This window comes from Esox lucius, chromosome 14, assembly GCF_011004845.1.
Source record: "Esox lucius isolate fEsoLuc1 chromosome 14, fEsoLuc1.pri, whole genome shotgun sequence".
In the NCBI taxonomy this organism is placed as follows: Eukaryota; Metazoa; Chordata; class Actinopteri; order Esociformes; family Esocidae; genus Esox; species Esox lucius.
In genome coordinates, this window is record NC_047582.1 from 10,734,664 (window position 1) to 10,795,611 (window position 60,948).

The window sequence follows — 60,948 nt, forward strand, 5'->3', positions numbered from 1 at the left end:
GTATGAGTGCTGCCAGCATTGCTGCAGAGGTTGAAGGGGTGAGGGGTCAGCCTGTCAGTGCACAGACCATACGCTGCACACTGCATCAAATTGTTCTGCATGACTGTCATCCCAGAAGGAAGCCTCTTCTAAAGATGATGCACAAAAAAGCCCACAAACAGTTTGCTGAAGAAAAGCAGACTATGGACATGGATTACTGGAACCATGTCCTGTGGTCTGATGAGACCAAGATAAACTTATTTGGTTCAGATGGTGTCAAGCGTGTGTGGCTTCAACCAGGTGGGGGAGTACAAAGACAAGTGTGTCTTGCCTACAGTCAAGCAGTGGTGGGAGTGTCATGGTCTGGGGCTGCGTGAGTGCTGCCAGCACTGGGGAGCTACAGTTCGTTGAGTGAACCATGAATGCCAACATGTACTGTGACATACTGAAGCAGAGCATGATCCCCTCCCTTCAGAGACTGGGCCGCAGGGCAGTATTCCAACAACCCCAAACACACCTCCAAGACGACCACTGCCATGCTAAAGAAGCTGAGGGTAAAGGTGATGGACTGGCCAAGCATGTCTCCAGACCTAAACACTATTGAGCATCCTCAAACGGAAGGTCTCTAACATCCACCAGCTCCGTGATGTCGTCATTGAGGAGTGGAAGAGAACTCCAGTGGCAACCTGGGAAGCTCTGGTGAACTCTATGCCCAAGTGGGTTAAGGCAGTGCTGGACAGTAATGGTGGCCACACAAAATATTGACACTTTGGCCCCAATTTGGACATTTTCACTTAGGGGTGTACTCACTTTTGTTGCCAGCGGTTTAGACATTGATGGTTATGTTGTGTTATTTTGAGTAGACAGCAAATTTGCACTGTTATACCAGCTGTACACTCACTACTTTCCAAAGTGTCATTTCTTCAGTGTTGTCATGTGAAAAGATATATATATATATAACAAATATTTACAAAAATGTGAGGGGTGTACTCACTTTTGTGAGATACTGTAAATACATACTTTCTTTTACCAAATGCCATTACTTGCATTATGTCTCAATCCAGCATAATAGTTTACGTCTATGTTGGCAGGGGAAAGGCACTTTGAAAGCCCCCCCCCCCTAATTTTTTCTTTTTAATGGTTCCTATAAAGAACATTTTAAAGAACATTTAGCATGATTTCTGGGTCTAAAAATGGTTCAGTAACAATTAAAAAAACAACAAAAACCCTGACATACCTGTGTAATTGTCAGTGAAAACAGTTTAACCTCCTGCATTAGTGCATTGTGGCAGGCTAATTTTACCAAACTTAATGGAATGTGTGCAGACAGTATAGAAAGTCATCACCCTCTTTCATAATTTTTACCTTTTGTTCCCTTACAGCCTGAAATTTAAACACAGAAAATCTGACTTTTTCTGGCTTTATTTATATAATAACTAGTCGTCTTTATGAAGAAATGCTTTAATTTTTTTCCTTTTTCCAATTCTGACTTTGCTCATAGCTTTGAGCAGAATGTATTTACTGCTGGGTTGTGTGGTTTTATTCTGCCAAATACTGTGTGTCCTGACATCCCAGTGGTGGAACCAGTCTGCCCTTTAAATCAAGACAGCAATGTCCTTACACATATTCAGAAAACTTCTGAAACTCCTGCCCCCCATATCTTTCCCTTTAACAAACTTTGGAATTGTATAATTATGTCCTCCTAGCACGTATTTTGCTGATAGCTATGTACTTTGAGTAATGTGTACTTTGTATTCAGTTTGTTGGGTGGTTGTGTCCTCTAGATATCTTAGGAAGCATCCACTTATTGTTTGTTGCTCTTGACCAGAGCAGCTGTTACAGAAAATGGCAAAAATGTAAAATGTCTATTTCTTTATGACACTCTGAAATAAATAGTATGTAATCTAACAGGAGAAGCTTATCACTGACAGCTTCTGTCAGAGAAGGACCTGACTTTAAAAAAAAGCCTATGATATCACCTTCAGATATGAGCTTGCCCACAGAGATGCATTTAGACATCAGGACAGAGAAAAATGTCACACAGTTGACAACACCACATAACCACAGTAGCTCACATCACAAGTTTTCACAGATATTGAAAATAATTATTGTTGGCACAGTTGGTTGATTCGAAAAGTTATGATGTCACATCTTTGGAAAAGTTGGACATTTTGTCATGGTGCGGTGAGCAGCAGCGCCACCGTGCCATATTTCCACAAGTTCCCATATTCTCACGAACACATCCCGGACTGTCACATGTTTCCCATCTTCCACACCAGGTCCCAATCTAGCTCGTTTGTGTGTGTATATATGTTTCCCCTCTGCTCCCCACATTGTGGATCATTGTTGCTGTTGCTTGTCATTGTTGCTGTCTGTTAGTATGCCGGTGAGTGTTGTTAAATTACTGTTGAATGTTGATTGTTAAGACGCGTTGTCGCGCACTTTATTTTCATCAGTAGTTAGTTTCGTTTTCCGTTCGTGTTTGGTTTGTTTGTTGTTTTAATAAAAACCCACGAACGAGAGTACTGCTTGCGCCTGGTTCCTCCAACACTACACCAAGACGAGTCGTTACACATTTACATAGATTTACACAGGAAATACCACGTCTTGGTTTAACCATTTATTAGAGAAACAATGCTCAACAATACACATGATGTCTTGGGGTTAGGCTCTGTTCCATTGGGGTAACTCACCGCCATTGCATGATTGTATATACAATACTACTAATAACAACATCATCACTGTATCATTATTAATTGCAATACTTATGGCAAGGAGCAAGGTATGCAGTACCAATCCCCCTAAAGGAAACGGAACCGAAACAGTTGGAGGCAGGGGTGATGAGTGGATTTAGCAACTGCATGTTAAGGAAACCAGCAGAGTAGACTGACCATCTTAAATAGGTCGCCATGTTAGATGAAATTCTTGAGACTGTGGTAGGAGAGATCTTAACGTCAGCTGATGCATCTCTTAGCCAATGACCATTCGGGTTTCCTGACTTAGCTAGTTCCCCTTCATGTGTGTAAGACTCAAAAATGCACAGGAAGTAGAGATGGGCGATACCACTGATTTTCTTTTCGATCCAATATCAAGTATTGTATACCAAGGCTAGTACCCCGATACCAGTACTGATTCCGATACTTTTAAAAGTATTGCGTATGTATTTGCCGGCTGTAATGAAAGGTTAATCAAATATGGAAAGTCCAAAAATGTCTATTGTGAGAACAGCACTGTCTGCAAGTTGCCCTTACTATGTCTTGACAGTCTTTATACAGGTCTGCAATTGTACCCTCCATCATGAGTTTTGCAGCTTGGGATTTTACAGTACCAATCAAGGGACTTACAAATACCTTAAAACAGGGCTGCCCAACCCTGTTCCTGGAAATCTACTGTCCTGTAGGTTTTCTCTCCAACTAATTTAGCACACCTGCATCTAATAATTAACTGGTTGAAAAGCTTAATCGGGTTAGTCACTGTGATAGCCTATTTTGCAAAAAAAAAAAAACTATAGTATTTCCAGCTTTGTATTTAAATTATTTTAAAAAACGAATATTATCTATTCACATAAACTACACTTTGTATATACATATGGCTTACGTCAGAAAACTGCCTCGGTACTATGTCATCAGATCTAGGGTTATTAGCCTGCGTTCTCTCCTCCGCTGTACTTCATCATGCTATTTCATGTGCTTCTTGTGTTTTAACATGTTTGTAGTATTGCCAAAATATCGTACAGACTTTTTACGAAGATCACATGTTGCTTCACGTTTGATAATTGGAGGGAAATAACCCCAAACAACGCTTCGTTTCCGTTTTGCCATGAACGTACAGATAACTTACACAAAGTTCTTTAACTGTGACCGAGTGTTACAGCGCAATCGGAAGGAGACAGCAGAACTAGTTCCTATAAACAACTTTTTTTCAGCATCGAAAACACATTGAGTTGATAAAATAAATAATAATAATAACTGGTTAAAGAAAGCACTTGGTATCGATATTTTTATGTAAAGATTGATTTTCAAAAAAATAGTGAGAATCGAAAGTATCAATACTTAGGTATCGATCCGCTCATTCCTAACAGGAAGTACCAGAGGCCTCGCTAGGATCACAATACATTCGGGGCTTTATGTATTATTTACATTGCAATATCAATGACAACACAACTTCATTTATTATATTTTTTATTTGTGTGTGCATCTTCTGCGCGATGGAGCCGCTGTGTTTTAATGTGCTAGGTAATGTCATTTTTACCGCCGTACGCTACATTAAAATCAATGCGACAAACCTTACAAAAAGCATGGAGGTTGTCGATATGACTCGGTAAGATGCATGTTAATTGTTCCGTCCAACACTGTTGAAATTTACAGATATATTTAGATTTCTTCGCGGGACCACTGCCTTCACCTGCCATTATTATCGCTCGCTTTCGGGTCTGAACTTTCCGCGAAGCTTGCGCAGAGATGAACTTCGCAACTGGGTTATAGGTTGCCAGGTTGAGAATTGCATGGGGTGTGGATTGTGTGAATAGGATGCTTTTCATACAAGATCTGGCAACTAGTCAACATTAGACAAACATATTGGTCCGATTATTTATAAAGGAGTTTGAGCCATGCAAATTACGGGAGTTTCCCGGGAGAAATTACAAACCTTGAGGGGTCCGGGAGATAGGGCTAAAAAACGAGAAACCAGGGAAAAACCGGAGTGTTGGCAGGTATGGTATTGTCCCAACTGCAGAGTGGGTAGAATTTTATTGCAAACCAAAAACCCCGGGAGCAGGCAAACAGCGTGGTCAAGATGTGATCAAGCAGAAGTTGATCCAAAGGAAATTCAGAAGTTCAAAGGTCAAAGTTTATTTTTCAAATGCCCCGAATAACACAACGTCATCCTGCACAGTTAAATTCTTGTGACATGACACACGACATCTACGTAGTCAGAATTAAGAAATATATAAAGCAAAAATATAGCAAAAAATATAGCAACAATATAGACCAGCATAAGCTAAATCGTAAACACGGAAGGCTTGCTAGGATCGAAGAATATTAGAAAGCTAACACAAGCTCTTGAATGGGCTTAGTATATCGGTGATTGGGAGCTGGGAGGAGTGCTGCGTTTGTTGTGACTGGGATCTGGAGGCTATGTTGTCCTGGTGATGGGGTTGAGACATGGAACTGTGGACAGGCCTTACAGATATGGCAACAAGTGAAACCTCCGGTCTCCTCTCCCACGTCCCTAGTACCCTTCTTATGACCATGGCATTATCCAAAATGACAAATATTATTCTGATGTCCACCAACGAAAATGGGCCAACTAGGCAAAGCAACTTATCTTCACATAGCTTGTTGAGGTTAAAGTTCACGCTCACCTCAATGACATCACTGCCGAAGAGCAGAAGCTGTGTATGGTGGCTATAGGAAATTGTTCACTAGTGGCAGTTTGAATCCAGCCAATTCCGCCGGTTGTTTTGTCAGTGTACAGTTCAAGAAATCGATTCTACCGCATGTCAGTTTCTGTTTTGTTCTGTTTTGTTTTTGCTGTTGTTCTTAAACGTAGCCTGTCATTTTTGTTCTGATTGTTTTCACCTGTTTGTTGTATAGTCTTCGTTTGCACCCTGTTTAGTTTGCCCTATTCTATTAGCCCTTTGTTGAGTCATTGAGTCTTTTAGTGTATGTGTCTTGGATTAACTATCCCTTTAACTCAAAATACAGTAAACATGCAGCTGGAGAGTGGGGCATCTGTGTCCTTGGTTCCAGATCTCTTTTACACTGACAACCTGAAAACTTGTCCTCTTATGCCAGTTTGTAGGTACAGGTAATCAGCAGGGACTTTCAGGTAAACTGATGTAGCATATCGGTTTTTAATGAAGTGCTCCAACTCATAATTTAAAATATCCTGCAAAATAGGTTTACTCTACCTCACCGGAATCTCCTGTCCTGCACATCTCCCTGATACCCAACAAGAACCATTTAGTGAAAAATATATGAGACAGGAGATAAGGATTGGACATGATGCCACACACTTGACCACACACACATCCATTACTGCTTTAGTCATACTGTATGCACTATCTATAAAAACATTACAATTTAACATATCTAAGGATGACATTTGAGATTTTTTTTTAGCAAGCTTGTCTGAAAAACATTTGAGCAAAACCTTTCTCAAGACGAGACTGAAAAGTTTGACATGGAACAGACAACATGGGACGTGGACGAACACGTCTCTATAAGTGGAGGATGTGCCATGGCCAAGGGTTCAAATTCAGTTAACAAAGAAAACGATCACAATCTCCCAAACATTTACATTGACTAGTTACCACTGAGACCTGTTACCACACACTATAAGTAATACAAATCAGAACTTCACCAAGAAATCACACGCAGAAATACTTGCAACCCTGTAAGATAAAAACCACTGACTATCCCACAAGATTAAAATGTTTAACATTATGCGCACGTTTGAGGCCACATTATTGCAGCTCATCCCCTTTTTTCTGTGTGGGGTGGTCTTAACGATTCATCAAACAGATCAGGATATTTAAAATTGAGGGTTTAAAGGATAATTTGTTCTATAATTACCTGCTTGCGTCCTACTTCTGAAAAGATTTCTATTGTTATCATTTAAATTGATGCTTACGCACAACTCATGATGAATGTCCACAATTTCAAAAACACTGGAGGTTGTTGAATTGTTGGCATCGGCAGTAATTACCTAGGCTACTAATTCATTGTTAGGAGAACAAAGAATTTAATAGGATTAGGTTTTGAATAAATAGGAAACAGCTGAGCTTTGGTAGTTACACATGTCCAATTTACGTAGTATTGGGAGGCATGGGTGCTGCAGATACCAAGGACAGACAATTTCTATTCAAGTTTGATACATTTGCTCTCCTGTGTCTGATTAATTCACATAATGAACGGTGGATAGCATAGTCCAAGATCCCAACACCTTGATGCTAGAAGCCTGTTCTGTAACAGGAAGAGGATTGACTGAGGGTTTGAGACACCTCTGCCACAAATGTGAAGGAACATGAGCCCTCCCCAAATTCCAATAAGATTTAACTATATTCTCTATTTGAGTGCAGTGTTTATAGTGCTGTAACAGAGTTAGAAGAAATAGAAATAACATGGTTAGTATATCCTGTGCCATTCAATATTAGTGGTGCATGTAATCTTTAGGAACACCCCAAATCAGTTCCAAGAGTTACAAGTAAGCTGGTGTCATGTTTCACGATAAGTTTCTTCACTTCACTGCCCGGAGCATCATTAGCTTTGCCCAAATTCATGAATAAAAACCGTGATACCCTTCTTACATAAGTTCTTATAGATTATTTTTTATTGACTCATGTGGTGATGCCTAATTTATTGGCAGAATATTTAGGTTATAACATTTCATTGACTTACACTTTGTTATATTAAACATAATTATTTTTTAGTAATAGTTATGTGAAAACTCTTTCTCCGTAGATTTAATAAACTTTCGCAAGGTCCTTTCAAAAAGGTATTGTCCTCTACCTTGGAAGATGAAGGCTTGAGCTGGCAGTATCTATAATGTCAAAAGAGCCTGAAACACAGATAGCTGTACATCTGTCGCAGATGTGACCATATGGTAAGTATGCCAAGAGGACATTCTTATCTAGAGAAATTAACTGACTGGGATCAATTATGGTTAACTGAATATGCATGGTATACATCACACCACAAAAGATGCAACAAAATTCTGGAAAAAAAAAGCTTTTTGACAACAAAGACCAGAGCCCCTGTGAACCTTGCAGGATAAATAGCAACATGTACTCCATTAAGCGCCATGGGATTTTTGTACCAAAACCTGTCTGCTTCTGGCAGGAGGCTAAAACTCCATCGTCGTTTGGTCTTTCAGCAAGAGAACGATCCAAAGCCTACCTCCAAATCCACACAGAAATAGTTTACTGACCTAAAGATCATGTTTTTGCAAACTCCATCCCAGTCTCCTGATCTAAATTTCATTGAAAACCTATGGGGTGAGCAGATGATGAATGTCAACAAGTGAGAACCACTGAAAGAGTTTCTATATGGAGGAATGGTCTCAAATCCCTGTAATCCTCCTTTCTGAATAAAAAAAATATTTAAGTACTTTTTAAACAATTTTCACCCAATTAAGTTACATTCATATGATTGTAATATGAGTGTAATATCAAGGTGATAGACAGCAATGACCTCTTTTTGTTTGAATTATTTACCCAATAATTCAACTGGGCAAATAACCTAATGAAACCAAAAGTCTGAATATTTCATCAAATAGTTTGAGTGCTGGCAAGGTCTGCAGAGATGATTCTCAGAGCCAGACACTTTGATGACAGGTAGTGTGCAGGCCAGCTGAAACCCAACCCAGGTGGGAGTATGTTGTTGATGACAAGCTGTAGATGATAGTGGTACATTGTCTGTACTGGGTTTGACATTTAAAACATATCACAAAAATACTGCCCATTGGAGGAGGGAGAGGAAAGTGTGCCCATGGGTTTAGTTTCAAGCATGAGGAAAGTGCACTGCTGTGCTTGGCTTATAGGCTGTGACGTAAGTCAAAATAAATATATATGAAATATGTTATTGGAAAGATAAGTTGCATGAAGTGCTTGGGCATCTTAGAGAATACAAAACAGGTTATTTGAAATCAACACAAAACTTAAATCCAACTGAGCTTGACTAAGGAAGTGTCTGGTGATGTCTGTGAGTCCAGATACAAATATGTACTAAATATGCCTATTGTACATAATGTTAATCTGTCCAAAAACTTTTGCTACCCTGATAAGGCGCACTATATACAGTGTGGAGAAAGTATTTGATACACTGCCGATTTTGCAGGTTTTCATACTTACAAAGCATTTAGAAGTATATATGTTATTCCATAACTTAAGTATTTGATCACCTACCAACCAGTAAGAATTCTGGCTCTCACAGACCTGTTAGTTTTTCTTTAAGAAGCCCTCCTTTTATCCACTCATTACCTGTATTAACTGTACCTGTTTGAACTCATTACCTGTATAAAAGACACCTGTCCACACACTCAATCAAACCGACTCCCACCTCTCCACAATGGCCAAGACCAGAGAGCTGTGTAAGGACATCAGGGATAACATTGCAGACCTGCACAAAGCTGGGATGGGCTACAGGAGAATAGACAAGCAGCTTGGTGAGAAGTCAACAACTGTTGGCGCAATTATCAGAAAAGGGAAGAAGTTCAAGATGATGGTCAATCGCCCTCGGTCTGGGGCTCCATGCAAGATCTCACCTTGTGGGGCATCAATGATCATGAACAAGGTGAGAGATCAGCCCAGAACTACATGGCAGGACCTGGTCAATGACCTGAAGAGAGCTGGGACCACAGTCTCAAATAAAACCATTAGTAACACACTACGCCGTCATGGATTAAAATCCTGCAGCACACGCAAGGTCCCCCTGCTCAAGCCAGCTCATGTCCAGGCTCGTCTGAAATTTGACAATGACAATCTGGATGATCCAGAGGAGGAATGGGAGAAGCTCATGTGGTCTGATGAGACAGAAATAGAGCTTTTTGGTCTAAACTCCACTCGCCGTGTTTGGAAACATCATTCTTTGGGGATGCTTTTCTGCAAAGGGGACAGGATGACTGCACCGTATTGAGGGGAGGATGGATGGGGCCATGTATCGCGAGATCTTGGACAACAACCTCCTTCCCTCAGTAAGAGCATTGAAGATGGGTCGTGGCTGGGTCTTCCAGCATGACAACGACCTGAAACACACAGCCAGGGCAACTAAGGAGGGAGGGCAACAATAGAAAATCTTTGGAGGGAGCTGAAAGTCTGTATCGCCCAGCGACAGCCCCGAAACCTGAAGGATCTGGAGAAGGTCTGTATGGAGGAGTGGGCCAAAATCCCTGCTGCAGTGTGTGCAAACCTGGTCAAGAACTACAGGAAACGGAAGATCTCTGTAATTGCAAAGGTTTCTGTACCAAATATTAAGTTTTTCTGATCTATCAAATACTTATGTCATGCAATAAAATGCAAACATACAATGTGATTTTCTGGATTTTTGTTTTAGATTTCTGTGTTTGTATTTCACATTGTTTGTTTCTGTTCTGTTATCACAATCCGAAGCCAGTGCATCTACGTCAGGTTCACATGCGTATATGCGTATGTACGTTTGGTTGCCGGGGTGGGGGGGTTACCTTGCACTCTGGCCTGGCATCACTACGCCAGTGATGTGCATCCAACTTGACACAGTACACAAAAACAGCACCCATTTTGGTTTAATGGCATTACTTTCAAAACAGGAAACGGAAGTGCCCTAGCCGTCTCTATGTTAACACCTCTAGGGAAGCACCAGGACCGATGCTGCTCATTATCTCAATCATGTCACCTGTCCATAATAGATTACAACTTGTAAGAAACTGATAGAAAGTAGACAGAAACACATGAGAGTCCTGGATGTGTAGCACCGAGTCACCCTAAGGCAAGCGCAAAGGAGGATAACACTCCTGTGTCTGTTTGAGAGAAGATAAGAGACACATTTACATTTCTTTCACACGTAGCTCCTTCACTGACCAACCATATTAGCATGGTCATCCATTATCCTTAAGGTAAACAAAAATAGAGTTGTAATAATTGGCTGTCGGTCCACAGTTCTAAAAGAGGATATTATTGCTTGAGGCAACCAATAACTTTAATTGGTCCACAAAAAAAATCTTACCACCTGTCAAATTGGGCAGGTATTTAAATGATCTGTTGCTACCTACAGCCAGAAAGGATATGCCTTTAAGTGCTGTATCACATTTACATTTAATTTGACTCTTTCCTAAGTACTTCCAAATATTAAACTTAATTTTATTTATTCGTTCGGACATTTCTATGCTTTATTTGACAGGAAAGAGGGGAGTGATGGAGTTTTTACTGACAGAGCTATGGGCCAGAATTGAATCCTCTGCTGCGACAGGGCAGTGGCTTCAACCACCAACCCACCCTAGGCAACCTCTGACAATGACAAGTTGGAAAAGGTAACCAGAATAGGAAAAGAGGAAGATAGATAAACCTGGGATATAATAATTACTAATAGTATAGTTTGGGTTTTAAATAACAGAACTCCACACACTGTATTTTGCCTGGAGGTAATTGTTGTTTCTGTATTCACATGAAAGAAAACTGCTCTGTTCAATTCAAACAAAGTTGCTATTGCCATTTTACTTGCTCCAAGTCTCTTAATTAAAGTACTTTTAAAACATGGGTGTCTTTCAAGGGCTTCCATCTAAACCTGTTGACGGGTGCTTAAACTTGCATAGGCACTTTTAGAAGTCTCTGTGCTCAGCGCTTTAGCAAAATTATTAAACATGATTTAGATCTCAGTATGGCATCACATTTTTGACTGATTATATTATGTTCATGAGTATCTCACGTTGGCATTCTGACAAACACAACTGAAGTGTCACTGACCTTTAGAGTCTTTCACCATCCATCTCAGTGGAATGTTGTAAAGTTTGGATAACATACCCAGAGTTTGTGCTGCGCTAAAGGCTGTATGTAGCCTCAGATGACAAGAGGCTTTGTGTTTGATAAAAGCTAAAGCTTTTATCCTTGAGTGTGATGTGTGACATTCAGTCAAATGTGGTAAAAACAAGAATTTACCAAGGTATATCCTACAAAAGAGAATACTAACTATGGCGGCTTAAGACGTTTCAGCTGTGTACAAGTTTTCAAAGCAAGCTGGTACAATTGAAGCAAAATGGCGTTGCAGTGCCTCAAAAGGATGTCACGGAGGTTGCCAGGTGACCGAAAAGCAGATTGCTGGATGTGTACCCTTTGTAGAGGATATGGTATGATAACAGGCATGCCTTTAAGCAACCCACAACTACGCAATGCCTTTCAAACAATTCAGTGACAAGATTTTTCACTTTTGGTTTGTTCAAGAAAGTATCTGTTGCTTCACAATTGTACTTGAATCAATCTTTTTTTTAAATGTGTGTGCGTCTGAGTGCGCGCGTGTGTGTCTGTGTTTGTGAGAGAGAGATAGAGAGAGAGACATGTGGGGGTCTTAGTAGGGCCTTATGACATATCATTGACAAATACAAAACATGTGTATTTCTGTCTGGAGCTAAATTAAAGCTTTGATAGGCTGTGACTTTGCACCATGCCACTCAAAGGCCTTACCAGCGACGTTGTTGTCATAACAAATGCTTTTTTCTCCTTTCAAGGCTTTGAACCACAGACAAAACACCAACATAATTTATTCTAAATACCACTAAATCCAATAACATTAAAATATTTTTTTCTGATGATATAACGGTTCTCAGTGTCTTCAAAATCTGTTTCAAAACCATCTATCGAATCCTGCACACCCGAACTAGCATGAACTCTCAATAAAGCAGACACATAAAAACATTCTCACAGGTCTTTGCGTTCATACAAACGCTGTGCTCAACGACTTCCGGAAAAGTATTCCACTGATGATCGCCTCCTTGTGGTTTCTTGCACAAACAGCAGCAAACTTAAAACTACATTTTGGAGTTGTCGTGTAGATCATCCACAAGATGGAGCAGAATCGACCAAACTTATGCTTGAATGAGAGGACAAAAAATCACCAGCAAAATAACCAGATGTACTATTATAAATTATCCTGACCCCAACTGTGTCTATATTAAACTGTATAAATAACAACTTCACATAATATACATCAGCATACACATTTAAATAATACACCATTTATCTGACACTAACCCGTAGATGACTTTCAGGTGTGTAAGCATAACGTAGGACTTTGAGCACGTCCCACACTTTTATCCGATGGCATTTACTGATGCAAATGAAAAACCAGAGAAAGTGGGAGTAAAAAAAAGAGAGAAAATAGACGTGGAGAAAATGTTTGTTTGGAATAACACACGCAGTGGGTTTGAATAATGTAAATCCATGATTGCTAACTCAATAGGATTGCCAAAGGATGGAAGTGATGAGTCATCACAGTGGTGCAATAGTTTAACAGTTTGTATGTAATCGAATGTAGGACGTGGTACATACCTACATTACAGTGCAACAGAGTATAGCACAGTTTATTACAGCACAATTACAGTACAGTTCAGTGCAGAACAGATCTTCAGCTGTAGCAGTTGGGCTTGAGCAATGGATTTGTATGTCTATGTGTTCCACTAAACAGTAGCCTACTAAATTCCAGAATTAATTAATTAATATAAATTGTCAATCAGTATGAATCGATGCAAATTGTGGCAGCAACCCACACACTGATGTGTAAAACAGGTGAGCAGGATTAAAATATATGTTGTCTAATGGATTCGTACTCCAACTGCACAAACGAAATCCTAATTAAGGCGTAAATAACAACTGTAAAGCGTAGAAGACATTGTCCAATCCCGGCGAAGGTGCCTGAATACAACGCGTCACAGGCATATAACTCCAGTCAGATTCCAATAAACGCTCAGAATCAATTAATTTCTTCTTCTGGTCTGATAACAAGCCACACCTTCATAATTTTACGCATTCTTTTACGCAAGATAATACTTTTTTTTTTAAACGTCAAGAAAACGTTTTCATTTATCAAAACTTGATAATGGAAATGTTTATAAACAATGTTTTACTTTCATGCCAGTTGTCATCCATCCGTGACCATTTAAAAGCGGGTTTTACATCGAAACCTGTGTGTCCGCAAGAGGAAACAATACTATAGTAAGGGATGCGGAGGCTTCAGCAGGTCATTCAGCACTTATACCCATAACAATCCGAAGGAACGGGCAGGATAGAACATTAGATGAATTTTCTAAACAGAAGCGGTGCTGTTGGATCGGGAATGCCAGGGGAACTTACCGAAGGAGGATCAGGATTCTATCCTGTTTCTGCTTTGAACTTTTCGTTCACGCTTAATGAAACAAACCGGTCCATTGGAGAGAACTTTCACTTCTCTGATTTGGATAAAAGTGATTTCGTTGGTGATGGATCCGCCATCCTGAGAATAATAATATCTATAATTTATTCTGTGGTATGTGCTTTGGGGTTGATTGGAAACATCCTTGTCTTATACCTCATGAAGTCTAAACAAGTATGGAAGAAATCGTCTATTAATCTTTTTGTTACGAGTTTAGCAGTGACTGATTTTCAGTTTGTATTAACTCTTCCCTTTTGGGCAGTGGAGAACGCTTTGGACTTCACCTGGCTTTTTGGAAAAGCTATGTGCAAGATAGTGTCTTATGTGACGGCGATGAATATGTACGCCAGTGTGTTTTTCCTGACTGCCATGAGTGTCGCACGGTACTGGTCCGTTGCGTCTGCACTCAAGAGCAGGAGGCGCAGTCCGCGCTGCTGCTCGGCGCGCTTTATTAGCTTTGTCATATGGATTGCCGCTATATCCGCAGCTTTGCCACATGCGGTGTTTTCCACGACAGCGACCGTCTCCAACGAGGAACTTTGCCTTGTTAAGTTTCCAGATACTGTTGATGTACAATTCTGGCTTGGTCTTTATCATAGCCAAAAAGTATTGATCGGGTTTCTAATCCCTTTGGGCATCATCATAGTCTGCTACCTTCTGCTGCTGCGCTTCATCACGTCCAAGAACGTGAATACCGCTAGCACAAAAAGACGCTCCAAAGTGACTAAATCTGTGACTATTGTGGTTCTGTCATTTTTCCTCTGTTGGTTGCCCAACCAGGTGCTTACGGCTTGGGGGATTCTCATAAAACTGAACGTCTTGCATTTTAGTTGGGAGTATTACACTACGCAGGCATACGTATTCCCAGTATCCGTCTGTCTTGCGCACTCTAACAGCTGTTTAAACCCCATATTGTATTGTCTAATGAGAAGAGAGTTTAGAAAGGCTTTGAAAAAACTTTTTTGGCAAATAACGTCTCCATCAGTGACCAACATGAGGCCGTTTACAGCCACGACCAAGCCAGAGCTTGACGAGCAGGGTCATCCGCTGGTTCCGATAAATCCTGCAGAGCCTGCCTTGGTTTTCTATCCACCTGGTGCGGTGATTTACGACAGCAGAAACGATATGCTCCCAAACAGTACGTAACTTCTCCGTACCGTTGTGACTGTAGTGCCAAAGTCATTTCGAAAGACTGCATAACTTGAATTATTGTTTTGTTGTAATTCATGGATTATTTATTAATTTATTGATGTATTTATTAATTTATGTCACAAGTATGTTTGTGTATTTCCCGCATCGATGAGAAATTGCAAGCTTCAGAAGCCAAAGCATGTATAGCCCGATTAAACACGTGCTGAGTAAATGCCTTACTCACTACCACTCAACCTACTAAAACAGAATGACGGCATTTCCGACTGTCGGTCATATGAACAAATACAAATAATGCATGCGTAAAACCAGCCAACTAGTTAATCTGTTAATTGTGTGCTTTGATATACTGTAAATATGTGACACAAATAAAGATTTGCATGAATGTCATCATGAAACTCACATTTCTGGTAGTTAGAATACAGCCATTTTGCAAATAATATTGTGGTAAATAAACCACATGCTAACGGGTTTTAGCACTCCCTTTTTCGTTTAATGAATTATCGTAATTGATTTGACCTGTAGGGAATGCTAAATCTATTTTTGTTGTGTAAAGTCTGTCCAGTGAAATTCAATTAAATGTCCTGTTGTTTAGTATCTTTAAGTGTTATATTATAGATTCAGTTTGAGAGATAGTTACAGAATTTCACATATTTTCCAGGTAATTTATCCAAGTTTAATTTATTTGTGGGAATTATAATATCATGGGCATGCCAAAGGCGTGAGGTGTAGTGATCTTATGAAAGTTGACACATATCCACTAATTTGCCTGGAAATTAAACTAAAGCAAGCCCTGTTTTAACTCTTTGTCAGATTTTGCCACATTTGCAGACAGGCACTGTGATCTGCTTGAGCTCAGATCTTAGAACTGTAAACAAATAAGTTCTACATAGAGGACACGATCAGGATGATCAGGATGCTTGTGAAGTCTGGATGTACACAGACACACTGAGCGGACCACATGACATTCTGCACCTCTCTGTAAACAAATCAATGCATGGCAATATCCCTCTGAGCAGAGCACATAAGACTCTGGACTGATCTGTGCACGCATCCCCTTGATACACTATCCTCTATTTTCCTCTGTGCACATCTCTTTCAAAGGACTAAAGTCCACACAAAAAAATGAAGGATTTCATGATATTTTATTTTATGGGAATCCAATTTAATTGATGTGGTTGACATAACTCATCTGACCAACTTGGCTTACATTTTATACTTCTGTACAAAAAATAGTTTTACTCTGTAGGTTAAAAGCTTTGCCAGACGCCACACAATTAGTATGGCCGATCTGTCCTCTGCAACTTGTTTTTTGAAACATCTATAACTGGTGGAGACAATGGGCGACAGATAAAAGGATTGGGGCTGTAAAAATCTGGTAGCTTTCCAATATTCCTGTGGTTCCAGGATTCTGATATCCAGTTTTTCTAGAAAACCCTAGAGATTTTGAATTGTTATCAGCATTATACAACCCTATGAAGGATGAGTGAAACATTGATCTGCACAGTTTGTTCTGTTTTGCTCATGAGCATAATTATGCAGGTTGGAATTAGGAAACCCTTTCATAAATAGAGAAAAAACATGGTTTAAAGGGTATTAGTGAATATCTTTATTAAAGAGGTTAATGCACGTGTCGGATGAAGAGGGCGATGAACAGACAACCAATCAGAGACATCGTTGACGCGGAGAGGACCACCACAATCACGCTTCCCGCCATGTTGACCAGTGCCCCCAGTCCCGCCCCCACAATGATCTGAGCCAGCTGCACCATACACGTGAGTGCTGCACAGTCCACGCCGGTGCCTCGATCCTGTCCAGCAGGATATACTTTACCCATCTTCCTCCGCACCTGGAAGAACAACGGCACACTTAACAGTCTTATCAGGGTTATGGCACAAAGGGAAACAATCATTTGTTTTCAAAACAGCACCTTTAAAATTAAATGAGCGCATACATGCTACACACCTAACCCCTAAGCCAGCAATGGCATAGTGGAGAAGTGAAGAAAAAAACATTTTTTTCACGTTACTATAGTAGCACAGCTCCTGAGAAAAAAGGACAAAACCATTCAAAGTTCACACACTGGACATAACTTTGCTTATCTTTTGAAAACAAGGACGTTTCTAAATAAAATCTAATGGACAAAAAAAAGTTATTTTGTCCATTAAAATAACATCAAATTGATCAGAAATACAATGTAGACATTTTAAATGTTGTAAATGACTATTTTAGCTGGAAATTGCTGATTATTAATGGAATATCTACATAGACATACAGGGGACTATTATCAGCAAACATTACTCCTGTGTTCCAATGGCACATTGTGTTTGCTAATCAAAGTTATCATTTCAAAAGTCTAATTGATCATTAGAAAACCCTTTTTTGACTATGTTCGCACCACTGAAAGCTGTTGTGCTGATTAAAAAAAGCAATGAACTGGCCTTCTTTAGACTAGTTCGTTTCTGGATCATCAGCAATTGTGGGTTCGATTACAGGCTCAAAATGGCCAGAAACAAATAACTTACTTCTGGAACTCATCAGTCTATTTTTGTTCTGAGATATTAAGGCTATTCCATGCGAGAAATTGCAGGAAACTGCAGGAGATTTCATACAACGACGTGTAGTACTCCTTTCACAGAATTCCTTTCACAGAAAAATTCTCTAACCAGAATAGAAAGAGGATTGGGAGGCCCTGGTTCACAACTGAGCAGGAGGACAAATACATTAGTGTCTAGTTTGAGAAACAGATGCCTCACAGGTCCTCAACTGGCAGCTTCATTAAATAGTATCCAGAAAACACCAATCTCAACATCAACAGTGAAGAGGCGACTCCAGGATGCTGGCCTTCGAGGTAGAGTTGGCCAGATTATTGATCGTTGCTGATAATGGGCCTCTGTACACCTATGTATATAGTTTCCAACTACAATAGTCATTTACAATGTCTACACTGTATTTCTGATCAACTAGACTATTTGGTACAGAAACCTTTGTTTGCAATTACTTCTATATGCTTTGTAAGTGGGAAAACCTGCAAAAACGGCAGTGTATCAAATACTTGTTCTCCCCACTGTACACTCACCTAAATGATTATTAGGAACACCATACTAATACTGTGTTTGACCCCCTTTCGTCTTCAGAACTGCCTTAATTCTACGTGGCATAGATTCAACAAGATGCTGAAAGCATTCTTTAGAAATGTTGGCCCATATTGATAGGATAGCATCTTGCAGTTGATGGATGCACATCCAGGGCACAAAGCTCCCGTTCCACCACATCCCAAAGATGTGCGTGTTGTGGCTTCACAAATGCTTTGCTGCATACCTCAGTTGTAACGAGTGGTTATTTCAGTCAAAGTTGCTCTTCTTTCAGCTTGAATCAGTCGGCCCATTCTCCTCTGACCTCTAGCATCAACAAGGCATTTTAGCCCACAGGATGCCGCATACTGGATGTGTTTCCCTTTTCACACAATTCTTTGTAAACCCTAGAAATGGTTGTGCGTGAAAATCCCAGTAACTGAGCAGATTGTGAAATACTCAGACCGGTCCGTCTTGCACCAACAACCATGCCACGCTCAAAATTGCTTAAATCACCTTTCTTTCCCATTCTGACATTCAGTTTGGAGTTCAGGAGATTGTCTTGACCAGGACCACACCCCTAAATGTATTGAAGCAACTGCCATCTGATCTGGTTGATTAGATAATTGCATTAATGAGAAATTGAACAGGTGTTCCTAATTTGGTGAGTGTATATATATGTGTGTGTGTGTGTGTGTGTATGTGTATATATAATATAGAAACATAATATACTTATTACACAGTATACACAAACATACACATACACATTAAGGTATTATTATGATATTTGGCGTCATGATTTCAGCGCCTTTTTCTCTCCCATCCCAAGCACATAACATGCTGTTCTGCTTCTCATCACACTGCTCACTCAACCAGGAAGTTTCTGCTGAAACCTAGACATATGAAGGACCTCAATTGAACAGAGAGTTGTAGAGTATGTCAAGGTAGGACAATCCTGAGGTAGGACAACCCTAGGTAGGAAAACCCTGAGGTAGGAAAACCCTGAGGTAGGACAACTCTGAGGTAAGACAAACCTGAGGTAGGGCAACACTGAGGTAGGACAACCCTGGGCGGTGCTGAGAAAGAGACCCCTGAGAACTGTCACTAGGTCATACTTTACGTATACCAAAGGTGAAAGGAAGTGCTAAATCTAAAGTAATGTGCATACCGGCTGAGATTCACGTCACAAATTGCTTTTGATTTTACATCCTGAAAATGTGGGGGTACACTCCTTTTCAAAACACTAACACTGAGAAGCACTACGTCTAAGCGAGCCCTATGCATGTGCTGAAGGGGTTTGATCTGTCTGTGGACATGCCAGGTTGTTTGGTACATGTCTGCTGTTAAGGGCAGATCTGCTTTAAGCATGGGGTCCATGGTGACCAACTCAATGTGGACCACTCTGCTTTGACAGGCTCGACAGCTTGCAGTGATCTATGGGCTCATTAACAGGCTTGCTCATGTGGTGGGGAGGTAGTGGTTGGGAAAACCGCAGGTCACCCATCTGATAGTCAGGGGAGGTAATGGTAAAATCACAAGTAGCTCTAGTGATACACCTGGGTCCACTCCATCATTGCACAGAAGATACATTTGTGTCACTTTTATCACACTGCTTGTCTTATGATACACCTGTCTTTTGAGGGTGTTAACTGTTTTGCAATGGACTGAAAAGAATTGCAGGGGAAACATATTTTAGTATTCCCCAGAAAGCAACCAACTGTTGGGTTTGCATTTGCAATGTGAATTACAAGTGACACTTGCACAGAAAAACAAGAGGTAATAAGAAAAACAGAATTAGAAAATACTTCTATAAATTCAGGAAAGGAAAAAGGGGAGTTCCCTCTCCGCTATGATAAATGGCATGCAGGGAGCATTTATGTTTCAAAGGCCAGTTGTGGACTCACTCATTTGAGATAGCTACAGGCAAAGTGGTGGATGAGGTTTAGAATGTATGAAAACAACATGTCAAACTGTATGTCAAATCTGGTTAAGAGCATCTGTTAAATTACATTTTATACGTATTACAAATGTATACATATAAAATGTGTGTGAAACTAGTCTGGTTAAAGATTTATTCGCATGGTATTGCCAAATCCTATGGTCATGGGAGTTGGACATACAGATCTGGGACCAGGCTAATCGGAGAGGTGACTGACCTCCTCTTCACGGTGGTACTCAGATATGAGGTTGAAGGGGATGGTGTACAAGGTGCTGGACATGACTCCGAAGACACTGCACAGGATGAGGGTGGTGATGATGTTGGGGAACAGGCCAATCAGACTGGTGCCCAGACCAAACACAAAGTACCCCACGAAGTAAAGCCCCTTCAGTCCAATGTAGGGCAGCAGCAGCCTCTGGACATCTGAACACAGATTGGACGAACGGACAGAGGGAGGAAAAGAGGGATATTGCAGCTTTAAACAGTATGAGGACGGATACTGCAAAGTAATACGTGTTTTACATGATATACCACTATTTAAACACACGCAACACCTCCAAGACTTTATATACCACTATTTAAACACACGCAACACGTCAAATACTTTATATACCACTATTTAAGCACAGGCAACATGTCCAAGACTTCAGGTTTTAAGTATCAAAGCAATGTCTTGCTAAAGCAACAAAAACAACAGTTTAAACGGTATTGCATTTTATTAAGCCATTTCTGTTTACATCACTTCCCTATTGGAACACTGATTTTAGCAAACGTCTGCTATAGCACTCCTTATTACTTTTCATACCTTGTGGCTAAAGTTTAATGACACTGGATTAACAAAACAGTATCATTAGTAATTCAGTTATATGGAATGAGCCTGCTGTTCTGCTTGGTGACATTGAATCTAATGCATGCAAATCTGTCACATTATTTTACATAGACAACAGGTCCATTATGTTATTGTCTCCATGCTCAACTATAGGATTGGAATATAACAACTAGAAAAGTGAGGCCCTTACACAGAGTGAGTGAAGCTTTGGATGATATATTATATGGGTGGCACCACTCACATGGGCACTCACCTTGTTACCTACATCTCAGTCTATATACACCGATCAGCCATAACATTATAAACACCTGTCTAATATTGTGTAGGTCCCCCTTTTAACGCCAAAACAGCCCTGACCCATTGAGGCAGACTCAACTAGACCTCTGAAGGTGTACTGTGGTATCTGGCCCCAAGACATTAGCAGCAGATCCTTCAAATCATGTAAGTTGTGAGGTGGGGCTTTCATGGATCAGACTTGTTTGTCCATCACATCCACAGATGCTCAATTGGATTGAGATCCTGGGAAATTGGAGGTCCATTTAACAGCTTGAACTCATTGTTGTGTTCCTCTAACCATTCCTGTACCATTTTTGCTTTGTGGCAGGGTGCATTATCTTGCTGAAAGCGGCCAATTCCATCACAAAATATCATTTCCCAGCAGAACATTGCCCAAAGCATCACACTTCCTCCGCCGGCTTGTCTCCTTCCCATAGTGCATTCAGGTGCCATGCGTTGTCCGGTCGCAATAACAACAATTTACCTAGGAAATGGTTGTTTGTTTCTCAAAGACTGATATGGTTCACCACAAACGCGACATACAGTAGTACATCCACAGATTTCGATGGGTTATTTTTTAGAGATTTTGCTGCCATCTTCACTTAGCTAGCTACTGTTGCACTGAAGGCATTATTCTCGTGAACACCTGTATAAGCCTCTTCCAAGCAATGCATTTGACTGGGTTAATGTGTTTTGAGGCGTTAGCTAAGCAATGAATTTGATTGGGTTAAAGTTTTTTGAGACGTTACTGAAAAAAAACTTTTCCCCGCCCCTTTGCAACAAGTATTCTCCAGGCCTAACAACAAGCCAGGCCTGGTTTAAGAGGCTAATGCTGGACAAACTAAGTTTAAGAGGCTAATGGTGGTGGCAGCAGAACTAGGTCAAACTGCCTTTTGTCATTACACCCTTCAGAAGTGATCTGAGCTGCATGTAGAGATCTAGCTTAATAAGCTTACGTCTGTTCCAGATTTCTTTAAGGCCGCTTTTGGTTTCTGTTTCTAAACTAGTGCCCCAGGTCTATTCCTTTCTCAGTACGTCCACGTCCTTCTGTTTTCATGTCATTAGTGTTCTACTTCATGACCACTGTAACCAGACTTACAGGAGTAGAGAGCAGAGGAGACAGCGTTGATGCAGAGGCCCCAGCATCCAATCTCCACTCCCCTCTCATAGCGGTCGTAGGCTGTGGAGTTATGTTCAGCATATGGGTTGCCCTTATACACAATCTGTCAACACACACCATCAGCACAAACATTACTACGCATAACTGACCACAAGCATGACGACTGTGGCAGTTAGGGTACACAAAAATGGAGTACACAACACAGTTGAGTTGTTGATGCGACCCAGTTCATTTACAGTGAATGGACAATGAATGAATATATGGAATGGTGTTGACTTATTATGTCTCTCCATCCACTCCACTGCATAATAAAGGTGGTGGTATAACTATTGTGGTGGAGATAAAAGCCGGTGCCTGCAGGAATGTCTGGAGGAAGATAAAATGCATGTACTGTACAGTAGCAACAGTTGACCATCTCAATCCCATTTCTTATTATATAGCTGCCAAAGCCTGTATCAACATCATAAACTATCTCTGACAGAAATCTCTGAGGCAGCGTGTTTAGGACTGGTCCCCCATTCTATCTATCTCAGTCTGCCTTCAACCACCATGAAGCTTGTCAGGCCGGTCTTCCATTCAGACTAATTAATTTGAACACACTGAACCAATCACCTGAGGCAATGACATGAGAAACCAATCAGAGCATTATTGTGATGGCGCTAAGCCAATAGACATCAACTTTATTAATGAACAAAATGATAGAAAATCAATTCCTAACATTAAAAACATAACTAGAATGAAAAAGTAGTAAATAAAATGTGAACGTCGTTATTGGCCAATGTCTGATAAGGGTATTCATTAACAGTGATACTCACAGAAACAGACATTCACACAGAAACAGACTTTCAATCACAGACACACTCACAGAAACAGACATTCACACAGAAACAGACACTCAATCACAGACACACTCACAGAAAGAGACAGACACTTGCAGATATAAACAAATAAACACACACACAGAAACAAACACACACACAGAAACAATCACTCCCTCACAGTTATATAGACACAGAAACAGCCACGCACACAGAAACAGACACACACACAGAAACAGACACACACAGAAACAGACACGCACACAGAAACAGACACGCACACAGAAACAGCCACACACACACACAGAAACAGACACTCACACACACAGAAACAGACACTCATACACAGAAACAGACACTCACACACAGATACAGACACTCACACACAGAAACAGACACAGAGACACACACACAGAAACAGACACACACACAGAAACAGACACTCACACACTGAAACAGACACTCACACACAGAAACAGACACAGAGACACACACACAGAAACAGACACAGAGACACACACACAGACAGAAACAGACACTCACACACTGAAACAGACACTCACACACAGAAACAGACACTCACACACAGAAACAGACACTCACACACAGAAACAGACACTCACACACAGAAACAGACACACACACACACAGAAACAGACACACACACACACACAGAAACACACACACACACACACACACACACACACAGAAACAGACACACACACACACACACACACACACACACACACAGAAACAGACACACACACACACACACACACATAAACAGACACACACACACACACACACACACAGAAACAGACACACACACACACACACAGAAACAGACACACACACACACACACAGAAACAGACACTCACACACAGAAACAGACACTCACACACAGAAACAGACACACACTCACAGACACACACACACAGAAACAGACACTCATTTATAGACACACACTCACACAGAGAGAAACAGATGTAGAAACAGCCACTCCCTCACAGACATATACACAGACAGTGCTTGATTTGGGCTGGAATGGTCCGGAATGGCATTCTGGTAGTGCGAACAGCGCCCCAGTTCCTATTTTAGGCAAGAGAGCAAGCCAGTCTTATTAACGCATACATTTTGATGAACAGTGTGCGATTTAGCAGTTCCTACACTTATTTTAGCCCAAGTCAAGCGCTGCACACGTGCGCGCACACACACACACACACACACACACACACACACAGAAACAAACACTCACGCAGAAACAGCAACACAGAAAAACAACACAGACAATCACAGACACACACACACACACACACAAACAGACACTCACTCACCGACACCCACCCACACGGAAACAGATACTCACAGACACACAAAGAAACAGACACTCACACAGAAACAGACACTCAACACAGAAACAGCAAGACAGAAATAGACATGCGACTCACTATCTCTAATATTTCTTTCTCTTCTCACCTGTCCCATGAAGTCTGTAAAGAAGAGCATGTTGCAGAGGAAGGCAGTCCATCCCAGCAGGTGACTGACACAGAGGCAGCGATAATGACTGGGCATGGTAATCATGGCCAGGAGACATGACTTCAAAGTCATTCTCCTCTGCTGCAATCGGACACAAGACACAAGTTATTCTACGAGAAACCAGGATGAAAGAAGAGCAGGATTTGAGTTATTTTTTTTACAAAATGTAACCATAGTAATATAGTCCTTTGGAGGAAGGATTGTTGACATACAGTGTATTCGACATTTGTATATAAAATCATTGTTGAAGAAAAATTTATTAAAGCTGGCAAAGCTGGTATAACATTATGCATCATTTAAAGGGAGCTACAAAGCAATATTTACCAATTGTTTTGTATTATGAGTATATTGATTTAATATTTTTAATAGAGTATTGTAATACAAACAAGAATATAAAAACTATTTCACATAAGTATGGGATAACTGCATAGTAAAAAACCCAGGACAGATGATTAGATCATAAGATTTAAAAGCTCAGTGAAGTCAAACATTTGTCAAACATAACAACTTTACAATAGTACATTTAGGGTTGATATTTCCAGACTTTAATGTTAAAACAACACTCAGAAAATTTGCACTACAATAATGACCTTTTTGTATACAAATTCTGCCTGTTTGAGAAAAATGATACTTCTGGCCAGCTGCATAATGTCACAAGGCTGACTTTATTAAATTACACCAATGACAATTCATCTTGATAAGAGGATGGGCTCTAAACCATCATGTCAGCCAATCAGGTCTGTGGATCAACTTTCTTCAGATTGGTTTTCTAACACCCAACAATTAAACTGAGCATTTCAAATGCCAAAGGTGACTCTGGAAAATATTAATAGTCCTACTTAAAAAAGTGATTAGACACACAGAGTACTGAGGACTCATGAAGAAACCGCACTGGTTAGACAAGAATGGAAATATATCAGATTACAGCTCCCATCTTATGACAGACACACAAGCCTTAACTTTTAAAAACAATATTTTAACAAGTCAGAAAACTGAGCAAAGTTCAGCAATATACTCTATATGCCATTTTGTACTTATATTATTATTTTCATATAAGAACTAAAATCTGTACTCAATGATTAACTAATATTCTTCAGGATGTAATGTATTTTCTATTGTGCAGGTGTACTGTATATAGTGTGGTATTATTGCCTACATAAAGTCATGTTAACATCCCAAAATAAATTACAATGTGAAAAGAAACATCTAAACGCACCAAATAATACTGGGGGAGAACTGTTCTAAACCTGGACCCGTGACTGCCAGTGTCTCCACTAGCCAGAATATACAATAATCATTTCTTTTCATAATAATTCCAATTCATTCTACTAATTAAATCCATCATTCATTTCCTGCTATAGTCCCATAAATACAGCCATCATTAAGTTAAATAGTCATCATTAAATAGTCTAATTTTCATTTTGTCTCATTCAGAGAATTGGTTTGATTGGCTGACTGAACATTAGAGATCATATAATTAATTTAATTCAGGGTTATGAAGTACCTATACCTATCCACATACAGTATTAGACGGTACAGTATACTGATAGTTTAATTGAGGTTCTCTGTGTGTCGCTGTGTGACATTACAACCATTTAATGGGTGTTTCACACTCTAGTCCAGTGTGATGTCTGCCTAGCCTGATTAGTGTCAACGTAACCATGCATGGAATCCAGCTGGCGCTGGTAACTAAGAAACGGACAGAACCAAGTCACAGGATTACTGGTTCTTTAAATAACTGCATGACCGAAAACGATTCTCAGATTTCCAACCTGCACATACAAATACAGTGGGGAGAACAAGTTATTTGATACACTGCCGATTTTGCAGGTTTTCCTACTTACAAAGCATGTAGAGGTCTGTCATTTTTATCATAGGTACACTTCAACTGTGAGAGACGGAATCTAAAACAAAAATCCAGAAAATCACATTGTATGATTTTTTTTATAATTAATTAGCAATTTATTGCATGACATAAGTATTTGATCACCTACCAACCAGTACGAATTCCGGCTCTCACAGACATGTTCGTTTTTCTTTAAGAAGCCCTCCTGTTCTCCACTCATTACCTGTATTAACTGCACCTGTTTGAACTTGTTTCCTGTATAAAAGACATCTGTCCACACACTCAATCAAACAGACTCCAACCTCTCTACAAAGGCCAAGACCAGAGAGCTGTGTAAGGACATCAGGGATAAAATTATTGACCTGCACAAGGCTGGGATGGGCTACAGGACAATAGGCAAGCAGCTTGGTGAGAAGGCAACAAGTTCAAGATGACGGTCAATCTCCCTCGGTCTGGGGCTCCATGCAAGAACTCACCTTGTGGGGCATCAATGATCATGAGGAAGAGGAGGGATCAGCCCAGAACTACACGGCAGGACCTGGTCAATGACCTGAAGAGAGCTGGGACCACAGTCTCAAAGAAAACCATTAGTAACACACTACGCCGTCATGGATTAAAATCCTGCAGCACACGCAAGGTCCCCCTGCTCAAGCCAGCTCATGTCCAGGCCCGTCTGAAGTTTGCCAATGACCATCTGGATGATCCAGAGGATGAATGGGAGAAGCTCATGTGGTCTGATGAGACAAAAATAGAGCTTTTTGGTCTAAACTCCACTCGCCGTGTTTGGAGGAAGAAGAAGGATGAGTACAACCCCAAGAACACCATCCCAACCGTGAAGCATGGAGGTGGAAACATAATTCTTTGGGGATGCTTTTCTGCAAAGGGGACAGGACGACTGCACCGTATTGAGGGGAGGATGGATGGGGCAATGAATCGCGAGATCTTGGCCAAAAACCTCCTTCCCTCAGTAAGAGCATTGAAGATGGGCTGTGGCTGGGTCTTCCAGCATGACAACGACCCGAAACACACAGCCAGGGCAACTAAGGAGTGGCTCCGTAAGAAGCATCTCAAGGTCCTGGAGTGGCCTAGCCAGTCTCCAGACTTGAACCCAATAGAAAATCTTTGGAGGGAGCTGAAAGTCCGTATTGCCCAGCGACAGCCCCGAAACCTGAAGGATCTGGAGAAGGTCTGTATGGAGGAGTGGGCCAAAATCCCTGCTGCAGTGTGTGCAAACCTGGTCAAGATCTACAGGAAACGTATGATCTCTGTAATTGCAAACAAAGGTTTCTGTACCAAATATTAAGTTCTGCTTTTCTGATGTATCAAATACTTAAAATGCAAATTAATTACTTAAAAATCATACAATGTGATTTTCTGGATTCTTGTTTTAGATTCCGTCACTCATAGTTGAAGAGCACCTATGATAAAAAATAACAGACTTCTATATGCTTTGTAAGTGAGAAAACCTGCAAAATCGGCAGTGTATCAAATACTTGTTCTCCCCACTGTACATTCTGTGTGTTTACTATTCACTGCCACACACCTGAACTGATTAGAATGTTATAATTGTCTCAAAGAATGACAAGTTTCACTACATGCATAGACCACAGTGGTCCAAACACATCCGGCCAGTCTGCTGCTATAACATCACAGTTGTTTTCAGATGCTTTGGTACTATTCATACAATTTTGTGGTAATATTTCCCCAGTCTTAGTGCAAAAAACACAACAGATCATCAAAAAAGCAATTTTTCACAATTCTAGGTACATCTGACATTGACTGAGTACAAAAAACACAAAGAAAGACCTGTTTCACACTGAAATACATTATGTTCATACAAAGTACATGCATCACTTTTTTCTTCTCTATTGTTATAATATATTTTACTATCACTATGCTCATTGTTCCTAACTGATCATCACTCAACCATTTGGTGAAGATACTGTGTTTTCCATTGTTTTTCCTACTACGTTCAGATTGAGAAGTATAGAATCACCACCCTAAGGCCATAGATTTGTATGTGACCTCTGTGGGATTCAAACCCACAACCACAGTGTTGGTTGTGTGAACCACAAAAACCACTGCATTGCCAATGTACAATACAATAGGTCATAAACAGGACATGATTGCCATCCATAAAACTGTTAACTACTGTATATAGCCAAATAAACCGTGGGAACAATGGCAATATCTTTTGAAATGGAGCATGACAGACAGCAAGGCAGAGAAGTAAATCAGAGAGCCCCTGGACGGGGTCAATGTTACATACTGACCTGCTATGAACCATCACAAGTACATCTTTGTTGATAAAGCAGGCTTCTACTGAACCAAAACACGAGTGTCAGTGCAATATCATTGGCCAAAGAGCATCTATCCATGTGCCCTAACAACATGGAAGAAACATTCCTCCTCAATGAAATTGTGTGATAATGTTTGGTTCCACCATTGAGAAGTGATTCAGGACTGGTTTTGGGTCAATCCCTGATTCCTGACCTGCCCCATAACGCTCTTTTCATTATAGAGGTGGAAGGATTGATTAGTGTAGTGTGTGCACACTACACAGATTAGTGTAGTGTGTGCTGAAAATCGTCATTTCTTTAATTTATTTCTAATAGTATTTGTTACAACTGAAAAAAACGTAGTATTGACATGAAATGGATTCATAAATGCCTTGTGCTCATAGCTTCAAGCCTTGCCTTTTGCGTTACCATTAAACAACGCTTTGATTGTTAAAACTATGTGTGTACTCTACATAATACCCGGGCTTTACCCTATCAGTCAGGAGCAGAACGTAAGAGTCGAGGGGTCTGACTTCATGTGAGCAACGTCTACTGGGACGTGTGTCACAAAACAAAGGCCTCACTATGTTCTGTGGAAATAGTTGGTGAGGTACAGCTCATCACGGGTAAATCAAGAGTTTTTACCCAAGGAGGTACTTGAGAGGCAGTCGCTGCTTTTCTGGAACAGTTACAGTGAGGGAATTTTCTTTTAGATTCCCTGCTGATTTTGTACATTTGCCCACTGACAAAGAAATGATCGGTCTATAATTTTTATAGTAGGTTTATTTTAACAGTGAGAGACAGAATAACAACAAAATCCAGAAAAACGCATGTCAAGAATTTTATACATTTATTTGCATTTTAATGAGTGAAATAAGTATTCAACCCCTCTGCAAAACATGACTTAGTACTTGGTGGCAAAACCCTTGTTGGCAATCACAGAGGTCAGACGTTTCTTGTAGTTGGCCACCAGGTTTACACACATCTCAGGAGGGATTTTGTCCCACTCCTCTTTGCAGATCTTCTCCAAGTAATTATGGTTTTGAGGCTGACGTTTGGCAACTCAAACCTTCAGCTCCCTTCCCAGATTTTCTATAGGATTAAGGTCTGGAAACTGCATAGGCCACTCAAGGACCTAAGTGTGCTTCTTCTAGAGCCAATCATTTGTTGCCTTGGCCGTGTGTTTTGGGTCATTGTCATGCTAGAATACCCATCCACAACCCATTTTCAATGCCCTGGCTGAGGGAAGGAGGTTCTCACCCAATATATGACGGTACATGGCCCCGTCTATTGTCCCTTTGATGCAATGAAGTTGTCCTGTCCCCTTAGTAGAAAACACCCCAAAGCATAATGTTTCCACCTCTATGTCTGACGGTGGGGATGGTGTTCTTGGGGTCATAGGCAGCATTCCTCCTCCTCCAAACACAGCGAGTTAAGTTGATGTCTCATCTGACCACAACACTTTCAGCCAGTTCTCCTCTGAATCATTCAGATGCTGGATTTCAGTCCTTCACGGCGTAGTGTGTTAACAATTTTTTTCTTAGTGACTATCATGCCAGCTGCCTTGAGATCATTGACAAGAACCTCCCGTGCAGTTCTGGGTTGATTCCTCACCGTTCTCATGATCATTGCAACTCCACGAGGGGAGATCTTGCATGGAGCCCCAGACCGAGGGCGATTGACAGTTCTTTTGTGTTTCTTCCATTTGCAAATAATCACAACAACTGATGTCACTTTCTCAACGAGCTGCTTGGCGATGGTCTTGTAGCCCATTCTAGTCTCATGTAGGTCTACAATCTTGTCCCTGACATCCTTGGATAGCTCTTTGGTCTTGGCCATGGTGGAGAGTTTGGAATCTGATTGATTGATTGCTTCTGTGTCTTTTATACAGGTAACAAGCTGAGATTAGGAGCAAATACTTATTTCCCTCATTAAAATGCAAATCAATTTATAAATGTTTTACATGCATTTTCTGGATTTCTTGTTGTCTCTCACTGTTCAAATAAACCAACCATTAAAATTATAGACAGATAATTTCTTTGTCAGTGGGCAAACTTACAAAATCAGCAGGGGATCAAATAATTTTTCCCCTCACTGTACACTGTTTTTCTCCAGTTCTCATCTTTTCAGGGACAAATTTAGACTTGGGACACTGTCTGGGTGTCATTTGTTATTTGTCCAAACCAGAATACAGCAAGCTCTGGATTTTGTCTAAGTGCTGAATACCCCAGCTCGCTGACAACATTCAGAGGCACTGACTTTTCATTAGTGAGCAGTTTCCTATACACCTCTCCTTGTTGTGTTTGTGTAGAACCACATGGGTCTTTTGACATACCACTTTGTTGGGCTGCTTGGAACTGGATGTGACTGAATTGGCTTCACCCAGAGCGGAGAATGAACGTGGCCGGAAGTCTGGCTCCATCTCCTTGGACATGGATCCGTGTAAGGTCCCATAGCCACCACTGCTGCTGTGTGTACTGCGCAGGAGGAGCCCGCTGGGGGCCAGGGGGTCCAGGCTGCTGTCCTTGGCCAGGGACACCTCCGGGATGCTGAAGAGATGCACGGTGAGAAATACCGTCCAGGTCAGAGCAGAGAAGAAGTAGATGACCTGGTACTCTGACCCCAGCAGTCGCCCCAGGGAGGAGTGTCCCCAGTCCATAGCCCCCAACAGGTACCCGAAGGCACCACCCAGCCCTGCAACGAACAACAGGAACAGTGAGCGTTGGCCATCAGGTCAGGCGGTTAGAGCCCAAGGCCACAGATATTGTCTGTAATTGTAATTCTCCATAATAGCACATTGAATATGTTTGCCTGTGCTGATTGAGAATTTTCACAGCAAGAAGACATTCACAAACACTGGCTGGATTAAATAAATATTTTTTTTCCTTTGGATTTAAAGCTTGTGTCACAATGTAATATTTAGGCTGGGTGATGTCAAAGACGCTGGGAGTAATGTTGTGATAAATGAGTTCCTATCACATAGAAAGTGCGAACCTGTAGACAGACAATTGTCTTGTTCTGTCAGACATATCCCTTTAATCTGGGCATATGTTTCCTCCAGAAATTACACCAACAAGGAGTAAACAAACTCAGGTTTTCATATAAATAATGCAGCAGACCTGAGTGCGAGCATCTAGGATTTGACGTCAAGTCTCTGTCTCCGTTATCTTGGCTTAACATCCCTAAGGTTTGGAGCTCACACCTTACAATCAGAAACCTGCATGTTTGCTGAAACCTCATGAAAGATGCATTGTGTTTTCATACCTTAAATTAGGATTTGATGTCATTGCACCACTACAACAATTTAAATAAAAAATACATTTTAGAGGCAGACAATGCCATGGTAGGCTACCCCCTTCAATTATCTGAAATTATATGTTATTGCAGAGAAAGCAGTGAAACCTGGTCTCTGTCTAGTCAAGGAAGCTGCCTGCAATACATACAGTTGGGTCCAGAAATATTTAGACACTGACACAATTTTCGTAATTGTGGCTCAGTATGCCACCACAATGGATTTGACATGAAACAACCGAGATGCAAGTGCAGACTTTCTGCTTTACTTCAAGGGGTTGAACAAAAATATCATATGAAACGTTTAAGAATTGCAACCATTTTCATACACAGTTGCCTTATTTCAGGGGCTCATATGTAATTGGACAAATTAACACAATCATTAATAGAATGTTATTTTTTAATACTTTGTTGAGAATCCTTTGCAGGCAATGACTGCTTGAAGTTTGGAACGCATGGATATCACCAAACATGGTGTTTGCTCCTTTGCCAGGCCTTTACTGAATCTGTCTTCAGTTGTTGTTTGTTCGTGGGTCTTTCTGCCTTGAAATCATGTGATTTCCTCGGCCATTGCAGAATATTCCACTTCTTTGCCTTAAAAAACATTTGGGTCATTGTCCATCTGTAAAGTGAAGCGCCATCCGATCAATTTCGCTGAATTTGGCTGAATCTGAACAGACAATATATCCCTATACACTTCAGAATTCATCCGGCTGCTTCTATCTTCTGTCACATCATCAATAAACACTAGTGAACCAGTGCTATTGGAAGTCATGCATGCCCATGCCATCACACTGCCTCCACCATGTTTTACAGATGATGTAGTATGCTTCGGATCATGAGTCGTTCCAAGCCTTCTCCATACTTTTTTCTTCCCATCATTCTGATACAGGTTGGTCTTAGTTTCATCTGACCAAAGAATGCTGTTCCAGAACTGGGCTGGCTTTTCTAGATGTCTAATCTGGCCTTTCTATTCTTGAGGCTTATGAATAGTTTGCACCTTGTGATGATCCCTCTATATTTGCATTTATGAAGTATTTTCTTCATAGTCGACTTGGATAGTGTTTTTCACCTGGCTGGATGTTGTGAAGGTGTTTTTCTTTACCATGGAAAGGATCCTATGATCATCTACCTACAACTGTTGCCTTCCGTGGACGTCCAGGACTTATTGTGTTGCAGAGCTCACCAGTGAATACTTGTTTCCACAGAATGCACCAAACTATTGATTTGGCCACTCCTAAATTTCCTTCTCTCTCTCTGACTGTGCTGTTTCAGTTGCATTGAGAGCTCCTCTGACCACATGTTGTGGGTTCACACCAACAGCTTCCAAATGCAAATGCCACATTTGGAATCAACTCCAGATCTTTTACCTGCTTAATTGATGAAGACATAATGAAGGAATGGCCCACACATGTCCATGAAACAGCTTTTGAGTCAATTGTCCAATTATATTTGGTCCCTTGAAAAAGAGTGGGCTACATATTAAAGAACTGTTATTCCTAAACCCTTCCTCCATTTTGGATGTGAACACCATCACATTAAAGCTGAGAGACTGCACTTTAAGTCCATATTCATTATTTAACTGTAACTTAAATATATTTAAAGTTCACATGCACAATAATAATATTATTTGACTAGTTGTAAGGGTATTGTAAACTAAGTTTAAGTGTCTGCAAAGCAAGTACAAAAGAGATAAAAACAGCCAACCTCTCTACATCTAAACCAGGTGCCAGCAGGCACTCACTCACACATGCATACATTCTACATAGCAGACCTGCGGTGACTAGGTCATGTGCCTCCCCTCTCTTTCTCAGCTCCAACTCATGACTCCAACACATGACTGAGAATCTACTGGATTAGAAAGTAAACTAAACACACTCACACCACCCTGTGCCGGTTTCACTCCCTCACTAGTAAACTCTAATACTCACTCACCCACTGCTTCACTCACTGTGTTGGCTACAACGGGCAAGCTCCATGTTACCAAACAGACAAAAGAAAAGAGCACTGTGAAAGCTAATATTAACGACCTATAATGTAATAACTACTAATGATGTAATAACTATTGCATTTCTTGTGTAATACATTTTTTTAATGTAATACTATTGCGTAATAATGTTTTGCACATAATGTATAATTACTTATGACACTTTACTGGTTATTACCTTATTAATTGGGAAAAGAAAAAGAACATAAAATATGTAATAACTTGTACTAATTATGCAATATTATATGCAAATAACTCAATTAATTTAAGTGTCAAACTTCCATTACAATTACCCATATCGTACGTTTATTTATCAAAATGCAGTTCAGATGAATACACCAAACATCACTCCCTTTATGTAAAATTACAATTGTTTAATATTACATGACATAACATGTTAACTTGGGTAGTACACCTTAAAAATTACAGTGGATCTCAAAAGTATTCACACACCTTTGGACTAATTCACATTTTCAAAAGGAATTAATTTATGGAATTTTTCCAGCGATCAAAACAAGAGGTCCAAACTATTGAAGTTAAAAATAAAATCTGCAAATCTTTCTAAATGAATTAAAAATATAAAACAGAAAACAATTGATTCCATAGGAGTTCACCCGCCTTTGTTATGATGCACCCAAATGAGCTTTGGTGCAACACATTGTTTTAATAGTCACATGATGAGTTGAATGGAGTTCATCTGTGTCCATACATTTTTAACAAAAACTACATCAGGAAGATGAAGGAATATTCAAAGCAAATCCAGGATAAGGTTTTTCAAAATCACCAATTAGGGGAGAGGATATGAGAACATTTCCAAGGCACTGAGCACAGTAAAGACAATTAATAAGAAACGGAGAGAATATGTGTCAAACTGTGAATCTGTTTAGAAAAGACTCAAAAACTGAGTATCCTGGCGAGAAGGGCAGAAGTCAGGGAGGCCACTAAGAGGTCTGGTCAACTTACAGAGTTCCAGTCTTCCATGGCTGAGCTGGGAGACACAGCAATGCTGCAATAGCTGACAGTAGGGTGGCAAAAATAAAGCCATCGTTGAAAAACCTCAAATCAAATCTTGGCTAGAATTTGCTAGAAGGCATGTGGTAGACTCAGAGACCAAGTGGAAGAAGATTTTGTGGTCTGTTGAGACCAAAATTTAGCCTTTTGGCCTCATTGCTAAGCGCAATGTTTGCTACAAGCCAAACACTGCATCCTGAGAACACAATCCCTACTGTGAAGCATGGTGTTGGGAGCATCTATGACAATGCTTCTCAGCAGCAGGGACTAGGAGAATGGTCAGGGTTGAGGAAGGGTGAACGGAGCAAATTACAGATAGGTCATTAGAGAACACCTCAGTCATAGATCACAGGACCTCAGACAGGTGTGAAAATGTATCTTTCAGCATGACAATGACCAAAAGCATAGAGCCAAGACAATTTTGGAGTAGCTTCTGCATAAGTCTGTGAATGTCCTTGATTTGCTCAGTCATAAACCGGACCTCAGTCCAATTAAGAATACATGGAAAGAGTTGATAATTGCTGTTCATCAAAGGTCCCATCTAACCTTTTGGAGCTTGAGCAATTTTGAACAGAAGAATGTACAAAAGCAGCTGTGTCCTGATGTGCAAATCTGGTTGGGATTTACTCAAATATTTATGGCAGTAATTGCTCCCAAAGGTGCTTTACCAAATTGACTGAAGGTGACTACTTAGGCAATCAATTATTTTCTGTCTATTATTTGTAACTAAGAGATAAAAAAAGAGATGTGTTACCTGTGAGAAGAGCATGGTAGTGCAGTCCTCTTTCCCTGTCTGTGTGTGAGCAGACGTCAAAGAGGTAGGCCTTTACTGGCCCATCTATGAAATCAGCAGCAAAGTCAAATAGCACCACCCCAAACATGACTATGACGATGGCCCATATCCTCTTCAATGACCTATCCTGTACAATCGCTGCAAGAGATGAAAGACAGGAGTTTACCACAAGGTACAGGTCTCAGTATATAATGCCAGTGATTTTTCACTCATTAGTCTGACTAACTAAAATACTTTATTTTGATAGTAGCTTAATCATTTAAATTTGTCTTAATTTTTTACTTAACTTTTACTCCTTTTAGACATGCACAGACCCATGACACAGACCCAGGACAGAGACTCAGCACACAGACCCAGGACACAGACCCAGAACAGAGACTCAGCACACAGACCCAGTACAGAGACTCAGCACACAGACCCAGGACACAGACCCAGGACAGAGACTCAGCACACAGACCCAGGACAGAGACTCAGCACACAGACCCAGGACAGAGACTCAGCACACAGACCCAGGACAGAGACCCAGGACAGAGACCCAGCACACAGACCCAGGACAGAGACCCAGGACAGAGACCCAGCACACAGACCCAGGACAGAGACCCAGGACAGAGACTCTGGTGACATAATATAAAGATGTGAAGAGGTACAAAAAGTGCTTCTGAAGGTAAACAAAGGTATACTATAATACTTTTCTAAATTCACCACATACTGTAGTGTGATTAATTTGATTGAACAACATTCCTTTTGTTAAACACAATACAAGGACAGTTTGACAGACAGTTTGTTATTGTCTTTAAAAAAAATTTACTCATCAGAAAAACAGCACAAAGACAGCATGACTCTGTTTGTCTTGAAAAACAACTATTTAATGTTATGTTAATATCCCACAGCATGCTAGAAGTCTGTACTTCTATTAGTCTTTACAAGTTATCTTGTGTCTATGCCTTTGGTATATCCTCATCAAAGAGCTAGTGAGAATCATAGACTGTGGCAAATCAATCAGACTAATTGCCATAATCATGTTGTGCACACTGAGGAGAGCAACTAAACATAAATATTGACTAAAAAACAGTTGGCTGACAGATTGCAGCAACATGAAACCTATACAGACCAAGTCGGAAGATTACAAATATTACAAAACCATTCAGGTGTTGCAGTCCTATCAGGAATGTGGGATGTGTTGGAGCGTACCCTACATTAAAGTAGCTAGCATGAGGGGCATTATGTTTGACTGTTTACTACAGCGTTGAAATATGCTGCTTCTTGGCTCACATTTTGTATTGTAGTGTTATTACAGAAAATGCCCTGGTTGGTTCTGTTAGGCCGTCAGATGGGAGCAGAAGCTGCTGGGAGTGGTGTGGGAGGATCTATTGGAGGCACTCCTCCCTGTGGTCTTTCTAATCTCAACACCCCAGGACAGAGAAAGGAAACGTTTGCCCGCTTAGCGTAGTGTCTTTTGGAAGAGATGTTAAAAGGATGTTCTGACTCTGTGGCACTGATCTTCAGATTAGGGACGGTTCCTGGTTACATTCCAATCTGGCCAAATTATCACAGACACTTTATTTAAAGTGTTTTACATTTGTATTGATCTGATAAGGTAAACCTACATTAATTAATTTAACAACCCCCTTTATAGTAGGCTCAAATTCAATTCTTGTCCTTTTGAAGATAAGTATAGTTTTTCTTCGAGACCCCAGGTCCACAGAAAGGTTTTTTCAGTAATTGCTGCTGTTTAAGGCCAGTCCAAGCTTGTCATTTTAGGAATGCTGAACAATTTGAGCTGTCAACTTGAAGGGAAACTGACAAAATAAAAGGAACATTTGACCCTTAGTCTAGACATACAGAGCAAAGCATCCTATTGATGATAATGAAGCCAGACAGAAATACCTGAATCAATAAGTAATGTGTCTGTAAATATGCAATATTATTATCATTATTTATGGTTATTGCCCTGCTCTGGCAGCTCTTAATGGATTTTACTATCTCAGATTCTCTGTGTAGATAGGAGTGCCACTGGACATGGAATCTGGTGTTCAGATAAATAAACTTATAGTTCAAGATCAGAGCATGACACCCTCATGTTTCTTCAAGGATAGGGTTCTCTGGGTCAGTGCTTAGAGCATGTTGAGATGTTCAATCAATATTGAAACAATTCATTAAGCACACATTTCAATTAACCTTATCATTTAGTATATTATCTAAACCAAAGTGACTAAACACACTTTATACTTTTGAGCCCAGGACCTGTCCCTTGTCGGAGTCAAACCCTCAAATCCGGGTTGTACTCGTTATTCCAAACAAGCGTTTGCCAATTAAATAAAAAATTATATTGGACTGCCAGGAAGATACCTTGTATTTTTTTTTGCAACTTGTGTTTAGCTAATGTTAAGCAACCAATTCAGTGGAATAAATACATCCCCTTTAACTGCAAGCCAAATTGGAAACATAATACATTTCACAATGCTTTTAAATTATTTGGATTTCTTTACCCCAAGTTGCCCAACTTCATAATGACTAACAGCAGTTCTCAAGGACTTTGGGGACCCAGCTGAGCCTCTCACCTGACACGACCGCGTCACCGTTCAGAAACAAGGTGAGACCCATTAGCATCATAACACCCAGTGTGAGGATGTAGGGCCTCCGTCGGCCCCACGGGGACCTGCAGAAGTCGCTGGCTGAGCCGATGATGGGCTGCAGCAGGAAGCCCAGGAGGGGGCTGATCAGCCACACAAGGCTGTACAAGCTCCGAGGGAGTCCCACACTGAGCAGCACGGGTGTGACGAAGGCTGCCTCCACAGCGTAGCAAAATTCCCTTCCGAACATCACCATGCCATGCAGCACCAGCCGGCCGCGAGAGCGTCTGGGAGGCTCCACCACCCCAAAGACAACAGGCTCCATACTGTCCAAATAATCCTCCTTCATAGACTGCCCACAGTCCGCGCTCCCCACTGAGAAGCGGTCCAGGCTCGTGATGTGCATTCCAGGCTCTGGGAGCCTGGATGACTGGGGTTGGTCCTCTGTGAGTAAGGTCATAGCTACCGAGGGGGGGACTGAGGGTGTATGGTTTAGCGCTCAGCCGGCCTGTCGATGGCAAACCGCCCAATCTCTGCTTCTCGGCTCTGGCTTATCCTCTACTGCATAGTTGAGCAATTGAGTCCGAGCAGCCAATTCCTGATCTGAGGCCGGGAGAGGGAAAGGACGGGCTGAGGAGGGTGGAGGTTAGGATCGGGGAGTGGGCTGGGAGGAGAGATGGGGAGTGGGCTGGGAGGAGAGATGGGGAGTGGGCTGGGAGGAGAGATGGGGAGTGGCTGAATTATTTTATTACATAAATGAAGTTTCAACTTTGTTTTCTTTCAGATTTTTCTTTTCAGACTTTATCTTTCACAACAACAGGATTTGAAGAACGTGACTGAGATGATGACTTTTAAAAAAAACATTTCTCATTCCTACATTCCTTCAAAGTGATTCCTAAAATTATTTTAGAGTACGTGCATACATGTCCTCATTACGTACAGTATGCTTGATACTGTATTCCATGGGGCTTTGAGATTTGTTACAAACTCTAAATCTCTCATCCATCACTATACCTTTTATGCGAGAGTGGGCTGGCCATCACTAGCTCTACGCAGACTATCCCATTGGTACATTTTCATTTACAAAGCCATTCTTGGAAAGCTCCCAGTTTATTTATGCTCTTACATTGTCCAGCAGACTAATGAGAAATATTGCCTGCTCTCTCATAACTGTGTTTGGTTGACGGTTCCTAGGACACATACTGAAGTAGGGAAAGAAGCGTTCCAGTGCTGTGCACCTTCCCCCTGGAAGGAGATACAAAAGATTTAAAAATTATCTAGTGACTCTAACTGATTTTAAGTCCAAAATCAAATCTATGATAGATATTGAAATGGGGTGCTGTAAATGTTTTGAACCTTTATCTACACGGTACCTTTTCATGTGCAGTGTAACTAGGAAGAGTGGTAATCTATGATTTATGTTGTGACTGTATCTACAGTATCTTCAGTGTGCTGATATTCTTGGCCAGGTCGCAATTGGAAAAGAGATATACATTCTCAATGCGGATAACCTGGTTAAAAAAAGTTTAAGGAAAATACAAAATAAAAAAAGACAAGGGAGTGACAAGATTGCCTTACAACTCAGCTAAAGCACATTGCATGTTCATAGTGTCTCTGTCTGTATGTGGTTCACTCACAAGAGCTCTTTTGTGCTCTGCGGTTGTTCTGCTTGTAGCCACATTAGGTGGGTCAAGTGATGTAGCATGTGATCCCTGAAAAGAAATCATAAATCTTTGATAGAGAAGTGTAGAGGATGGTCAAACAACCCTTTTGCAGCACACACCTCTTTTAAAATATGCCTTCCAAACTATGACAAACACATGCATTTACCACCGCCCTTTACAGTTCGGTTCATTTCCAGAATGTATTTATTCAAAAAAAATCGGACTCTAATATGCTGTTCGTATTCATCATGAGACACTAGCTATCTCACCCTGGCACAATCATGTGAGACGTTCAGGCAGTTCCCAGAGTTCGTCATGGGAGCTCAGCCCGCCTCAGCGCCCCCGTCAGGGGGACCTAGGGGAGTCATTAGACGGGATCCGCTCGCCCACACCGCCCCATCAGACAACGCTTGGGGGGTCGTTAGACGAGCTCGGCCGGCGACGGCAGTCAGATGCTTACAATCAAACAGATTAAAAGGCCACATTCCCACTAGACTTCAAGTCAAAGGGTCACTCACATGGCAGTGTTCCATAATTAAGACAACCAATGACAAGTGCTACATATGGACTCCTACATGAAGACATAATAGTTGAACAGATTTCTTTAAATGTGATCCATCATATTCATCAAATAATTAAATGTGATCCATCATATTCATCAAATAATGTTACTCACCTGAAACAGTTACATTTGGACCTGTGATGTAAAAAAAAATGAAACATCTTCACAGTAATTACATTTATGGATGAAGGTAGACTTGTTTTCTTTACGGAGAAAAGAAAGTCTTTAGCATGTTAATGTATAATGTGAATAATACGACGTCTTAATTCCAATGGTCAACATTAAATATCAGAGGAATTAGATTAGATCGGAGATGTGAACTGGCCTAAATCATCTCTAAGAAGTATAATTAAAAGAGGTGAAATGTAAACAAGGTCCGGTCCATTGCAGTATAACTAATTAATGAAGTCCTTAGTATACAACAAGTCTGTCTGATATAAGCTCTAGTTACAGTTTGGGGTGATAACTTTATTCCTAACATAACTTATATAGTTATAGCTTGGAGTTATACTTTCATTCCTAACATAAGTGTTATAGTTATACTGTAGCTTAGGATGATACTTACAGTAAATGATTCTTACAAAGTTTTTTTTTTTTGGAACAACAAGCATTTATTGCTCTAACAGTGGGGCAACAAAATAAACATTCAAACTGAATTAAAATATTTTAATTATAATTGTGAAAATATATTATTAACAGGGTGCTGATTCACTTCTGGAGCATTTCAGTCAATACCTTACCCTTATTTTTCACTCAATTTAAAAATACTATTCAAAGAGGCACCTTTTGACACATTAATGTACAATCACCATGGACATAGCTAATGACTCATATGAAAGTATTTTGCAATCAAAGGTCTTGCAGTCAATGGTCATCATTCTTTCCCCCTCTTTCTGCTCTCCTGTCGACTGGTAATGACTCACATTTTCATTGTTATTTAGCTATTTACATAATTACATACATTAAAATTAAATAAATGCTAACAGTCCAAACCTTTACAAAGTCATCAGAGCTTGCAGGAGGATGTTTGGCAATTAAAAATATATATTGTGAAATTATGGCATTGATTTTGAAAATATGACTGATCATGCAAAAAATTATTTAGGGATAGTGATCATATGAAGTCTTTAATTATCACATAGTTGTTTGGCTCCTTTTTAAATCATAATGGTAACAAATCACCCAAATGGTCCTGATCAAAAGTTTACATACCCTTGAATGTTTGGCCTTGTTACAGACACACAAGGTGACACACACAGGTGAAAATGGCAATTAAAGGTGAAATTCCCAAACTTGTGGCTTTTTAAATTGCAATTAGTGTCTGTGTACAAATAGTCAATGGGTTTGTTAGCTCTCACATGGATGCACTGAGCAGGCTAGATACTAAGCCATTGGGAGCAGAAAAGAACTGTAACCTCAGGCGAAATACAGGCTCCTCTGGAAAAAGATGTTGTGGTTGTTTCCAGGAGCACAAGACGACGATACTTGAACAGAAATTAGTAGCCAGAAAGAAGCCTTTACTGCGTCAATGCCACAAAAAGCCCTGTTACAATATCCCCGACAACACCTTGACACGCCTCACAGCTTCTGGCACACTGTAATTTGGAGTGACAACACCAAATTAGAGCTTTATGGTCACAACCAGGGAGAGGGGTCAACAAGGACTATAGTGAACAGAATACCATCCCCACTGTGAAGCATGGTGGTGGCTCACTGATGTTTTGGGGGTGTGTGAGCTCTAAAGGCATGGGAACTTTTGTGAAAATTGATGGCAAGATGAAAGCAGCATGTTATCCAAAAATACTGGCAGACAATTTGCAAAAGACTGCACACTGTCATTGATGCTAAAGGGGGCAATACACCGTATTAAGAACTAAAGACAGGCAGACTTTTGAACAGGGGTCAGTTCATTTTTTTGTTATGTTTTATGATTGTGCCATTCTATTATGACCTACAGTTGAATGTAAGTCCCATAAGTAAAAATAAAAAACGTGTTTTGCCTTCTCACTCATGTTTTCTTTACAAATGGTACAACTGGCACAACTGTATGGCCTGTTAGATGAATCCCACTAGCATACATACCTGTGATTGAAATGTAATTCCAATAATACTAATTAATGAATTGCATTTTAGGTGTGATTCGTTTACTTAATGATTCATTTGCTTACTTTGTGCTTCAATTACTTAATGCTTGAGTAGCTCCCACAACAGTTACTCATGGCACACCATGTATCACGGTTGTGTAATTCTTAGAAGTGCACTCTGTTCACATAAAATGAAAAGTCCTACCTTGCAAACAAATAATCAGTTTAGAAGACAAAATAAGAGTGACAAATTATCCTGGAAACAAAAGCCGTAGGTGTTATGCCAAGTTATAACCGTGCTTTGGCAGCGTTACACTCAATAACACCAGCTGACAACAACTGGTCTACCTCTGCTGGTTTAAAGCCAAATTCCTCTAGAACGGGACGTGTGTGTTCCCCTATCATGGGGTCCCGGGCCAGGCAAGGTTTACCAGGGGTTCGGGACAGGATAGGTGCGGGGCTTGGGGTCACATCCCCCTGGGCGTCCCTGTGGAAGGAGGCCCTCTCCAGATTATGGGGGTGGGAGATCACCTCGTCCATAGAGAGAACGGGAGTCACACAGGCATCCGTTCCGTCAAAGATGCGAGCCCAATCCTCCTGGGTCTTAGTGGCAAACTGCTTGGTAAAAATCTGCCTCAGCTGTGGCCAATCAGAGGAGCTCATCTGCGGAGGAAGTTTGGCAGCATCCAATCCCAGGCCTAGAAAAAGCAATATTCCAATAGTGAGATACTATATATAGAACACAAACAACATTTAAACTAAATCAACAACTCACTCTACACGTTTTTTCCTAAGAATGAAAAAGCACCCATGGTGTTTACATGTTGACATGTGCAATGTGAATAAAATGAAAATAAAATAAAAGGTCCATATTTAATCTGCAGTTTTAGAATTAGATTACAGTTCAGGGTTTATAAGGAGGAACCGCAAAGCAGTGGTAATGTAGTATTTATCCACAATGAGGAACGGGCTCATAGACATCACTGTCAGGAGGAATCAGATGGGAGGTGGCCTTCACAACAGGAAGTTTAGGCAAGCTGAGCACACATGAAAATAATAGCGGGGTGTTGTTTGCGCTACCTTGATGTGTATGACAGGATCATGTTTTTGTACAACTGTGTAATGCGCAGTATACATGACAGACTTAGAGCAGAGCCTGCTAGAGATGTGGAGGAAGGGTAATCTGCAGAGACATGCTGACCAGACTGCCATTTCGAAGAAGTGGTGAAGGAGCAGGGGAAAGAAAGAATGACAAGTAGGAGAGAGAGACAATAGAGGGAGGAAAACAGTACATTAATTGAAAGTGAATTTGAGCAGTACTGACCATGGGTGAGTTGAGTGTAGAACTGTGGTTCAAAGTGAATTTGAGCAGAACTGACCATGGATGAGTTGAGAGTAGAACTGTGGTTCAAAGTGAATTTGAGCAGAACTGACCATGGATGAGTTGAGTGTAGAACTGTGGTTCAAAGTGAATTTGAGCAGAACTGACCATGGATGAGTTGAGTGTAGATCTGTGGTTCAAAGTGAATTTGAGCAGAACTGACCATGGACGAGTTGAGTGTAGAACTGTGGTTCAAAGTGAATTTGAGCAGAACTGACCATGGACGAGTTGAGTGTAGAACTGTGGTTCAAAGTGAATTTGAGCAGAACTGACCATGGATGAGTTGAGTGTAGAACTGTGGTTCAATAGCTCCAACGGCCATGTATTTTCCATCAGAGGTCTGGTATGTGTCATAGAACGGCGCTCCACTGTCCAGCAGGTTCTCCCCGCGGGAGTGGTCCCACATGCCAATTTTACGAGATTTCCACATGAATGAGCCAACATACGCAGCTCCTTCTACCTTGAATCAGAGTGAGGGGTAGGGTAGAAGGCATACATTAAGCAATACATTCCTCTAAAAACATTTGATTGCAGCCTCTTGGAAACTCTTTACCAATAAAGACTGATGCCAATCAGTTGCTGTCAGTCAACAGATTAAGTATTTATTTTTTAAAACATAATTATGGTTGTTGCCAGATCAACCTTTATTATCCCCATGGGTGTGATGGGCCAGTATGGGGCTTTTCAATACATCTTCATCGCTACTGGAAGATTCTTCACACTCGATCATCCACCAACACCAGGATCTATCAGGAGCATAGCATCCAGGGATCCACCAACACAAGAATCTATCCAGTGAATAGAATCTAGGGATCCACCAACACCATTTCATAGTATTGACATTACAGCAAAAACAATGCAGTATTATCATTTGATTATCTGCTGTTTTTTTCACATTCCATAGCTAGGGGAAGTTTGAAATTAGAAGGGTTAACTGGTACAGCTATAGTAGATCTAGAAGCTGTTGGAATCTAAGGTGAGTAGAATTCTAAGAATCACTATCTCCACAAGATAAAGCCGCTTGCTCAGGCTACCTGGAGTGTAACATTCTTGTAACTGTGAGTAATCAATGATAATCATAAATACAAGCTTGACTGCCAAGATAATCCTAAAATTATCTGCACATGGCCGTCTAATCAACGTGATACAGTAAAATGATATACAAGCGTCACCAAGTGGATTTTTTAAAATTGTCTCTGTGTCTACACCCCACATACAGGGGAAGTGCATTCAGCAACCTTTCCATGATTCTGCAAAACAAGTTGTTAAGATAACCCCCATCACAAAATGTAACTAAGCAACCATCAAAAACCAGCTATGACCTTGAACCAATGTCCTACCAATAAAAACAAAAAACATGACAATGACCAGTAAACATCCATCAGGTTTCCCTGGGACCAAACAGGAATTACACAAAACTCACCAATGTTTTGTTAAAATAAATCTAAGACCATGTTAAGAATTTATAGCAAAAGACCATTAGCACAAATTTAGATATAGCAAGCAAGCAAGCAAGCAAGCAAGCAAGCTTATTTATATAGCACAATTCATACATCGAAGCAATTCAATGTGCTTTACAAAGAGAAATATATGAAAACAAAAACATAAAAACAAATAGTCAAATGAAAACATCAAAACAAATGAATACATCAAAATAATTAAGAAATACAATAAAAATTGGATAAAAACATGGGAAGCTATAAGGCTAAACAGTGTAGTTAGGTTTAAGTGCTCAGTCATAGGCAGATGAAAAGAGAAGTGTGTTTAACCTGGATTTAAAAATGTATATGTTTGGGGCACGTCAAAGATTTTATGGCAGTTTATTCATTAGTTTATTTATTATGTACAGCATAAGTGCTAAACGCAGCTTCTCCATGACTCTGGGCTCTACTAACTGACCTGTGTTCATGGATCTAAGAGTTCTGCTCGGTTAATATTCTTCAAACATATCAGAAATGTATTTGGATTCTAAACCATTCAGAGATTAATAAACTAAAAGCACCACTTTGAAATCCATTCTGTAACTGACTGGAAGCCAATGCAAAGATTTAAGAACCGGAGTGATGTGCTCTGTTCTCTTGGTCCTGGTTAACATTCTGGCAGCAGCATTCTGAATGAGCTGCAGTTGTTTTACAGTCTTTTTGGGGAGTCCAGTTAATAGGCCATTACAGTAGTCAACCCTACTAGAAATAAAAGCATGGATGAGCTTCTCTTGGCCTTTTTGGGAAACAAAGCCTTTGATTCTGGCTATATTTTTCAGATGATAGAATGCTGTTTTGGTGACTGCTTTGATATGACTTAAATGTGAGGTCTGAGTCTAACAGAATACCAAGATTACGCACATGATCCCTGGTTTTAAGGGCCCGAGAACCCACCTCTTTACTATATAGCTTATTTAATGTCAATATATCCTGAACATCCTATTCCCTTAGATTAATAATGAGTGCAACTGATCAAATAAGTACTGATAAAATAAGAGCCAATTCCAGACCAACTCACAACATCTCAGTTGAATTTGTCAAGAAAGATCACGTTTTATGTCTGCATTAAGATGACATCATTGCACTGCAGAAGCTAATGATCACAGCTGTGTTCATGTTTGTCTGGTTTTGATTGCCAGTGCCGCAAGGTAAAGGAAATATTTAGCAATGATTACCATTTAACAAAATGTCAGGGCTAATTGCCTTACCAACAATAACAACATAATTGTCATGGCCCCTTGCTGAGGCAGTTATAAGCAGATGTACTTACTGTCAAGATATAAATCTATACCCTGGATGATTACAGATGCTGACAACACATGGGTTTGCATAAGACATTTTTAAATTGTCCAATATTTAGATTCCTCCTGCACCAAAACTGTGATATTTCTTGATGGTGTGTACTGAGACACCTTCAATACACAGAATAACATTAAAATCAGTGTCTCTGAAAAGGTAATCCTTCTACTCCACCCTAACCACCGTCTCTCTGTGTACTTTCTACAGCACCAAATGTCAAACTTCTAACCACAAGAAACCGTTTGCTGCCTTCTCCTCACAAACCGCCTCCACTCAACCGAGACCACGCTCCTCTGTCACGGAGGCTTTCACACAGACCGAGGTGACTCCCTCTCCTCTGGCCGCTCGTACCAGATGGCATGGAGATGATGTGAGTCTGTCTCCAGATAGCGACATACATGTCTGGCTGACACCCTAACTAACTATAGACAGCGCTCAAACCCTACGCCCTACTCAAGCCCTTAGCTCTGTCACATCTGTTCTCATGGCTGTCCCAACCCCATAGGAAGGTACAGGCAGAGGTGAGAAAAGTACAAAGTACAAGCTGTGTTCACCACTTTAGGGAAGTATCTAATTACAATCTAATTAACCAGGTAAAGGGAGTTCAAAACTAACCAGTGATCAATTAAATAAAAAGGAAGAGTGTAAATGTCCACTTAATGTCACTGGTTTGTTATGAACTCTGTTTCTCTGGTCATTTTGCTCTAACTTAGGAACTTCCCACAACTGGTGAATACAGCCGAGTACTTTTACTTAGCACTTCATCCACCTCTGGGTACAGGAAGGAACCCATTCAGTCCAGTCAGAGCTCGTTGTGGTCCTTGCATCACAAAGGTGGCAGATAATAGTCAAGAGGATAGGGCCAGTAAACAAAAAGTGGCGTATTTATTAGCAGTGAGTCGTGTGGTTTTCCCATCTAGCTTTCTAACATGAATGTACTAACTGTAAAATGTTTTTTGTGGAATGAAAGTCTGATAAATTTGTAAAATGGAAATGTAATCCCTGGAAGAAAATGAAAAATAGAAGTCTTGAGCAAAACAGCCAGCGGGATGATCTGAGTGTACCCAACATACCACCTTGTTTGTCTGGACTTCAAATGTATTTCAAATGAGCATGCTAACGTACACGTGAGTGCTTCATAGGATCACAGATTCAATACTTCTTATAGATCTAGCAGTTTATTTTTGAAGTTGAGTTAGTGAAGTTCCTAGAATTATTGAGGGCCCTTGATCAATGTTAGCGTTGTGTTCAAGATATGTAATGTTATTGGTTTAATATAAATTACATAATATTGCATTCCATAGGTTTAATATAAATTACACCTTATGGCAATGTACAGGTTTAATATAAATGATACCGTATAACATTCTACAGGTTAAATATTAATGATATCCTATAGTATTCTACAGGTTTATTATAAATGATATCCACTAGCATTCTACGGGTTAAATATACAGTGGGGAGAACAAGTATTTGATACACTGCCGATTTCACAGGTTTTCCCACTTACAAAGCATGTAGAATGTTATGCAATTTTTATCATAGGTACACTTCAACTGTGAGTGACATGGCCCCATCCATCCTCTCCTCAATACGGTGCAGTCGTCCTGTCCCCTTTGCAGAAAAGCAACCCCAAAGAATTATGTTTCCACCTCCATGCTTCATGGTTGGGATGGTGTTCTTGGGGTTGTACTCATCCTTCTTCTTCCTCCACACACACAGCTCTATTTTTGTCTCATCAGACCACATGACCTTCTCCCATTCATCCTCTGGATCATCCAGAAGGTCATTGTCAAACTTCAGACGGGCCTGGACATGCGCTGGCTTGAGCAGGGGGATCTTGCGTGTGCTGCAGGATTTTAATCCATGACGGCGCAGTGTGTTACTAATGGTTTTCTTTGAGACTGTGGTCCCAGCTCTCTTCAGGTCATTGACCAGGTCCTGCCATGTAGTTCTGGGCTGATCCCTCACCTTCCTCATGATCATTGATGCCCCACAAGGTGAGATCTTGCATGGAGCCCCAGACCGAGGGAGATTGACCGTCATCTTGAACTTCTTCCATTTTCTAATAATTGCGCCAACAGTTGTTGCCTTCTCACCAAGCTGCTTACCTATTGTCCTGTAGCACATCCCAGCCTAGTGCAGGTCTACAATTCTATCCCTGATGTCCTTACACAGCTCTCTGGTCTTGGCCATTGTGAAAAGGTTTGAGTCTGTTTGATTGAGTGTGTGGACAGGTGTCTTTAATACAGGTAACAAGTTCAAACAGGTGCAGTTAATACAGGTAATGAGTGGAGAACAGGAGGGCTTCTTAAAGAAAAAACGAACAGGTCTGTGAGAGCCGGATTTCTTACTGGTTGGTAGGTGATCAAATACTTATGTATAAAATGATACAATGTTATTTTCTGGATTCTCACCATTGAAGTGTACCTATGATAAAAATGACAGACCAGTGTGTCAATCATCGTGCGACACCCAGTGCAGGAGCTAGATAGGAGCTAACATCACTGTTGTCTTTAGAGGGCATGGAGGAAGAAAGAAAACAGTACTGTAGGCGTTGTTGATCACTGGCAACACACAGAGAATGGCATGTGGGGGTGGCCCTTGCCAGAGTGTTGTGACCTGCTCAGACCTTAACGGGATTGACGTGACCTGGAACTCACCATGCTGGTGTCAATGACCTGACCTCTCCCTGACTTGGCCCTCTCCAGCAGAGCCAGGACCACACCGAAGGCACACATAAGTCCTCCACCCGCAAAGTCTGCCACCAGGTTCAGCGGAGCATAGGGCTTCTCATTGCTCCGACCTAGCATCGACAAGAGCCCTGACACAGGAAGAGAGGAATACATGGAGTGACAGAGGGAGAAATGGAGGGAGAGGCAGCATCTGAATGGACCATGGCACATACTGTACAGTGCCTATAGGAACTCATCATTCCCTGTCAAAATACTTACCTTTTGTCACATTACACCCTGGAAAATAAAATCAATAAAATCTAACTTTTCCCAGCTGTATTTACACAGTATTACCCTCAACATCAAAGTGAAAAGAACATTTTAAAAAATTCTCAACAATTATTAAAATGGTATTAATTAAAAACCTGGTTTGGATAAGTGATCAGCCCCTTAGATTAACCATTATAAACTTTCTCAGGTACAAGCAGTCACTTCCCAGATCACACACCATGCTAATAGCCCCCCACCAACTGTAGTGGTTTTGATTACTTCATAAGAAAACCAGCAGTTCCATGATTCCATTACCAGTAGTGCATGGCAACAAAAAGAACACACCAATGGTTGGAAAGGTAAAAAAAAGGCTCTGGGACAAAGGTGTGGAAAGGCACAAGTTAGGAGAAGGATAGAAAAAGATTTCAAAGGCTTTAACTATGCCTCTGAGTACTGTTCAGAGCATTATTAAGAAGTGGAAAGCATATGGCATCGCCAACACCTTGCCTAGATCGGGCCACCCCTCCAAACTGGATGGCCGAGCCAGGAGGATATTGATCAGGGCTACCAAGATGCCAATGGAAACTTTGAAGGACTTACAAGTCCTTATGGCTGAGATTGGTTGGTCTGTGCATGTGACAAAAATCTCAAAAGCTTTACACAAACCTGGCCTGTATGGCAGGGTGGAAAGAAAGAAGCTTCTTCTGAAAAAGGGCCACACAGTCTCGTTTGCACTTTGCAAAAAAAATGCCAGTTGGCAAAAAGTTTTATGGTCAGATGAGACAAAGATTTCACTTTATGGACTGATCTGCAAGTGTTTTTTGGCGAAATCCAAACACAGCACACCACCCATAACACACCATACCTATTGTGAACCATGGTGGCAACATTATGTTGTGGGGGGGGGGGGGTTCTCTTCAGTGGGGACTAGGCAATTGGTCAAGATTGAAGGGGAAATGGATGCTGCCAAGTACACCCAAATTCTTTAGGAAAACCTACGGCGCCCTGCTAGACAGCTGAAGATGGGCAGGTCGTTCACCATCCACCACGACAACCACCCTAAACACACTGTCCAAAAAATTACGCAGTGGCTTAAGGATAGGAAAGCGAATGTCCTTGAGTGGCCAAGTCAGAGCCTTGAACTAAATCCCATTGAAAATCTGTGGATGGACTTGAAGACAGCAGTCAATTGCCGCTCAAAACGAGATTTGACTGAACTGCTAGTAAGAATGGGCAAATATTATTAGCTTTGCACAACCTAAGTGCGCAAAGCTAATAGAGAGATATCCAAACAGACTGAAATTAAAGCAAAAGGTGGCTCTACGAAGAATTAAATCATGGGACTGATAATTTTTCCAACTCTGTTACTGTAGTTCATTTTTTCCCCCATTTCAGAACTGATGCCTTTTAACGTTAATTGAATGTTGTAAGGCAGAGTGTGTAAATACAGCTGTAACAAAAAATATACATGTTTAATGGGTTTTGATTTCAGGCTGTAAGACAAAAAAGTGACAATTTCAAAGGGTATGATGATTTTCTGTTGGCCCAGAACAGTACTATAGATAGAATCAAACTGCTGTTGTCAATTATCTGAAACAAACCTAGTCACAAGACCTTACATAATAAGCCATTCTAGAATCATGGCAATGTGAAGTGCATGATTTACATGAGTTACATACCTGACAACATTTGAAATACGATACATAATTAATAACAAGATATTTAAATAAGCTTGAGTTCGATAGGTCATTCCATTGACATAGTGTAATTTGGTGGAAAAAAAAATATATTTCCTATAAACATGGTCTTGAATTGCTCGCTCAACTTAATTTAAAACCTGCTTCCCATTAAGAGGTTAAATTAAGAAGAATTACTGCAGTATTAAAGTGCTAATAAAAGTAACACGGTTAATGTTATAGATTTGAATCAACCATAAAAAGCTTTTAGACAGGAGAATGTTTTCTCACACTGATAAATTAAAGTTGAGACAAGTTGGAATGTTTACTTGTACAGATGCGGTTAAGAGGTCAATAGAACTCAGAACATGGGGATTAAGAACAAGGATGCTGTCATTGGCACACAGTCAAAAACTCAACACATCCACAATGTAGGTTTAATGAGCGTTTCCAAAAAATAACTGGGTATTCAGATAAGTATTTCTTTTTTATATTAATTACATTTTCCAAAAGGTATATAATATTTTAAAGTACTATGCGATTTCTTTTCAAACATAGAGTGCATATAAAGATTCTACACACCCCTAAAATGCCAGGTTCTTAAGATGTAGAAAAATTAGACAGATAAATCATGTCAGAACTTTTTCCACCTTTAATGTGACCTATAATGTGAACAATTCAATTGAAAAACTGAAATCTTTGAGGGGGAAAAAAATAAATAAAAAATTCACAATAACCTGGTTGCATAAGTGTGCACACCCTTAAACTAATACTTTGTTGAAGCACCTTTTGGGTAGGAATCTATTAGCATGGCACATCTTGACATGAAAATATTTGCCCACTCTTCTTTGCAAAAGCGCTCCAAATCTGTCAGATTGCGAGGACATCTCCTGTGCACAGCCCTCTTCAGATCACCCCACATATGTTAAATTGGATTCAGGTCTGGGCTCTGGCTGGGCCATTCCCTAAACGTTAATATTCTTCTGGTGAAGCCATGGTTCAAAACCCTTTAATGACGGAAAACATTTTGAGGACCGTGACGTCGCCCGGTATGGCGCAGCCGGGGCCCCACCCGGAAGCCAGGCCCGGGGTTGGGGCTCGTATGCGAGCGCCTGGTGGCCGGGCCTTTCCCCACGGGGTCCGGCCGGGCTCAGCCCGAAGGAGCGACATGGGGCCGCCTTCCCGTGGGCTCACCACCTGCAGGAGGGACCATAAGGGGTCAGTGCGTACAGAATCGGGCGGTAGTCGAAGGCGAGGGCCTCGACAACCCGATCCCTGGACACGGAAACTAGTTCTAGGGACGTGGAACGTCACCTCGCTGGCGGGGAAGGAGCCTGAGATCGTGCTTGAGGTTGAGAGGTTCCGACTAGAGATAGTCGGGATCACCTCCACACACGGCTTGGGCTCTGGAACCACACTCCTTGAGAGAGGATGGACTCTTCACCACTCTGGAGTTGCTCATGGTGAGAGACGGCGGGCTGGTGTGGGTTTGCTTATAGCTCCCCAGCTCTACCGCCATGTATTGGAGTTTACCCCGGTGAACGAGAGGGTTGTTTCCCTGCGCCTACGGGTCGGGGATAGGTCTCTCACTGTTGTTTGTGCCTACGGGCCGAACGGCAGTGCAGAGTACCCGACCTTCTTGGAGTCTCTGGGAGGGGTGCTGGAAAGTGCTCTGACTGGGGACTCCATCGTTCTACTGGGGGACTTCAACGCCCACGTGGGCAACGACAGTGACACCTGGAGGGGCGTGATTGGGAGGAACGGCCCCCCTGATTTGAACCCGAGCTGTGTTCAGTTTTTGGACTTCTGTGCTAGTCACAGTTTGTCCATAACGAACACCATGTTCAAGCATAAGGGTGTCCATTAGTGCACGTGGCACCAGGGCACCCTAGGCCGTAGGTCGATGATCGACTTTGTTGTCGTTTCATCTGACCTGCGGCCGTATGTCTTGGACACACGGGTGAAGAGAGGGGCGGAGCTGTCAACTGATCACCACCTGGCGGTGAGTTGGATCCGATGGCGGGGGAGGAAGCTGGACAGACACGACAGACGTACTGTAAGGGTTTGCTGGGAACGTCTGGCCGAGTCTCCTGTCAGAGAGATCTTTAACCTCCGGCATAGCTTCGACTGGATCCCAGGGAGGCTGGAGATATTGAGTCCGAGTGGACCATGTTCTCCACCGCCATTGTCGAAGCGGCCGCTCGGAGCTGTGGCTGTAAGGTCTCCGGTGCCTGTCGAGGCGGCAATCCCCGAACCCGGTGGTGAACACCGGAAGTAAGGGATGCCGTCAAGCTGAAGAAGGAGTCCTATCAGGCCTGGTTGGCTTGTGGGACTCCTGAGGCAGCTGATGGGTACCGGCAGGCCAAACGGCAGGCCAAGTGGACTGCAGCCCGGGTGGTTGTGGTTGTGGGAGGAGTTCGGTGAGGCCATGGAGAAGGACTATCGGCTGTCCTCGAAGAGATTCTGGCAAACCGTCCGGCGCCTCAGGAGAGGGAAACAGTGCCCTACCAACGCTGTTTACAGTAGACGTGGGCAGCGGTTGACCTCAACTGGGGATGTCGTCGGGCGGTGAAAGGAGTACTTTGAGGATCTCCTCAATCCCGCTGTCACGTCTTCCATTGAGGAAGCAGAGGATGAGAGCTCAGAGGTGGACTCGTCCATCACCCGGCCTGAAGTCACAGAGGTAGTCAAGAAACTCCTCGGTGGCAAGGCACCGGGGGTGGATGACATCCGCCCTGAGTACCTCAAGTCTCTGGATGTTGTGGGGCTGTCTTGGTTGACACGCCTGTGCAACATCGCATGGCGGTCGGGGACAGTGCCTCTGGGATGGCAGACCGGGGTGGTGGTCCCTCTTTTTAAGAAGGGGACCGCAGGGTGTGTTCCAACTACAGGGGGAAGTCTATGCCAGGGTACTGGAGAGGAGAATATGGCCGATAGCAGAACCTCGGATTCAGGAGGAACAGTGTGGTTTTTGTCCGGGCCGTGGAACACTGGACCAGCTCTATACCCTCTACGGGGTGCTGGGGGGTTCATGGGAGTTTGCCCAACCAATCCACATGTGTTTTGTGGATTTGGAGAAGGCATTCGACTGTGTCCCTTGCGGCATCCTGTTGAGGGTGCTTCGGGAATATGGGGTCCTGGGTCCTTTGCTAAGGGCTGTCTGGTCCCTGTACGACCGAAGCAGGAGCTTGGTCCGCATTGCCGGCAGTAAGTCAGACTTGTTCCCAGTGCATGTTGGACTCCGGCAGGGCTGCCATTTGTCACCGGTTCTGTTCGTAATTTTTATGGACAGCCAGGGGCCGGAGGGTTTCAGGTTTGGGGACCACACGATTTCGTCTCTGCTCTTTGCGGATGATGTTGTCGTGTTGGCCCCTTCAAACCAGGACCTTCAGCATGCCCACTTCAGGTTGGTGGAGAGTGCCTGCCTCAAGTGGAGGAGTTTAAGTATCTAGGGGTCTTGTTCACGAGTGAGGGAAGGATGGAACGGGAGATTGACAGACGGATCGGTGCAGCTTCTGCAGTAATGCGGTCGATGTATCGGTCTGTCGTGGTGAAGAAAGTCTGTCGTGGACCGATTTACCAGTCAATCTACGTTCCTACTCTCACCTATGGTCATGAGCTTTGGGTCATGACCGAAAGGACAAGATCCCGGATACAGGTGGCCGAAATGAGCTTTCTCCGCATGGTGGCTGGGCAATCCCTTAGGGTGAAAAGCTCGGTCACCCGGGAGGAGCTCAGAGTAGAGCCGCTGCTCCTCCACATCGAGAGGGGTCAGCTGAGGTGGCTTGGGCATCTGTTCCGGATGCCTCCTGAACGCCTTCCCGGGAAGGTGTGCCGGGCCGTCCCACCGGGAGGAGACCCCAGGGAAGACCTAGGACACGCTGGAGGGACTATGTCTCCCGGCTGGCCTGGGAACGCCTCGGTGTCCCCCCGGAAGTGTTGGAGGAAGTGTCTAGGGAGAGGGAAGTCTGGGCATCTCTGCTTAGACTGCTGACCCCGCGACCCGGCCCCGCATAAGCAGAAGAAGATGGATGGATGAAGCCATGCTTTTGTGGATTTGAATATGTGCTTTGGGTCGTTGTCATGCTAAAAGGTGAACTTCCTCTTCATCTTCATCTTACTAATGGACGCCTGAAGGTTTTGTCCCAAAATTGCCTGGTATTTGGAACTGTTCATAATTCTGACTAAGGGCCCGGTTCCTGCTGAAGAAAAACAGCCCCAAAGTATGATGCTGCCACCACCATGCTTCACTGTGGGTATGGTGTTCTTTGGGTGATGTGCAGTGTTGTTTTTGTGCCAAACATACCTTTTGGAATTATGGCCAAAAAGTTCAACCTTGGTTTCATCAGACGATAACACATTTTCCCATGTGCTTTTGGGAGACTTGATGTTTGTTTTGGCAAACTTCAGCCAAGCTTGGAAGTTTTTCTTTGAAAGAAAAGGCTTCCGTCTTGCTACCCTACCCCATAGCCCATTCATATGAAGAATACGGGAGATTGTTGTCACATGTAGCACACAGCCAGAACTTGACAGAAATTCCTGCCGTTCCTTTAATGTTGCTGTAGGCCTCTTGGAAGCCTCCCTGACCAGTTATCTTTTCATCAATCTTGGAAGGACGTGCAGTTCTTGGTAATGTCTCTGTTGTGCCATATTTTCAACTCTTGATGATGACGGTCTTCACTGTGGTCCATGTTATATCTAATGCTTAGAAAATTATTTTGTACCCTTCTGCTGACTCATATCTTTCAACAATGAGATCCCTCTGATGCTTTGGAAGCTCTCTGTGGACCATGGCTTTTGCTCTGAGATGCAATTAAGAAAATGTCAGGAAAATCCTTACTAGAACAGCTGAACATTATTTGTGATTAATCAGAGTCACTTTAAATGATGGCAGGTGTGTAATGACGTCTATTTAACATGAGTTAGCAACCAGGTTATTGTAAGATATTTATTTTTCATTTTTTCCCCTCAAAGATTTCAGTAAGTTTTTCAATTGAATTGTTCACATTATAGGTCACATTAAAAGTGGAAATAGTTCTGACATGATTTATCTTTGTCTCATTCTTTTACATCACAAAAACCTGGCATTTTAACAGGGGTGTGTAGACTTTTTATATCCACTGTAAACACTAGGCAAAAGGCACTAAACTTGTGGAACCACCCAAAGGATTTGGGTAATCATTAATTCATTCTACTCTCAGGTCCAAACTAATACGCTATTAAAAGCTATTGAATAGTCAGTATGTTTAGATCTACTGTATGTAAGTGATGGAAAGTAAAGCTGTATTCCAGTGATGTGTCTACCTGACATGGCGAGGTAATTGATGTCATGACCAGCAGCCTTGGCAAGGGCTCCACTCTGGCCATAGCCAGTGAGGCGTGCATAGATCAGACCAGGGTTGTCCTTAAGTAGCTCCTCAGGACCAAGGCCCAGCTTCTCCATTACTCCTACACAGAACCCAGAGAAATACAACAGCAAGTCAATTGAGAAGAAATTAGTTTGACACTTGAAAGTCATAAAAGTACAGAGGACCAAAATTAACAAGCATCATAAGCCAGGCCCACCTAATCCAGAACCAAACATCAATGTATGTGTGTCTATAAACCTTGTACTGAGAGAAAAACCAGAATGCAACCTCTGGGGCAGATTTTCTTTCAACACAATCACCAGCTCAACAGAGTGAAGTAAGCCCAGTTTGTCAATATAAACCCTTTTATAGAACAAAAATAACCACGGAGCAGAAAGACTTGCCTTTTTAGACAGATGGAGGAAAGACACTCCATTAGTAGGGATCTGGGGTCACAGAAGGAGACCAGATAAGAGCAATTGATTTTCACTCTGGTTTTAATTGCTGGGTTTGGTAATGGCCTCTATATCACATTAAATGGGGGGGAAATCAGTGGACTAAATTATTTTTAATTAAACCAATCTTGATTCATTAAAAAGGCTTGAATTTTTTTTTAATAACATTGCTACAATGATTAGCAAGGAAGACTAGGCTATCAAAGTCACAAGAATAATCAAACATTTATGGTATGTCAAATGTGTACTGCCTACTTGGAAGATGTCCAGTGTTAAATACTAAAGTAAAGTACACTGGTCTACAAAAACTCAGCTGGTTGCTGTATAATTGTTATCTGAGTCAACCTCAATGCTGTATTGCAACGTGATGTGTAGTTCCTATTGGAATCCAATTAAAGCAAGGATATAAAACAAATTGAACTTTTAATCATCTGTCCTGAGAATGACTATCCAGGTAGGGTAAGTTTGAGAAGTGAGATAATATAAACATACATTGGAAGAGCCATCTCTGTAATGGTATACAAAATACTAACATATTTTACCTTCAGAAACATACAATTGAAAGGTTATTAACCTGCCATTGAGCAAGCTGATAAATAATGGCAAGCTGATAAATAATGGCAGTGGTTTTGATCAAACAGACATTCAATGGCCAATGTATTAGGTAAACCAATCAAGTATTGCTAATTCCAAAGATATAATCCATAGCAACAGAAGAATACGTCTTAAGATAGCTACAGTGGCTTCTGAACATAATTAGACCCCTTCACTTTATGTATATTTTGCTGTGTTAAAGACTGAAAATATAATAGATTAAAAAATTACAATCGATCTACACACAAATACCCCATAATGACAGTGATTTTTTTTTAAACTTCGGCCAATATATATTTAAAATAAAAAAACTGAAATCTCTTATAGTATGTAAATAAGTATTCAGACCCTTCATTTTGTATTTTACAGAAGTGATATTGGCAGCAATCACAGCTACAAATCTTTTTGAGTATGCCTCCACCAGAATTGCATCTCCCATACCTCCTTGCAGATTTTCTGAAGCTCTTTCAGATTGGATGGGGAGCATTAGTGAACTGTGATCTTCAGGTCTTCCCACAGAAGAGTCCCAGTCACTAACCCTAACCCTGCCGCTGAGAAGCAACCCCATAGCTTCCACCAACATGCTTCATGTAGGGATGGTAGGCATTTTCGTAGGACGTAGCACTAGGCATTCAGGCCTAATACTTCAATTTTGGCCTCAACTGACCAGAAAATATCTTCCCTCATGCTCTCAGAGTTGGTTAAGTACTGTCACCTCTCTCACCAAGGCCCATCTTGCCTCATCACTTTGTCTGGCTAGATGGCTAGCTCTAGGAGATGTTTTACTGGTTCCAAACTTCATCCATTTCACAACGATGGAGACCACTGTAATCTTTCATTGCTTTAGTAATAATGTTTCCAATAATAACCCTATCTCTCCTCAATAAAGCTTCATCCAAAATACATCCTCAGCCAATCTCCATGTTGAAAGGACAGCTCTACAGAATATGAATACAACTTCTCAAGTTCAGGCTGGTCAGCTTAGTAGTCAGATAAGTATACAATAAGTTACCTATATTCAATTTGGAAAGTCAAAACAATTGATGCAACAGTGAAACAGCTCAGGTTTGGTAGTACTCTGAGTCCAGTTTCCCCCACTTTCAAACCATGCACAAGAACATGGTGAAATACATTGTCACAAATGTCATTGATCTCAGAAGAGTTAAGTTGAGGCCCTATATTCATTACAGCATCACATCCTGATTGCTTGTTGACTATCTTTTTAAGTGTTTACACCTCGACAACTGTGTAATAAGAGTGTTAGAAATTTGATGCTTTGAGTTTGGTTATTGAATTGCAGTGTTTTCTACATGACAAATGTATGAAAGAGAGTTGTCACAGTATGTTGCAAAAAAGTGTGAATGGAACAGGGATTTGTCCAAAAACAGGTGAGAAGTGGTTATGGGTTGGTGTGTATGGTCTTCCTCTTTGGATTTAGCTGAATGGTTTTGTGTATATTGTTTATCAAACCAGTTTTGCCGTGTTAGCCAGTGTGAAAAAGACACATTAATGTCCAAATTTGCATGTGACAGTCTTTTCAGATTATTGACGAGAATTAACTTTTTTAATTTCCTGAGGTTTGGCCAGACAAAAACAGACCAGACCTACATTTACATTATGTATATTCAATGTAGTTATATTGTAGATGCATCTCTGACATAACATTATGAGGCTATGACATTTAACAAACCCTTTTCATGGTCCCTATTTCTGTGCAAGACTATTTGCCTTCATAATTACACTAAATATTCTGGACTGCACCACCTCCAGGTATTTTTGTTCTTTATTTATTAGTTTAATTGTATGTTAATTTAATGTAAAATGACACGGTTTGTAGAATGTTCAAGGACCAGCTATATTTTCAATTAGAGTGTGTAGGACTCGTGTTCGGTAAAACATAAAACACCTGACCTTGGCGGAAGGGTTCAAGGATAACATCTGACTGGACGCAGAGTCTCTTTAATACTGCGACACCCTCTGGGCTCTTCAGGTTGATCGCCACCGACCGCTTCCCTCGAGCCTGTGTGTCCATTGCCATTGCAACTTTGGTCCGATCCACGCGGATCACCTTTGCGCCGAAGTCAGCCAGAATCATGCCGCAGAAAGGCACTGGTGCCAGGCCGGCGAGCTCAATGACACGCACCCCAGCGAGCGCCATGGATCCACTATTTTGAAAAGTAGTTTTGATGTACATTTGATGTATGAACATACAAGTTTGATATAGTGATTATATTGCTATATAATATATATCTTATCAAAAAGTACAAAAAGTGACAAAACAGTATAAACTGTACATGGGTACGTGTCCAAACATTTGACTGGTACAGTATATTTCATGCAGGTTCGGATATAAAATAGCTTAACTCTTCTCTAGAAATAAATAACAGCTACTGTAATCAATGATTGATACGGACTTTGAACGCTACGTTTGAAAGCCTGCTACGTTGAAAACACTAACGTTAATGTGCAAACTATTAATGTCACTGTTTTGGCATATTTATATTTTACAGAAACTCACTAACACCTACCTTTACTTGACATAGACAACAACAAAAAGTGATGAAAATGTTTCCTATCAAAGTACTTCCTGATGACGTCCAACTCCTGGTAGTGTATGGGAATTGAAGTCTTTCAAGTTTTACTATGCGTGATACCGGTAATATCTGTAGTCTTGGTTCATCCAGTAGGTTGCGTAATTGGTCAAAGACTGGATTAACGGTCTAATCGATTAATGCAACCTTAATATTGTTTCCGTAGTCTGTCAAGTAAACACATTCAGGGGCACAGCCTAGACGAATTTCAAATGTTCGAGATACCTTTCAATAACTCATAGTACACATTAATTCATTAAAATATTGGATGAATATTTGCCTATCGTAGCCAAATATTGCCTACTATACACATAGTTCGTACGTTTACATGTAAGTAACATAGCAGCGAGTACATGAATGTTAATACTTTTCGACAAGGCTATATACTAGGATGAAACCAAATTTGACTCTGATTCCAGTTAGTGAAGCGTCAAAATGCTGAAATAACATATTGTGTCTGTGTCACATTGAATTTAGTCATGACAAATTGCAA

The 60,948-nt window shown here is 41.2% G+C and overlaps 3 protein-coding genes across 3 annotated transcripts; 1 reads left to right on the forward strand and 2 right to left on the reverse strand.

The window, feature by feature from the left end:
- Positions 1-13,778: 13,778 nt before the first annotated feature.
- On the forward strand, positions 13,779-15,023 carry rxfp3 (relaxin family peptide receptor 3). The gene has a single exon (XM_010877326.2). It carries the CDS (start codon positions 13,779-13,781, stop codon positions 14,997-14,999), a length of 1,221 nt encoding a protein of 406 aa, XP_010875628.2. The 3' UTR covers positions 15,000-15,023.
- A 1,167-nt stretch (positions 15,024-16,190) lies between these two features.
- Positions 16,191-39,040, reverse strand: slc45a2 (solute carrier family 45 member 2). Its single transcript, XM_010877274.4, has 7 exons — positions 38,364-39,040; positions 35,764-35,940; positions 31,056-31,414; positions 24,536-24,676; positions 22,220-22,343; positions 20,233-20,438; positions 16,191-16,851 (listed from the first exon to the last, which is right to left on the reverse strand). The coding sequence occupies exons 1-7, from the start codon at positions 38,833-38,835 to the stop codon at positions 16,624-16,626; spliced, it is 1,707 nt and encodes a 568-aa protein (XP_010875576.1). The 5' UTR covers positions 38,836-39,040; the 3' UTR covers positions 16,191-16,623.
- A 3,519-nt stretch (positions 39,041-42,559) lies between these two features.
- amacr (alpha-methylacyl-CoA racemase) lies at positions 42,560-60,472 on the reverse strand. Its single transcript, XM_010877273.4, has 6 exons — positions 60,393-60,472; positions 59,776-60,029; positions 56,772-56,915; positions 49,510-49,670; positions 44,340-44,526; positions 42,560-43,383 (listed from the first exon to the last, which is right to left on the reverse strand). Exons 2-6 carry the CDS (start codon positions 60,020-60,022, stop codon positions 42,974-42,976), a joined length of 1,149 nt encoding a protein of 382 aa, XP_010875575.1. The 5' UTR covers positions 60,023-60,029; positions 60,393-60,472; the 3' UTR covers positions 42,560-42,973.
- Between the last annotated feature and the right edge of the window lie 476 nt (positions 60,473-60,948).

Bases quoted from the DNA above. Each gene is read 5' to 3' on its own strand.
- rxfp3 (XM_010877326.2), top strand. From the start codon at position 13,779: ATGCCAGGGGAACTTACCGAAGGAGGATCAGGATTCTATCCTGTTTCT.
- slc45a2 (XM_010877274.4), bottom strand. From the start codon at position 38,835: ATGACCTTACTCACAGAGGACCAACCCCAGTCATCCAGGCTCCCAGAG. The intron at 35,941-38,363 runs GTGAGAGGCTCA...CATCTCTTGCAG, and splicing joins CGGTGACGCGGTCGTGTCAG to CGATTGTACAGGATAGGTCA. The intron at 20,439-22,219 runs GTAAGTCTGGTT...ATCTGTGTTCAG, and splicing joins CTCCTCTGCTCTCTACTCCT to ATGTCCAGAGGCTGCTGCTG.
- amacr (XM_010877273.4), bottom strand. From the start codon at position 60,022: ATGGCGCTCGCTGGGGTGCGTGTCATTGAGCTCGCCGGCCTGGCACCA. The intron at 49,671-56,771 runs GTAGACACATCA...TTCCTGTGTCAG, and splicing joins CAATTACCTCGCCATGTCAG to GGCTCTTGTCGATGCTAGGT. The intron at 44,527-49,509 runs GTGAGTTCCAGG...CTCTGATTCAAG, and splicing joins AGGTCATTGACACCAGCATG to GTAGAAGGAGCTGCGTATGT.